At 33.0% G+C, this 72,089-nt stretch overlaps 5 protein-coding genes across 7 annotated transcripts; 2 read left to right on the top strand and 3 right to left on the bottom strand.

Moving 5' to 3' along the window:
• Positions 1-7,533: 7,533 nt before the first annotated feature.
• On the bottom strand, positions 7,534-9,541 carry MS3_00009899 (uncharacterized protein; the record flags this gene model as incomplete). The annotated part of the gene is made up of 2 exons (XM_012943340.3): positions 7,534-9,113; positions 9,539-9,541. 2 exons carry the CDS (start codon positions 9,539-9,541, stop codon positions 8,019-8,021), a joined length of 1,098 nt encoding a protein of 365 aa, XP_012798794.2. The 3' UTR covers positions 7,534-8,018.
• A 27,836-nt stretch (positions 9,542-37,377) lies between these two features.
• Positions 37,378-51,235, bottom strand: MS3_00009897 (uncharacterized protein). Of its 3 annotated transcripts, none has more exons than XM_051218307.1 (7): positions 50,633-51,235; positions 49,056-49,320; positions 44,022-44,294; positions 41,310-41,528; positions 40,098-40,377; positions 39,332-39,478; positions 37,378-37,981 (listed from the first exon to the last, which is right to left on the bottom strand). In XM_051218307.1, the coding sequence occupies exons 1-7, from the start codon at positions 50,671-50,673 to the stop codon at positions 37,761-37,763; spliced, it is 1,446 nt and encodes a 481-aa protein (XP_051074156.1). In that variant the 5' UTR covers positions 50,674-51,235; the 3' UTR covers positions 37,378-37,760. The 3 variants fall into 3 exon arrangements, with proteins under 3 accessions (XP_051074156.1, XP_051074158.1, XP_051074157.1); XM_051218309.1 differs by adding an exon at positions 42,060-42,295 and having other exon boundaries at positions 37,378-40,377; positions 48,992-49,320; positions 50,633-50,963; positions 51,005-51,235; XM_051218308.1 differs by having other exon boundaries at positions 37,378-39,478; positions 39,595-40,377; positions 41,172-41,528; positions 48,992-51,235.
• A 2,086-nt stretch (positions 51,236-53,321) lies between these two features.
• COPS8 (COP9 signalosome complex subunit 8) lies at positions 53,322-53,957 on the top strand (the record flags this gene model as incomplete). Its single annotated transcript, XM_012943338.1, has 1 exon — positions 53,322-53,957. One exon carries the CDS (start codon positions 53,322-53,324, stop codon positions 53,955-53,957), a length of 636 nt encoding a protein of 211 aa, XP_012798792.1.
• Positions 53,958-54,032: 75 nt separating this feature from the next.
• MS3_00009895 (uncharacterized protein) lies at positions 54,033-57,953 on the top strand (the record flags this gene model as incomplete). Its single annotated transcript, XM_012943337.3, has 4 exons — positions 54,033-54,307; positions 55,313-55,735; positions 57,007-57,264; positions 57,381-57,953. The coding sequence occupies exons 1-4, from the start codon at positions 54,044-54,046 to the stop codon at positions 57,951-57,953; spliced, it is 1,518 nt and encodes a 505-aa protein (XP_012798791.1). The 5' UTR covers positions 54,033-54,043.
• Positions 57,954-64,486: 6,533 nt separating this feature from the next.
• On the bottom strand, positions 64,487-71,329 carry HLH13 (Helix-loop-helix protein 13; the record flags this gene model as incomplete). The annotated part of the gene is made up of 3 exons (XM_051218493.1): positions 64,487-64,584; positions 66,440-66,662; positions 70,823-71,329. 3 exons carry the CDS (start codon positions 71,327-71,329, stop codon positions 64,487-64,489), a joined length of 828 nt encoding a protein of 275 aa, XP_051074155.1.
• Positions 71,330-72,089: the final 760 nt, after the last annotated feature.

Below are 72,089 nucleotides of genomic sequence, written 5' to 3'. Positions count from 1 at the left end.
TTTGTTTTCTGTTTTCGTACATAGAAATAACACTCGTTTATTTCTAAGTCGTTTAAAGTATGAAACTGATGAAAAAAATTGTTTTTAAAACGAGGAGATAGTCATAGTATATTTGAATTGTAGCGAGCAATGGAATTCAGGTGACAAGTTTAGTCCTGTTGGATACTTTACTGTTAGATGAATAGGCGTCCTGGTGTTGATATTCACACAGAGATAAATACTAAGTACCCATTGTTTCAAACCCCAATATGTTATTCACTAATAGATTTAGTCCACATAGTCATTGACGTTTCAACAGATAAGAAGTTATGTGTAAGAGTTTGAATATTCCCGTTTCTGGTCTTATTTATCTTAGCTTCTATGGTTTCACTGATTCTCAAAGCAATGTCGATAGAAAAAAAATGAGAGACTGAACAAATTAGCTAGTTTATTTTTTTAGGGGGGGGGAGATTTGTGATGATTGGTCTAATTTTATAAGCTCTATTTGTTACTGATTAATTGCTGTTCGGGTACGATTGAAAGCCATGGAGCACTGGATATCTGTTTGACCCTATTGTGTGACCCCAAATGAGATCATACTGTAATGTATACAACCTGCAAATCAGGTAATTATGCATATATTTAAAACTCTTCTTACCCTAACCTATGCACCTACAGAAAAGTTGAATGATACAAATGGCTTCATCTCTCTCCCTCTCTGTGTTTTTTCGCAATCAAACAATCACATTTTGTTATGGATCTAGTTTCCATGTTAAAAATTGCTTTCTTTAGTGAGTTATGCTTTTAGGCGCCACAATTTGTCAATCAATTCTCTTCGGTTGAAATTGCCTAGTTCCGTACGACAAGTTATTTGCCTACACAACATTCATTTACTCACATACGCTGGTTGCACTTCGTGGAGGAGCGTAGGCCACCCTCCAGCATTCTCCATCCAACTCTGTAATGGGCAATCCTTTCCAGTCTTTTTCCAGTTCCACATGTTTTTCTATTTTATGAATGTGGCTCATGCTTTGCCAATCCTTGCCTTAACGATTGTATCAGGTCCTTCTTGTTTATCGATGAAGCTGTTCAGGTCGTCACTTGTTCTTCCTCCAAAATCTTCCTGAATCAAATGTGAAACATGTTTACAGTTACTTGTATGCCGACTTCAGTGCTCCAGCTGATATATTGTCAGGTCATTCTGCTTTCCCGCTCTTCATTTGTCTAAGGCCATCATGATCTCTTCTTTCGTTGGTGGAGTGACATCAGTAGGAATGTCTGTATTTGTTGCTTTGATATCCAGCGGATTCAGTGGAGCTGGTCTATTTAAGATTTCTTCAAAGTAGTCTACCCATCTGTTCCTCTGTTGTTGAATTTCAGTGATAGTCTTACCTTCTTTGTCCTCGACCGGTCTCTCAGGCTTACTATATTTCCCTGTTAGTTTGTTCGTTGTGCCATATAGTTGTTTCACATTTTCTTCACTTGCAGCTTTTTCCACTGTTGTTTATAGGTCTTACAAGTGTTTCTGCTTGTCTGTTCTAATGATCCTCTTCACTTGCTTGTTTGCTTCACTGTATTTAGCTTGTGTCTTGACTTTCTCTGCTCTTGTTCGACTGTTGTTAACTGCTGTTTTCTCGTTATCCCTTTCTTGAATCCTGTCCAGGGCTTACATAGAGATCCATTCCTTATGATGGTGTCTGTTACGACTCAGAACCTTCAGACACGTTAAAGTTGTTGCTTCTTCAAATGCTTTCCAATTATCCTCCATAATATTTTCCTCCACTTTCTGTAGATCATGTCAGGCTTGGAACGTGTTGTTGAGAGTTATCTTGAATTGGTTGAGTTTGTCAGTATGTCAAAGGAAAGCTGTATTGAATCCTTGTACCGCTGTCTATACTGTTGTCCATTGCTTCTTTAGTTTCAGTTCCATCTTTGCAACCACCAGTTGGTGGTGATGTGAAGCCATGTCAGTTCCTCTCTTGTTTCTCACGTCTTCCATTAACCTTCTAAATTTTTTAATGACGTAGATATGATAGATCGGATTCTCTGTAGTGTGGTCCGTTGAGACACATGTAGCTTTGTGTATGCGTTTGTGTGTGAATACTGTGCCACTTATAACCACTTTGTTGTATGCACATAAATTTGCGAATCTCGTCTTTCATCAATAGGCTTCATAATTCTTCCTTTACCTCCCAGGGCATAGTTTAAGTGGTTTGAATTGTTTATTCTGGTTAGTAATTTATTTTAGCAAGGTTGTTTTGTACGGCATATGGTTGCCGACCCCACGTCCAAATCTCTTCCTAGAAGAACTACAGACGGAGAATGATCTTTTATCACACCTCTTTTTTAAACGTTACACTATTTATTTTATACATAATTTCATTATCACATGATCAAACAACACGTATGCCAATTTTTAAATATATTTTTTTGTTTAAACTTGTATCTAAATATTTTAATGTGACGTTCAGCACTACCAAAAATAAAACACAACACACATTCACACTAAAACATAGATATATGAACGAAGAATATTTCTTCAGATTCTACAATTATCTATTCAAATTAATAATTCAAATAAAGATATGATCAGCCAAATTTAAAGCAATGTACAACATTTCAAATTATAACATATGAATAAAGGATTGTTTGTGATATAAAATGAAATAAAATTGTAAATGTTGGGATGAATTGTGAACTTGTATAATGTTACACAACTCCACTAAGTATGAAAAGGATGAATAACAAGTGGAAAGAGCTGGAAAGGATTGCCCAGGACAGGGTTGGATGGAGGATGCTGGTGAGTGAGTGGCCTATACTCCTTCACGAGGGGTAACAGGCGTAAGTAAGTAATAATCTTACACATTAAGTAAAATTGTGAGATTAGTGATTAGAATAAATATGGTTAAGATGGAAGGAGAGAGACAATAATGTAATTACAAATCAGGAACCACATAATATATAGAACAATGTGAAATGGATTCGAATTAGCAAATAGGTGTGGATGCTGAGTAAATTTCTCGAAAACGTTGTCAGGTATTCAAATAATAATGATAACATACTCTTTCTAGTTATAAAAAAATCATTATTTCATTGGACAAAATGAAATATCATCAACTAAAACAATTGAAATAAATGGAATAATAAGAGTATAATCTACATTGTTATTGCAACACTACTGATCAGTTAATTAATTACAAACCAATGATTTCTTGAATATAAGAGATATAAAATGTTCTTTGAGATTTGTCAAAGTATACAACTATAAGTTTATATCTTTAGTGGAGTTGACATTTAAAGAAGAAGTTTCGATCATCAGTTTTTTTTGAATTATAGAATATGAATAATAGAGACGAGTGAACATTCATAAAATGAATGCATTATCCTATCAATTTTATGTAAAACCTAAATTTTAATGAGCAATAAGAATTAATAGTTTAGATGTATGTACATTATGTGTTTGGCAATATGAATTGTATAGAACTGAACACTTATAGAAAATCTTTTCAGTTTCTCTAATATTTCATCTGATATTAGTAACGTTTCAGTAAAGAGGCCATATAGTGATGTCCCCGCATGATACTACACAATATTAAGTCAAAGACTTTTATATCTGTGAAAAACACGATAATTTAAATATAAATTTTGTTTCTTATTGATTCAACAACGTAGTGGATGAAGCAGTTACTCATTTGTACCATTTAATAAGAAACCCTGTATACCACGAATCAACTGAACAGGTGGATAGTGGATCTACAAGTTATATCGCTTATGATACCTCAAAGTTTTAATATGATCAAAGAATACTGTTGTAGATCCGTAAATTAAAATGGAATACGTATAACGCTTTGTCCCATATCCGAAATGGTGTTCCAGATAATGTAGATCTGTGCGAATCATGTTCAATTGCAAATAATATTTAATTTGTATTAGATATAATAAAAATATCGATTCCATAAGTATTTACAATATGCAACATCAAGGATAATTATAATAACCAACATTAATTATCAGTATATCTCATATCTGATAAAAATATACTATTTATTCATTGCTATTGTAAGCATGAAAAACAATCCAATTGAGCTACAAATCTTCTTCACCATCTCATACATATAATCATTTTCAAATAAAAGATAGCTAAACAATACTATCAAGATAACTAGTTATTATTTTTTTAACTGAATAAATCTGAGTAAATAAATTTCAATAGTTGAGATAATGAGTCAATTGAAGTTAGACCACCATGGGATACGTGGAAGCACTGGACGGCCGTTTTGTCCTATTGTGGGACTCCTTAGCAATGAGCATGATTTCAACTATTGGTGTTCTAGCTTCAACTGATTCATGATCTTAACCATTGATATTAAATAATTTTTATCAAATTAATTAAATTAACCAATTGGATTATTGTTTCTATGACTTAATTCAGCATAGATTTAGGACATTAGTTAGAATCTAATCTACAAGTAGGAAGTTGTGATTATTATTTTTATTATTATGAAGATTCACTAATAAAATATTACTATATGTTAATAGGATTAGATTTTATTTTGATATTTCATAGTGTAATAATACAATTTGTTATCTATGGAATAATCCTAATGAATGACAATGAAATTCTATTGGCTATTCATTAGACTTTCTTTAAAGTTTTCTTTTTGTTTGTTTGTTTTGTTTTAATTTGTAATGAATAAGAAATAAATTTTAAATCCATCGATTTGGAGATAATATAATTGATGAAAACAAGAATCAGGATTTCAGTAAAGAATAATATGAATTCAGTTTAATTGATTGGGTTCTCCATCAACTGTTTACAATCTGTAATATGTTAAAATTAAAATGACAGAATGAGTTGAAATAACTTGAATAAATGAGTTTAGTTGGAAGGTGTTATGAACATGGAATAGTATAGTATAACAAGAATGTAAATCGGTTGAAGAGAACAATAGAATATTGTACGGAAGGACATTCCACAATATTGATAATAATTCCAGGCGTCGTGTTTGAATATCTGGGCTACTTGTCCCTGATATTTGGATATTTCAACAAGTTATCTGGTTTTTTGTTTGTTTTAACACATCATTATGCCCATTAGTCGCATAACCTATTCAAGAGCGTTTGTAACATGTTTACGATATTTCGCTGTACAAGTTACAAAAGTACCCATTCACAGACATCGTGGTTGCTGGCAATATGCATAGAAAAGAATGTATATAATTCAAGAGTCGATTCCCGAACTGCTAATATCTAACTAGCGACCATTCAATATTTATTTCATGGATCGATTTAGAAATAAAAAAGGGAACTTGTTGAAATAATTTATGCTGAGAATTCTACATTTTACCAGAAATATAACATTGAATAAAGCCAATAATAATAGTGACAAAATATTAAGGAATTACTAGCAAATGGTTAGGTAATGAACAAATGATAATAGTAAATAAGGATAGAATAAGTAAAGCTAAATTAGTTAAAATAAAATTGTTAATCTAAAAGAGTTTAAAAATGGATGTAGCATTACAATCAATTGAAAGAGTTGAACAAAATTTCAGGTGGATACCAGAACTCAGCAGCTAAGTAGATAACGTGATTGCGTTTGAAGCGAACGGTACTGGGTTCGAGTCCCGGAGTAAACATCAGATCTAGGATGCAAGTACGTCCAGCTGACGAGTGCCAACTAGGACGAAACGTGTGTCTTGGGTTCCACTGCTAGCTACCATCCATTTTTGCTTATATTGGTTGTGACTTAGGTAATATTAAGGCAATCCTCACAGGATGCACATTTGTCAATAAGAGACTGAACGATTGCAGTCCTAAACATCAATGGGAAGATTTAAACAAACAATGCTAAGTGGAAAAAATTTCATGATGTAACAAAGAGACGTTTTTGTCACCAATGTAGAGAAAGGTTAGCAACCATCTTTTGGACGCATAAACTACATTTCTGAAGCTCGATAACAAACACCTAAATAAACTAAAAGAGACCTGTTTATTTTTTTCTTACTTACTATTAACATGTGTTGATTACCTAACCACTTGCTTGTAATTCTTTAGTATTCTGTTATTATCAATATTGTGGAATATTCTTTCGTACACTATTTTGTTTTTACACATTATAGGTTGTAAGCAGTTGACGAGAACTCAATGAAATAAATTGAATTAATGTTATTCTGCCTAAATGTTTCTTCTTACTTCCTTCAATATGATAATGGGAACATTATGTATCATATTCCACAATTATTTGATTTTACCTAAGTCTTTGAATACTACATTAATTCTTAGTTCCGAAGTAGGGTCAGTTAGCTATTATTGTTTTCTTACTGAACTACCTGTTGTTTGTACACAAATCGATCAGCTGACATCATGTGACATTTTAAAATCAAATGTGACCATAATAGTTATGTGAGGCATTTTTATTTACTTCATGAAGTATATTCATTCATCTTAGTATAGTATACTAACCAAAGCACTACAATTTATACACAGATAGTTTTGGAAAATTCAGTATGCTAAAGTTTGAAATTAATATTCAATTCAGTTTTATTCCTAATGCCAATTAATCACGTGGTCAGTGTTAATTTTGAAAAAAACTATGGATCTCATCTGAACAGCTGATTAGTTTCTATAGAAATAATATTCTGAAAATGGTTATTCAGGCAAATAATTAAATTGATAAAATATTGACTATTGAAGTATTTAGCTTGTATTGATATCATGAATGGATCGACGTTAGACCACTATTTGAAGCCCGGACGCAGTGGACGGCAGTCCTGTCCAGGTATAGGACACCTCAGAAGTGTGGGCCCATGCCTCATACACGGGACTCGAGCGCGGGACCTTTGGTGTTGCACGCGAACGCCACTGAGATGGCATCTGACGGCGTCAATGTCTACTTTTAACCAACCTATGGTATTGCGTGACCGTTCAACATTGTCTTCGGTGACTAACTGCCTCTACAACAGACTCGGCTGAAATCCACTGGTAACGACTTCTCACTAAAACTCCATGAGATTCATCTTGATACTAGTCACTACTGAGCACATGATAATTATCAGTATAGGGTTGTGTAGATTGTTGAATTTAGATTGATATTATGAATAGATCCGTGTTAGACCAGTACCATCAAGTGCTTCCAGGTTTTCAATGGTGGTCTAACATTGAACCTCTCTTGACATCAATTTAAAGTCAACAATCTCCACAACCTTATACTGATATTTAGGTTTTGTTATATTTCCACATCTAGGGTCTACCATAATTATTAGGCGAATAGGTGCAATCAGAAACAGACTAGATTTATCTGAAGCTATAAAAGTACACATAAATTGCTCGGTTAAAATATGAAATTATTTGAAGTATTTAATTATTTAAAACAACTAGCATGTTGACTAGATATATCTTAGCAAACATTTGCAGATGTCATTATTCATACATAAACTGAATATGGTTGTCTACGAATCATACTGAACAGTCATTTTAACTCTTTCTATATGTTAACATTGGTTAAACTAATAAATCTTGCCTTCCATTAAATACAAATAATAAATGCATAGATTTAAGAGCAAAACAGATATTTATATATTACAGTATTTTGCTTTACATTCTAAAATTCAAATCATTTAAACAAATAGATTTTAGAGTGAATGGATCACAGATAAATCACCGTTGAATTATTCCTATTTATCGTTCTTCCTTGTAATTAAATTGAAAAATTTTATGAAGGAGAAAAATGGATTTTCATTTCGAAGAATATAACGACAGGAGAATTTCAATTTATAGTTTCTTTTTTTGTATGCATGGCCATGTGAATAATCATAAGGCGATTGAATGTGAATAGTTTAAGCCCTGAGATTGATTGATGTGCTCATAATTTATGTACAATCACATGTAAACAATATATATATATATATATATATATATATATATATTGATGTTAATGTGAATAAGACTTTATATCACAGTCGTTTATAATAATATACCATATACATTAATTAAAATATTTTATCGCCTAGAGGATAATTATTATTGTATGTATTGTTTCATATTATTCCAGTAATCAATGGTCGTGAATTTGGTGAATTGGAAAGACATATACACATATCTCGTTCATAATCATTACTAATTTCTTCATAATCCATTGAGTGATTCATTTGTTGAAGAGAAGTACTTGATAATAATACTTCATTTGATGCGATTAGACCATTTCCTAAACCACATACTTCAGAATTTTGGATTGATAATCGACATTTGCACAAGGGATAAGATTTTGAATACATAATGGCATCATTATCATTAGGATCGTCATATTCATCATCGTTATCGTTATGTTGGTTAAATTTTGGTTTAATTAGACTATTTTCCACATTCCCTGTATTGTATGGAGTAGTTAAACTATACATTACATTTAATGTATCTTGATGTGATGATTTATCACATTTCATAGGGTTTTCACTTCGAAAATTTGAAAATGCACGTTTTTCAGGTATCGAAGTAGATGGATTAGAATCAAGTGCTCTTTTATTGCGAGTGCATACTGAAGAGTTATTTGGAACAGAATCATAGACACATTGATACACTTGTTCATTTTGCTTGTTTGAATGTAAAACTCGTAATTCTGAATGCGTTTTTGTTTGAATTGAACTCAGATTAGGTGTTCTAGGTTGTTTCACAGGATCACATTGTTGTGTGTTATATGAATGATTGTTTGAGTCATTTTCGGAAGAGGAAATGTTTTGTACATCAACTGATTTATTATCCGTTTGTGGTGTATTAAGTGCTTCTCGGTTTAATAACACAGATCTTGCTTTTTTAGCAATTTTTAAAATTACCATTATCCTGTATAACCGATTACTTGGTGAAAAACTGTTAGATGTTTTTTTGAAAGAGATATGTTGAGATGAATCAACTGTAGTTGATCTATTGGAGTTATCCATTAATAAATTATTTTTATTCTCTATTGATCTAATAAGTGGTCCTGTCGATGGCTGTAAAGTACTTTGAAAATTCTTCAATTTATTGATTGAAATCTCCATGATAAGTTTCAATGCTGATGAGGTTATTTCATTATATGATGCTTCCACTTCTTGTAGATTCATATTTTGATAACTTATACAAATGATGTTTTCAAATATATTCTGATTTGTTTTTTTTGTTTGAATTTTTCAAATAAAAAAATATTTTTGTTCAAAATACTGTGATGGACATTATATTAATTTTTATTAAACATTTAACCAATGATAATCCTTTATTTTTGTTTAAATTAGTTAATTACATTATGGTTGGTTAAATTAATGTCATTAACGGTTTTGTATCACTCAACTACTTGCAGGGTGGCAGCATTCAAGTAATGATCAACTTTAAAGCGTCGTCGACTAAGACAACACATGTGGGCGTAAGTAAATTAACAAAATTTGATTGCTACATAATTTGAACAGAAAACAATTACTTAAACCAATAATAGTAGACTAAGGCTAATTGACATTAATTATTCGGTCATAATGAACCAATCTAAAGTAAGTAATACTATTTATCGATTAATTATCAATATTCGCCTACTCACCATTTGAATAAACGCCCTCGGACACTGTTTGACATGCCATAATGTTCACCATCTTCGTCAACTTACAAAATAAGTGTTATTTCTTAGTTCAGGTAGAACATTCAATAGCTTACATCAGACTACACCAATTTCAGGATTAATTACGATATATACTACAATGAAAATCTATGGGAGGTTTGAAATTTTAAGTGACAAACATCTCAAATACAAACATTATACAACCAATATTCTTTCATTTCGGATAATAATTTTAGATAGTTACTTGTGAATGTTATTCATTTCTAAATATGCCATAAAATTGGATCTCAACCAAGATCTCCAAGTTTCCTGTTTAATTTAGGAATAGAAAACATTCTAAATCAGCTTGGTTTTTATTGGTAAAGTGATTCACTTCCACCTTTATGTATTCTTTCAAAATACAATTCGATGATAGAAATGATATTGACATTATACATTGAATATTTTTTAAACTTTACAAGTAGAAAACTTTTCATTTCCACCATCTATTATATAAGCAGCCGTGAACCGTTTATTCTTAGGGTTGATATTGTTGACTAAATTGATTTTGTTGAGTTCTTAGTTAAATAAGTAATTTTTTCCGTATTATTAATCATTTACCCCTCGAAATTTCATTTAGCTCAACATTTAAACTGATCACAAAGGCTCTGTCCTTGAGAAACAAAGCTTGGGAAGTAATAAGACTACAATGACAAGTATAAGTCAAGTTGTGAGCAATGGTGTTTCTATCAATAAAAAAAGTCACGTGTTGTAGCCATTTGTTTCTTAAAGTTTCAGAAATCTAATGGAGTAGTACTGAACGGTGGTCAATTTGTATTCATTACTACTTAATTTCAATAATTGGTCATTTTAACAAATTTGGCTGAAATTTCCTACCAACCTAGAATACGAAGCTGTTACTAGAGGATTACATTTGATGGAAAGCAACAATACTACTTATAAATGTTGTTTTGAAGTTTATTATTTATTGCAAACTGATGTCAGTTAAATGGTCATTAACAAAACTGAGATGTGGACGACTGCTTAGTTCGGTATTTTTAGTACTGTACCTCTCAGAACACTCTACGTAGAGTCAAATGCACGACTCAAATATACAACATAGCCATGACATCGTTGACCCACCAAGACAAGATCTAGTAACCTATGGTTCCAGTTAAGTCTATATGTGATGTGGCAATAACGTCAATTCATATCATTGAAGAGTTTTTGTATTACTGCGGACTTGAATGATTCCACAAGTCAATCTCCTACAATGCATCTATCAAAAATCTGTTAATCACGTCTTATCACACCATTAATATAACACAACAAACAATTTAAACAAAAAATGTTACTAAGACCTTATGTCTCCAAAGGCAAAACATTCTTTCTGGTTCCATAGTACGCCACTCGCTAATAAGGTATTTCAAATAGATACAATGAAGTTACTCAAAATGGTCCACAAGCAGTCCAAACCTCTATCGTTAGAATTCAAAGAAGTTATGGAAACAAATGTGTTTTAATAGGAAATTTGTTTTTAAAATGAGTTAACGGTTAGTGTACAACTGCCTTGGAAACAAATGTAAACAGATATTTTTTTATTTAATCAGAATTTCAACTTAGCAAGTTTAAATTACGTGTTTGTATCTTCTTTCATAAATGCTAAAGAGATCTTGTTACGGTACGTAGCAAGACTTTCTTGAATATTCTAGTACTACCACTAAAAGAAATTATAAAAATTCTATGAAAACTTTAGTTGCTAATTTCATTTACATTACAAACAACTGTACTTTATTGATGAACAATTCGGTTTTGGAATTCTAACCAATGTTAATGATTAGAAATAACTTATCTCATTGGCATGTATTTTACTGAAGTGAAAATAATGTAGTGAAATGATTTCATAATATTCTGGGAATATTGTCAAGGGGACAAACTGCATGGAACATTTAATGCGAAATTCATACTATCTTCAAGTCAGAAATATCAGAGCGAACAACTGTTTCCAATGACTTCAAAATCAGGCCTAACGGCTATAAGTCTATACTTACTCTTCTTAGAGAATTGGACATCGACCAGCAAACTCTAACCTACTGTGTCCACCGCTTTCCTTTCCAGTTGTTTCCAAGTACGATTCACCCTTTTAATATTTCAACAGTTGAGATCATGAGTCAATTGGAGCTAGACCACCATGGAAAACCTGGGAGCACTGGACGGCCGTCTCGTCCTATCGTGGGACTCCTCAACAGTGCGCATCCACGACCCCGCCTGGCGAGGTTCGAACCCAGGACCTATCCGTTCCGCGCCAGGCGCTTAACCAACTAGACCACTGAGCGAAGTCGTGGATGCGCACTGCTGAGAAGTCCCACAATAGGACGAAACGGCCGTCCAGTGCTTCCAGGTTTTCCATGGTGGTCTAGCTTCAATTGACTCATGATCTCAACTGTTGAAATTACTACAATCTCCACAAAACCCCTTCTGACACTTTTAATATTTGTCGCCAATTCCCGATAGAATTTTTTTTTTTCATCTACCTTCTTTCCTTTCGTCTTCAGAATCCCGATTCAGGGCTTGTTTTGTGGCAGGGTTTGACGATTTCTGAAACATTTGTCCTATCCACCTATATTGAACTTTCCCAATTTCCTCTACATCTAGAATCTAATTTATTGTCCACCACAGTTGATTGTGACAAATGATGTCTGACCAATGGACCTGGAGTATGTTGCGTAGACATGTGTTGACAAATACATGCACCATTTTGATGATGATTGTAGTAGTTGTCGAATTTTCGTCTCCGTACAACAGAACTGTGTTGAAGTTTGTGTTGAGATTGTGACCTTGGTACCGTCTGTCAATTATTTTGTGTTCTATATTTCTTTAGTCGTAGGAATGCTGCCATTTTTGCCAGTCCATTCCTTTCCACCTTCATCAAGTAGTTCTTATCTATCAATGATAATACCTAAATATTAAAAAGTTTTCACTTCTATCAGAGCTACTCCATCAGGTGTGATTATATCGGTACTCTCTTTGTTGTACGTTAGGATCTTGCTTTTCTGTTTGTGAATGTTTAAACCTACTGTTGTTACACTAGCTGTTTTCACCAGTATTTGATGCATTGAGTAAAACAGAAGGGCTAGACCATCTACAGAGTTCAAATATTCTGCTTGCATCCAAACTGTCCTCTTTACTCAGTGTTTGCCCTAAGATGTGGAGGTCTTCATATATCAATCAAAAGCCAGGGGAAAAAGGATATGCAAGAGTAGGCAGCTTTGTATTACACCGGTATTCATTTAGAGTGAGTTCGTGAGCTCTTCTCAATGCGAAACTTTACAATTTAGTCCCATGTATGCGTTTCGCAGGATGGTAACGATCTTCTCAAACACCTCACAGTATCAAAGAAAACTGCACAATTTTCTCTCATCCACGCTTTAGAGGCTGATGCATAGCGACGAGTTCCACTCAACAGATTGCTCAACAATGATTTAAAGAGTCATTATTTAGTTGGTACACGATCGATCTGGCTTGTGATGTCTCTGTAGTTCTCATACTTTCCGATATCTCTTTTCTTTATTATCATGACAAGTAAACTTTATTTCCAGGCTACTAGTACTTGTTTTTCTCCCAAATGTTTCTGAAGAGAAAGTGGAACAATTCTAAAGTCACCTCGATATCGGAATTCTGTTTGATGCTGATTTATTTTCGTTAGCTCCTTTTTGCCAAATTTTTTTTACAAGATCGGGTTACTAACTCCATGCCTATCCATCCCCCCGCTATCTGAGCTTGGAAACGGCAGTAACCCCAGAAGGCACAATTACAATAGCCGAAATAAGAAAGATAAATCAGTAAATTAAACTAGATTGCGCGTTAAAGCAGCAAACTTTTGCTTCTATTACAACTTAAATGTCATTTGTAAATTAGAAAGCATTCAACAACTTGTAATGACAAATTTGCTTTAAATCAAACCTACTATCTTCATATCATGAAGGGAAACAACTATTCTGGTTCTCTATAGTTCTCAATAATTCTCTAACTGATGACAATTCTTGACAGAGTCATTATCTAGACTTAAAACAGTTCATCAAATCACGCAAGTAAATAATGTTTATGAATCCACTAATGAAAAAATAATCGGGAGTGACATTTTTCAAAACTATAGAAAGAAGAAATAATTTTTAAAAAACACTTGATTGATTGCAATTTTGATTCATATATATATATATATATATATATATATATATATATATTCGCTGAATATAACCTGATACTTACTTACTTACTTACGCCTGTTACCCCTCGTAGAGGAGCATAGGCCGCTCTTCAACACTCCCCTTCGAACTCTGTCCTGGGCAATACTTTCCAGCTGTTTCCAGTTGCTATTGATCCATTTGAATATGAACTGATAAAGATGTTAAAACTAGAATAAATCAATCGTTTAGTTTCCTTCATGTACTAATGACTCTAGCTGACCTCAGTTAATAATTTAAATGTTTTCATTACATTATTTCCTTACGATTATATGAAATTAATTCATCTTGTAACGATTAACACGTCAAAATACAGAATTTCGTTGTGTAGATTAGTGGACAAATACACAATATAAAATACCTCAAGGAAATTACTTTTAAATAATCATTCAGTCATAGACAACTAAATCTATTATGAGAAAGAAACCAGTGACAATTTTATTGTTAAAATAACCTTCATTTCTCATACATGAATGGATACTGACTAGCACAATCTTGAAATAACTAAATATCAACATCGTATATGCTCAAATAGCATAATATAAGGACTGAAAATAAATAAATAGGTTTTCAATTAGTTTTTCATATAACAATTTGAGATTTCAAGAGATGAATGCATAGTTTAAAGTTCAATGGTCACATCATCAATAACTGTATTTACTCATACTAAATAACATCAAATATGAATCTTGGGTCCATCTTTTGGCCTCAGTGGAGTTTAATAGAAATGTTTCACACTAATGTTCATGAAACTGAATATGAAGTTTCAGGAAATTTCTACAAATATGACTGAACTGATAATGTCATTGAAACGCTGACTAGTACTGAAAGAATTTTATCGATGAAGTCGTAATGTGACTAACATAATATTGATCACTGAGTAGTGATAAATCAACTATAAAGATATTCATCTTAAGGGAGTTCAGTCAAGGTCCAGATAGCGTAGCAGTAACATCTCAGGCTATGAAGATGAGTGACATGAGATTAAGGCTACCAGAAAGCGCCAGTCCCTCGAGATTTCAAGTACATTTTTCTGACGTGTACCAAATGGCATTAAATCTAGATTCAGGGTTTCCTACCGACCACCACTTTCTAACATGGCTGTGATAAACTGGTTATAGAAAAAAAGGTTTTATTGATTTCGATAACAACTGAACTAAGGAACTGCGTCAATAATTAACATTATTTAATAAGTCATGAAAATGAGAACCCTTTTCTTGTTCACATTACTGTCTCTGAGCTGTGATATGGTAGCAGTTTCTATTATCCACCCTAACAACAATTCTAGTGTCCACCAAATCTATTTGAAATTGAACAGAACCGAAGTCTAACATCACTTAACTCATTAACATCAATGTGCTAACTAGTGAAAAAAAATAAAGATGGATCTAATCTAAGTTATTATGGAAAACTGTCATTTTTTGACGCCGATGTAGTTCAAAGCGCTGATGTAATTCATTTATCACAATGACCGATAGTTGCATTATAAAATAATTTGAATGGAATTAGAAACATCGATTTCGCTTCATTGGTTTAGAAGTATTTTACTTGACACTAAATTTGAAAGTTCTGAATTTCGTAGTGCATTGAAGTGTATTCCGGTAAAGTATTAAATAAGGACAGAATAGCTATCTAATGCATCCGTAAGTTTGATTGGTTCTCCAAAGGATAACATTTCGTCATCGAAATTCCTTTCAAAAATGCAATAAGTCTTAACTGACTGTAACAGCAATAAACAAGTATATTTGTTTAGGATTGCTAAAGTTAAATAATGAAATGAAAGCCAAAATTAAAACAGAAATCACAAGTAATTACGATTGTAGTATAAAAACAATCAATAACAGATTATAAATGAACCTATTACTAATGAGTCATTCTTGATTAGTTTGTAATAAGAGAAAATGAAATGAATAACCATGTATGTTTTGGCACTTCTTTATGGAATTTGTGTCGGTGTTTGAAATAGTTTTCATCTCTGATCGATATTTTGAAAATTCACGCTTGGTTGTGTGTGACAAACATCTAGTTGTCAATATTTATTGATGGACAAGGTAGACCAAAACTTATCGTAAATATCAGTGACCTGTTTAGTATGGAAATTGGCACAGTTAATTTGAATGTTATGTGTACCCCCCAAAAAAAGAAATTTTGATAAAAAGATTCCATCATTTACGATTGGTAAATTCATTACTGTTAGTTTGTTATAGTAGGCCACTTTTTACGTGTGGAATTTCAACAGCAGCCTTTTAATCTAATTATTAAAATAAATTTGACAGCTTAGATCTTGATTATATGGCCCGCAAGAATTATCTCTCATATGTGTTTTCAAAATTAAAAGGATTGGATCAATTAGAATGAGAATCAGTCACTTATGTGTAGCAGAAAATTTATCGGTCCAGCAATTCAGCCCAAGGTATTTTGTTGAGATTGGTATGATTTGTAGGTTGTATTCATTACAGATTGGTTTCAATTCAGATAGTATTGGGAACCAAGAAGCACTGGACAGTTGTTTTGTATTATTATGGGACTGTTCGGCAGTGCACAAGCATGACAATGATAGGGATCAAATCTAAAGCTTTAAGGTTTCTCAGAGAACGCCCGACCGTTAGGACCATTACCTTGGAATCTTATGGTACTATCACAACTATCAATGTGCAATATTGCGCGACGACCATCTTATGTTACTGATACATACAGTTTCATACTCGATTGCATCACGAGGGAAGCCCTAACTTGGAATTCTGAAGGAAAACGAAAAAGAGGAAAGTCAAAGAATACACTGTGTCAAGAACTGAAAACAGACATGAAAAGGATGAAAAGCAACTGGAAAGGATTGCCCATGACAGAATTGAATGAAGAATACTGGTAGGCGATCTATGCTCTTCGACTATGGATAACAAATAAGCTTAAGTAAGTAAGTTATTATTGTATTTTTGTATCTTTAATTGCTTATAAATAATATTGTAATTTTCATTGAATCATTCATAGGCGTATACTTTAATTGAATTATTGTTATTATTTATTAGAAATATTTGACCGCTTTGATTCTCAATTTTTATTTCTCATTAATTATTACTCATCATTTGACCAAATAAGTAATAATATCTCTTTATTATTGATTATTTCCAAAGTGTTTTTGTACACCTACATGATTATACAATTATTTGTTTGTTTTCTTTTTATTATTTTGTTATGTAGAAGAATAAATTTCGCCTTATCGTTAATCATCAACAACAAAAAAGCTCTACCAGTTTTATTTAATGGTAAATGGAATATTCTATCAGAGTCTATGGATAAAATATACAAAATAGTGATTATCTATATAAAATAAATGAAAAATGATTCAGCGATGAATTCACAATTACAGTGAATTCATTTTCAAAGATATACAATTAAAAATATAAACCGTAGTGATAATTAATAGTATAATATCTATTAATAAGTATCAATAATAATAATCAACAAGTTATGCTTGTTAAACTAACTGAAAATAAGAAACTGATTCTTGATCAAGTAGATAGATAAGAACTGATAGTTTTGTAAAATATCACCTGAATTGATACAATAAGATATTGTAATGAACAGAACACAAATGGGGATAATCGAATGCATTAACACCGTTGAATGCTGTCTCAGTGGTCTAGTTTGTTAAGCGCCTGACGTGAAACTGACAGGTCCTGGGTTCGAACCTCGCCAGGCGGCGTCGTGGATGCGCACTGTTGAGGAGTCCCACAATAGGACGAAACGGCGTCCAGTGCTTCCAGGTTTTCCATGGTGGTCTAGCTTCAATTGACTCATGATCTCAACTGTTGAAATTACTACAATCTCCACAAAACCCCTTCTGATACTAATAATAAAAATGTATCTGACATGAAATTACAGAGCATCTCAAACAAATCTGAGAACCATATAGTAAATTGTTAATTTGCAAAATATCAATCCATCATATCAAACTTGACTATTCCTGTTGCAAACATCAATCCATTGTCTCAGATTTCATTGTTCATGCGTTTTCGAACCAATTGCGTTCCGTTCCAGTTCTTTCCTCATCGACCTCTTACTGAAATACATTCTATACCTGACCACCGTTATATACTACTTGTGTGAATATAAGTAACCCACACCACAATATGACTGGAAGGAAATACAATCGGAAAGGAAATAGAAACAGATATAAGTTGTTTGGAAGCTTAAATTTTGTAAAGTAATTAGAAGGATACTGGATTTGATGAACTCGTGGGTTAAGATCCTCAAGGATAAAGAGATCAAGAAATTTTCTGCTAAGAGTATAATTTATGGAATATGTAATACATTAAAATAACCTTAAAAATCCTCAACCATTTGCTAGGGTGAAGACAGTGTTATGAATTAATATCGGGAATCGGGATAAGAACTAAAAGTTAGGAGATAAGGTTAAGAATTTGAGTGAGAGTTGACATCACCTATAATGTCTAAATTATATAAGGTGGTATAGGTAAATAAATGTTGCGCAAAAATAAAACAACCCCGATGTTAAGTCTGATTGGTTTGTTATAAATCGTGGTCTCGTCAAGCTGCTTTCCACATACGATTCTGACTTTTAGAGATAAATAGCTATGGCTCCAGATCAGATCTCATCGTAAGTGACAGGTCTCAAGATGAATTGGAACCCTCACTCTAGTCTGACGGAATGACTCATGTTCTTATTTACCCACACTAGTCATTTTCGGACAATACTGCATAGTATTCTTGAAATCTAGATCAAACGCTCATGGGATGACATATATATCTAAATTCATAGCATCAGGCGGAATGAACAATGTATTTCGAAGTGATTAAATAAAAGAACTCTTTCTTCAGTCTTTTGTTAAAAATATCTAGGCTTGAGAATATATTTATTTAACTGAACTGAAAAACAAATATTTTCATGCTAAGTATCACAATTTAAATAAGTTAAAAATAATTTGACTAAAAACTGATTAATGGTTTCTGAACAATATTTATAAGTCTAGAATTATTGGTTTTCCGTTTCGTCTCAATTTAAAACCGTTCTTCAGTAAACAATATCTTACAGCAAGCTATTCAAAATTTTTAAGGTTACAGCTATTACTTTATAGACTTCACCTCAGATTACTTTTCATTGAACGGGTGTTTCTGATCAACAGTTTGTTTTACTCACTATCAAATGACAACACCAAATTAGTTATGGAGATTACGTTTGGAAAATATACTATGATTTAAATCTACCACCTGTCACGGAAACATTAAATAAGTGGCTATGACAAAATTTTATAACTGTAGTAAAACATTCTGGGGGAGTTCAATCATCATTTCCCTGATAGCATTAAGTAATGAATGCTCTATATAATCAATCTCTTACGACTAAAAATGAAGATCAATGAATTCACTAAGTCAGTGGTTTGAAATTAAATTTGTTTGTCACAAACTGGGTTATAGTCAATGCGTTTGTATTTATGGATGAGTATCATCGCGAAGTTTTAAACTAGAATAAACAGCTACCTCAGATTTCCAGTGATTCTATGCTGATATCACCCAACAAAAGGAGTAATCTGTTATTAATTACCAATATGTATTCAATGAATCAAATGTGTGTGTGCTTTATTTTTCTAAAGTAACTAAGAAATATAATATTTGGACAATTCAAAGGATTTTTTTCAAAATAACTTTGTTTAAATTAGATTTGATTTTCTAAGTGAAAAAATATCAAAAATCTTACTTGACCAATTTAGATCCAACACAATAAATTGCGTAGGATAATTCATTGTTCAAATGATAATCTTTAAAACTCAATTTTTTTTAGTAATAATACATAACAACTAAAAATAGTATTTGCGTAGGCGGTAGTCATTATGCCACACAAGTTTCTTTGCTTCATTTCTGTCACAATTAAGTTGGCCTAGCATATATGACATTTTATAGGACAAGTTTTATCAATTAAACTTTGAGAAAAATTTACTTCATTTGAGATTTGCTTTATCTGATTCCGATGGTGAATTTCTTATTATATTTCATTGTAATTGTTGTTGATTAGGTCTGGTGTTTGTAACATTTTGAGGAGATTGATATGCGGTCAAATATATCAGTTATAGAATACTTAGTTTTTAGTGATCTTGAGGTTGATATGTATATATGTGGAATATATAGGATATAAGTACTTCTCATAGTACGTAGTTTACTGATTTCCCATTGATACGTGAAATATACTTTGAGCCCGTTAACAGTTGTTATATTCATAAACAAAATTTATATGAAGAAACATTTCTATAAGTTTCTCACCCTTGATAATGATATAAGTTTTTGGAATGTGAATATAAAACAAAGTCTGGTCAGTGATAGAATATTACTGTTAATGATTTCTGTAAATAAAGGCAAGTAGTTTGTTATCCATTGAAATCATGAATAGATCTAAGTTAGATCACCATTGAAAACCTGTTGGTTTGACCTAGATATATTCATGATTTCAATGAAGGTCAACAATATCCATAGAACCATATTGATAGTTCAATATTGTTAGGTTGAATATTATCATGTAAACTCCTAAAGGGTTTTCGGTTATTTTAGTCTATCTGGGAATTCACTCGTTCTAAGTTTAGATTATATCTAGTCTATTGACGCTATACAATCTTCTCCGCGTGACCCAAAATTTTTCATCAGTATATACGTTTCTCACAAGATCATTCTCATCTTTAAAAAGAATTACAAACTTATATCATGCACCTAAATTACCTTTAAAAAATATGCGGCATATTGGTAACTCATTGAAATACACTAAGATTAAATTAAACAAGATTTAGAGTATAATCATCTCAATCTTAATTCGTTCAAACAAATACGTTAACAGTTGACCTACACAATCTTCACTTTGTCACAGATGATGTCTGTAGCTGACGTTTATTAGATTATTAAAAGTTACCAGCTAATGAAACATAAAAAAACTTGTATACTCTTATTTAATTTATATTTTGTTAAACAGAACCCTCTAATTTATCAGGTTTGGCACATCATATGAAAATGTAATAATAGTATTTTTGGCTTGTAGATTAATTGATATGAGAAAAGTTGAAAAATTAGGTAGAGTTACATTTTTCTCGTTTGGGGAAACTTTAAAAGGATACTCAGAGTATAGTAATAATGATAATAGCTTATTGTGTGATTATTATCTCAAGAAAAATAAACTTTCAGAGTAATTTCTGTCTTATAACTACAAAGAAAATATATTTCTATGACGATCATACATTTTGTATTTGAACCTTTTTAATTCTTAGAAATTTCAGATGTTTGTTATTTTTCATAGAAATAGAAAACTTGAGTCGAGTATAAGTATTCTGAATTTCGTTATTCATCATGACAGAAATATATGGTTTTCAGCATTGAATTTAATGAGTTAGTTCCTAGGGTTACATATAAGATTACTCAATCACTACAGATGAGATAAAAAATAATTTCGGAGATGTTTTATTATACGAGTTTAATACTTTAACAATGAATTATTCATTGTCTCTCCAGACAACATTATCAGCACATAATTTAAAAAAGAGGTGAGTTATTAGAACTTCCCATTAGCTGATTAACAGCTTACTCTGTTGACCTGACATTTGGATGGTTGTTGTCTATAATTATTTGGTCGTTGTTTATGTACCCTTCTTTATTGTTTTCTCCCCTGACCTGATGTTATCTTTTATATTTCTAAAATATACTATTTACTAGATAAAGTTTTTTGATTTTTATTCAGTTCTTATTCAGTGATAATAATTTCTGTCAATCATAAAGATTCCCCGTTACCTAATGCAATTCTCTTAACACGTAATTTTACATCCAGTTTTAGTTTATTGATTTTACACGAATATTCTTTACTATCCAATTTTATCATCCGTGGTAAGATTAGAACAGGATTCCCTTTGTAGTTTCAGAAAATTATGAACCTTCAATACACTTGGTTAAACTTCATTCACTTGCGTTAACTTTTTTGTAAAATATTGGTTGATACTAAAGGAATCAGTTGTTCTTCATAGACGTTATCAAGTTATTATTATTGAATTTTGTTTATACTTCTGAATCATTTGATGATATGAATTAAAACGTGAATTACCCGCTATGAGTATGTCTCATACTTGTCAAATAAATATGACCTTGGTCTGCGTTGAATGACTTGACCTTTTTGGTTGCTACTAAGTGACCTTATATGTGGACATCTATTGACTGCACAAAACTGGCATGCTCAAGCCCCGATCAATGGACGAGAATGTAACACCTAGTTTAACCTCGGTATATCAGAATCAGAAATCCATGTAAATCAAAATATGAATCACTGGATCACATTTTATCATACATAAGAATATTTTAAAGAAATTTTTAAATCACTATATGCCAAACTAGAACATTTAGAAAACAGAGTAATGAGTAATTTACAGTAAGTTGATAACAGAAAAACATATTGCAACACTTAATAAGTCAAATGGAATTTCGCAATTAGGGGAATCTAAAATTCACACTGGCCGTGTTAGTAAATCCAAGTTAAAAATTACGAATACTGATATTACAGAAATTAGCTTCCAAAATTTGTTGTTCTTTTCTATTCATCTTATCGCAACATAGATGGATTCCAAGAGAAATCCTAATTGTTACCTGAGTAATTTACTGTAAAACAATTTTGTTCGAGGATTGCCCAGAGTTTGATGGCGACTGCTGTTGGACGGTCTATTCTTCTCCACGAGGGGCAACAGGCGTAATTAAGTGTGTAATTTATTACAGTTGGGTTTCATTATTATTAGTGGTATAAAATTCAATTTAACAGTTTAAACTGACATTTTCTGCCTACGGTTGAATTTATTACCTTTAAATCATACAGTTAGCACAATACAATTCACTTATTAGATTGAACATAAAATATTTACTCTAACAACTTTTGGTAATTTGTATTATAGTACAGTCGTAATCAAAGCTAAACGATGAATGATTGCCAACAGATTACAACGTCTTACTAGAAATTTTATTTATTCACCTTTGATTATGTATAGAAACTCATCTATAATTTTGATCTATAAATAGATTCATTTATTGGTAACGTGTGAAAATATAACCAGCATAACTCACTAATATTTATCTACACAATAACACAGTTCTGTTTTAAGATATTTTTTAATTATTAATCTACAATTAATTCTAACCACGGGTCTAATATAATATTTCAAAAGACTGCTGTTTATAGATTATCAGGTTTAATCTTTATTAAGAGCATTTACATTCTTTTTGGTTCTTAACTCTATCAATGATCAATCACATATACAAACATGGCAGTTCAGATAGATTTTCATATTTAAATAGGTTCAGTGTAGTACATGTTGATTAACAGAAAATTATCCATTTTGTTGATATACTGAGATGGTTAAAAATCACACAATTACAACATAATATGCAAACTAAGAAGAAAGTGATAAGGTTAAAACGTAATAAAAGATAACTTATCTGAACAGATGCTACATTTGAGCAGTGTTGGGGAGATCTTAAAAACTCCTCAAAAAAGCCAAGAAAGGCTCTGAAAACACTGAGTAGCAACTTATCCAATTAGTGTTCACTAGAAGTTTTGCCAGAAACATCAAGAAAGTGAAAAGTCACATGTCGAGTTTTTGATTGGATGATTACTACACTGCTACTATGTTTAGTAGCATTACAGAATTTTCGGGAAACCCAAAGACATCTAAAATACTATACAAACCCCATATTTTCTGTACATAAATGAACTTTTGAAGTAAAGCGTTTCTTACACATTTTGCGCCTTTTCTCTCGTGTTCACGTCGCTGTATAGTTCTAGCCTGGGTGTTACTAAAAGAGCTTGGGAAATAAATCTAGCGTTCAATTAGCAAGACTTATCAAATAGTAAGAATATTCGAGTAGCTAATAATATTGCATTGAAATAACAAAATAAAAATTCACAAATCTGTTCTAAACGAACTCTTATAATCACGAATAGATCAGGTCTTGAAAACAAGCAAAGACTGAAGACATGTCAATGTAATTTTATAGTTAAATTCATAAGTCAATTGAAGCTAGACTACCATGGAAAACCTGGAAGCAATGGACGGCCGTTTCGTTCTAGTATGGGACTCCTCACGGTGGTCTAGCTTCAATTGACTCATGAATTCAACTATAAAATTACTAAAATCTCCACAAATCCCTTCTGATAATTACATATCAATGTGTTGTATTAAAACGAAAAAACAAGCAGGAAATTATATGGAAATCATTTATTATTTAATGGAAACACTGTAGATGTTCAGCATAAAAACAAATAAACTTTAATATTAGTGATATTTAAAATTATTCCATCTGTTAGACATTTTCAGTTACCAGAAGTGAGAAAATGCTTAAAATGTTGTCTCTTTGACCATAACAATGTAATAACGAATTGAGTGATGTCTTTCAGAGCATTTTCTTAAGAAGACTAAATAATTCATTATCATAATAACAAACATACTGAAATGAATATGACGGTATACCAGTTATCACACAGAAAGTTAATAAGAATGACTTCTAGTAGAAAATCTTGATATATCGATTGGCTTTCGAAAACTAACTCAATTAAAATTTATTTTGTATTGTCTATTTGAATCTTCCCATTGATGTTTAGGACTGCAATTTATCAGTCTCTTATTCTCATATGTAAGTTTACACTGGTTCTAATATTCAGAAGGATATCGACGAATATGAATATACTACCCCGTTTGTTATACTTAGGAAATCGGGTAGGATTAGAGATTGATCATTTGAATGCACCTATATCAATGTATTCATTCTGCCAATTGAACTCAAAGTCGGAAGTCAATGCTTCACAAGTAAAGACATTATCTATTAGGTTACTGATTCACATTACTCATATATCATTCGGCTGAGATTATGTAGTTATATTATTATCTGGAATTTAGCTGTTTATGTATAGTTTGTACTTGTAACTGAATCGAAGCAGCCCTTAACCGCAGCTTCACACAGGATTAAATCGAGATCTCTCAAGTTTCACAACGAGACAGTTATTGACCAATGAATTGGGATGATGGTTGTGCTATATCACGAGTGAAAAAATCACGAAACGTTTTGACTTAGATTTTCGTTTATTGATCAAATTGTATCATGTTCGTAGCGATGTTTTCACCTCTGGAGAGCACTTTTGTTAGATTTCAGACTACAACCAGAAATATGTCATATGTTATGTTTCTATGGTTCTCCATCAAATGTCAGTCCTAAATGTAGCTGTTTTTACATCACATTGTATTTATAACTTTACTTCTGATTTTATGAATACATATTAACCTAATTACTCATTGTAGTTAGGAGTATTCACTTAAATTATCGATATAATTATTTTAAATGCCCATAATCTAAACAACAATATGAAGTTATTAATCATTAATCACCGCGTTGCAATTGATGTAAACTATATTCATTATTTTGGCTTGTATTTAACAGTTAATAGCATTACAGTATTTAATTTTCATGTTATACTTCATTTTTATATGTTAATTACTCAGTCACGTTGAATCGTTTCTTCAAGATTTTGTCTGATGACGATAAATTCGATTATTACAGCTAACACTAACTGAAGAACTTTCAAGACTCAGAGAAAGAGAGAGACTATACACTTTTTTATCAAGACTTGAGAATTCAGTGGAGAGCTTGCAACCGTGATCCGAAACTGCATCCAATTTATTAATCATCAAGTCACGTGTCAAACAAAGTCTCATTCAGTCAATGAATTGAAATTTAATAGCCCACATTATCTCAAATTTTATTAAATACTATCAGTGAGTTATTGTCATATCCTGGAATTATGTAACCCTGTTTATATTTGTTTTTTTGTTGAAATTCCAGGACTTTATTGCAACGATATTTATTATCAAGTACAATATTATTGTATACATTGGTAAATTTGGGAAGCTTTTCAATGCTTTCTGATTCCCAATGGATTTTTAACAGATGTCAGACATAATATCGAACCTCTTTCTTCACACTCCTATTTTGTATTGTCATTGTCAAAAAATGCTGAGCTCTCTCCATAGCACGTAGACTAAACATTTTCACCTTCAATACAGGTATAAACAGTATATATTTGTTGGTGCTTGACTCTTTATACAAGTGATTAGCCAAATGAAATTGACCAGCCATTAGAGATAATCAACTGAGTTTTACCCAATTTTAAAATTTAATAACCTATAATTTTTTAAACGCATAACATATATACGATAATTTATATGTTATGTAATTGATCTATCTACTTAGCGTCTTTTCAGCACGATTCTATTTTACGAGATATGGTTGCTCATTTTATGGTAATGCTTCATCCGGGCTTGAGAACGTCAGTAACCCTAAAAGAGTAACAGGAATAAGTAAGTAAGTAAGTAAGTAAGTAAATCTTTTACCTAGCACAAATTTATGTATCTAAGTTCGAGTCCCGCTTTGAGTTTGAAGGTTAACAATATTGAACTGGAAAGTTTATAATTCGAAAGTAGGCGTATAGTATTGAGAATACTATATACATCTATCCATAATTTATCTGTATATGCTTATATACTAATATTTTGATGTTCTTACTCCGAGTTGGTACCCTGTTGTTGTCAGTTTAAATGATTAAATATGATCAATTGACTGTTTATTTAAGATCAATTTATATTTCGTATTTTACAAAGTATTAAACGATTACATAATTTCTACTGATAGATTTCATTTTCCATTCATTTAAGAACCTTATCATGTTCAGATATTGCATGTGAATTATCTCTAGTCTATTATTAATTACATTTAACCTGCAATGGTGTTAAATGTCAACTAAGATTTCGTTCATTAACATCTATATGAATCATTTAAAACAATTTTATCAAATAATAACTTAGTTAAGATGACATTTAATTAATGACAAACGATATTCATTTATAAAACACTTGGTTACAATGTAATTAATATCATATCTACGCATTACAAATCTTGATAAGATAAATATTCTAAATGAATAACAATAAGACTTAGTTTCAATAGTGTTCTCATATGTAAATAACAGTTTCGTTTATTGATTATTTTTCCTAAAGATATCTAACATAAGTTGATCATGAAAACAAAAACTGTGTCATATGTCTATGTTCATACATAAAGGGTTGAAATAAAAAATGATTAAATGTGTAAATGATAAACAGTTGAATTTATTTACTTTGATTATTGACATTGATGTATTCAATATGAAAAGAAAATAGAATAATGTGAAATAGATTAATTTTCTCTTACTACTGTTGAAATTTCATGAATTTAACTACGATTTAATTATTAGTATAGAGTTATGGAGAATGTTGAGTTTCATTGAGATCATGATTTGACCCATGTTGGATCTTCTTAGCAGTACGCACTCACGAATCAACATGTAGGAATTGAATTTAGAACCTTCAGTCTTTCGTGGGAACGCTTGGCTCATAGACCACTAAGTCAGCATCCAACGATGTTCATATATAACTTCAATCAATCTACAACATAATTAAGTGAAAATGACATTAAACCTTCGATAATCTCGAGCTGATTAATTTACTAAACGAAGTTGACTGAGATAAATTGTTTAATTGCCAATTAGAATTATCTTTATTTGATCCAGATAAATTTAGAATAAAATTCAAGAAAATGTTAGTAGTCAACCAGTATAATGAAGTCAAAACAGTTGTATGCCTCTTATGTATACAATTTCAATCATGATAGGTAGGTATTTCATGAACGAAACAAAATTGAAATCTGATGTACCTTTATTTCAGTTAGAGAAATACTTAGTGTTATTTGACAGTTTTCTGCAGAATTTATCTTTATCTACAGGGAGACTGACATTTCTAGGCAAGATCCGAACAGGGATCATCAAGTGTAAAAGTTTGGGATGCCACCACTGAGCCATTCTAGTTGCCTCTGACCGTTATGCCTTATTTTGATCGACCTTCTAGTAGAACTAAACTTCATGCTATATATTATTTAAACGTCATTAAGGTTTTGTCGGTCAAGTGAGTATATATGACGGTGGGTTAAATCACACACGCTGCATAATTATCTTCAAAATTCCAGATTTACATTACTGATGTATGCTTTGGTCAGTGTATGACATGGTGTCGTGGTATGAAAGAAAGCTGCAAAGGACTAGCTTCTGTTGGTCCTTCACGACTCCCTGACTGGAGTCCTAGAGATGGTGCGACACAGTCGCTAGAGACGTTATCAGATATGGCTCAGAATAGGAGCCAGTGGCGATCCTGCTGTAATCTTCTTTTACTTTCTTCATAAAAAGTGATTGCTTCATCCTTAACTGAAAGATTTCTGATTGCATGTTTCTGTTTCCCCTATTATTATTATTACCCTGCCTTACACTAATCTGTTTGTTGTTGTTCTTTTTTAACGCTCCTTACCTTTTTTTCTTCTTCTCTTCAAATTCTCATTGTTTTGTGTGGCGCATATGTATTTGGCGCCCTCTTGTACCAATATTTGTGTTCAAATAAATAAAATAAATAAGATGTATGCTATATTATAGTAAACTTGGGTTCGAAATTTCTTGTTAATGCCCTCCAACTACTCCACGATAATTTCAGCCACCTAGACTACAAGCCATATTGCAATTTGGTCGGTAAAATCCAGATCATCTGTATGGGCCGTGTAGGCATTACATTAGTTACTACTTAGTATTTTCTTATTTAAAATCACAGATTGATCTTAGTTAGATCACCACTGAAAACCTGGAAGCACTGTATTTCTGTTTCATCCTGGAACGAGACTATTTAGCAAAGCTCATATACAACTCCGCCTCGAGACTGAATCCAAGATTTCCAGTTACGAGCACGAATCTGTAGATCGCTGAACCGAGACCAAGTGATGTACATGTCTAAATTCAATCGATGTGATATTGTACAACCGCTTTCCGTTGTCATAGGTGGATGACTGCCTAACATCCAACATGGTTGAACTTCACTGGTCGCAAATTCTCTCTAGAACTCCAAACTTTGGAATTAAGCCTATGATTATCGTCAATATATGGGTGGTTTGTAGAGATTTTAGAAGTAGGAAGCTTTCTGTTTAGAATTATTGTGGTCTAGCTAAGATTGGTTCGAAATTTTATCTGTGAAAATTCTATAATCTCCACAAACCTTCTTATATTGATATCACTTATTGAATGAAGAGTTTACTAATTGTAAATACTCACCTTTATTTTCTATTATCTAATATGTGACTATTTCTACAAACGTTTGTACAGTATCCTTTCAATTTCAAATCATAACTATTATTTCTTTACATTAAGATCATTTATAATTACTTAGAAACAAAATCCTAAAAACGAAAAGTCCTTCTAAGAATCAATTTACTTTCATTTAGTTTGTTTACGTTTTTCATTAAAAAAAGAAGAAAAGATGCTTAAAATTTTCTTTTCAAAACATCATTTTACATAGAAAAGAAACAATTTAATATCAATAATTAGATTATTAATAATAATAAGAGTGAATAAAATTATAGAAAATCCCTTAAAGAAAACGTTAACCAACAAAGTATTCTTTAATAAGAATGATTCTTGGTTAGGGTGTTCTATTTTATTCAGTCAATCATACTTTGTTTGAATGAAAGCACACTTTTTATTAGATTTTATTTCCAATAGTTGAAACTGATTTCTAATTGATTTGTATACATAAAAATTGGTTATTTGAACTTTGTGGGTGTATCCATTATGTAAATATATATTCACATTAGAAAGTTTTTGATAATTACTACTATCTAAATTAAGTAACCTTGGTGGTTTTTGATCAGATAATGGCTCACTTCTGTAAATATATTATTTTTACATTTTTGAATCGACCAAAATACCAGAAAGTTTTGACTGATATGATTCATTGAGAGCATGAATTGACCAATGCTAAACCTCCATTGGAAACCTAGAATCATTGAATGGCCATCTCGTAGTAGTATGGGACCCCTCAGCAGTGGGTATCCACGATCCCATACATGGGACTCGAACCCAGGGCCTCCGGCCTCATGCGCTTATGCCTTACTTCCAGACCACTGAGCCGGTATCCGTCGATATTAATGTCTATTTTCAACCAACCCACGATATTTAGCGACCATCCTCCATTGTCTTCGGTAAGTAACTGCCCCACACCCAACACGGATTAGTTCCACTGATCATGGCTTCTCACTGGAATTCCGAGTATTACCTCTCGAAGCTAGTCGCTAGAGAGCACATGATAATGATTAGTATAGGTTGTGGAGAATGTTGAGTTTTGATTGAGATTATAAATGGCGGTTTAACATTGGTCGATTCATGTTCTCTCAAAACTCAACAACCTCCGCAACCCTATAGTGGTGATACTAAATGTACTTACCACTTTTATGGGATGTCACAATGGGAACCGTGCAGTTTGAGTTCTTCATAGGTGTAGGCCCAGAGGGCCTAACTGCTGTGTTCAGTGCCTGGCTATTCCATATAAACCTCCGACCTATCATGTGCAATAGCGATGGCTTCACAGTAGGCTATGAGCTCGGTGCTATTAAGATGGATCCTACTTTAGCTTCAAATGGGTGCAGATGGAAATTGGAGATCTGATCTGGGGAAGATAATACCTATGGGAGGTCCTACCACGCTTTCATAGTGAATTGAGACTCTAGGTTTCATGATTATCTGATGAGGTACAGACAAACATGCTTCCCGAATGCTTGACCCACCAGATAGGTTAGTCAGAAGACTAGAAATGAACAGGAAGCTGTAATTAGTAACCGAGTAGTAGTGAACAGAAATCCTGAAAAAGTGGATAATCAGCTAAGCCTAAAAGCTTACCTTGTTTGCCATCTCTCACCTACAGCTTTATCTTGAGACAACACATGTGCGTAGGCGAGTGGTATTTCTGATTTTCCTCAGTCTATCAGGAAGTGGGTTGTGGTTTGATTGATGTGATTGTGTTGGTTCAGGGAACACTTCAGTGTCCTTTATTTATGTGTCATGTATGGTGGCTTGCCTACTCTTCAAATATGGGCGAATTCAACAGTATGCTCCTAGTGCCTGACTAATGGTAGCCCAGGACATCCTATTAGCAGTCATTAAATACCTATCAAGTAGATTATTAACTACATTGGGACTCAACCTGTCGAATTCGGTCAAAATTAAGGACTAGATAGACATGACGCTGGAGCTGATATAAGTTATCAAATAATGTGTAGGTAACTTTATACAAAAAGAAGATAACTTAGTCCCGAAAACTATAACATTTATTAGAACTAAATCAGTGGATATGTGAAATAATGGATATCGCATTACAATTTTCGATGTTATTTTGATCAGTTGTAAATAAATAGTTGGAGCATAGAAAAATCCACTTGTAGTTCTGTACTCTTTTTGAAGTGAACGAAATCAGTCTTAAATCGTTTGAATAAATAAGAAACACCAGTTTACTCCACAATTGTAACAAACAGTCAAACCACTAATAGAATATCAACATTTTGGTAAGATATTACTGTAATATTTATTTATTTGTTTGTTTCCTATGACAATAGACTTAGTATATAAATTAATCAGATAGTAATCAATGTCATCATGTATACCTTCAGTACTGAAATAATTCCTTTCATTACTTTTATCTTATTAATCGAAAGATGATGTTATTGTACTTTTCAATCGATCTCTGGGGTAGTTTGAAATAAATCTAGAATCTGAATTCATATTATTCCTTAGCATTCATCAGCACTCTCAAGTAAAAAAAATTCCAATCCAAAATGAAAACGAATGTATTGCTGTTCCGAATATATTATTTTATATATCTGACCATTTAAGTTCGCTAAACGCAGATTTAGTAAAATAATATTAATCAAAGACCAATTAGAACCAAAAATTTACTTATAATAGTTCAGTTTAATGAAATTGGATGAAGGAGACTAATTGCAACTTGAAGACCTCACTAATAACCCATTTGATTGCTGAACTGAGTGACATAAGTTATAATTTCACAGGAAGTATCGATCCCTCAATGATAACAAACGTGCTTTGAGGATGAGTACCAGCTAGGTTGAATCTTTTACACACTTATAAACGAACCATAGTTCATTAGATGTTAAGACATCAAGATTTCTCAATGATCAACCATCAGTAAGGAATAAATAACAAGATATTGATTACTACTGAATGACCAGTCAATATAGATGATAATTATTTTATTAGAACCAATCTTATGAACTAATGCATAAAATATTTTGCAGTAAAACGAGACAAAACTTAGATATAGACTTCGACAAATATTGGAATATATCAATTAGTTTAATGAATACATTATCTCTGTCTTAACGATAGGTTTGTGCTATTGCGTAGGAATTGAAGACTGGACTAGTCAAAAGTTACAGATCAGTTATTTAAATTTTATAATAAAATGTCATTACGTCGCAGACTTTTGACTTTTATCAATCCGATGATGTATTGAAATGATTGTGAAATGTTTAACATATATACAAACATCTTTATACAAAGATAAAAATAATTAAGTGAACAAATAATAATCAAACTGTCCATTGAACAAGTGATCAACCATACATATGCACATATACACACAGATACGTAAGTTTTGTAAGGAATCAATCAAATATTCGACATTATTAATGAATTAGTTCATTCTTTTCTGCCTTAAAAAGAACATTAAAAATAATACAAGCTCGAATGCGTTACAAAATTGATCATATCGATCTGATACTTTTATAGTATTCCATTAACTAGTTCAAGGCTTCTTTGCTTGTGTGGCATGTTTATTTTAAGAAGGCAAAGATAACAATCTTTCATTAGTTGAATAAATGTTTTCGAAAGCTATGCTGATGCAAAAATACATATGCCCATGCACATATGGGTATATTATTTACGCAACATTTATTATTTAGGGTTTAAACGAAGAGAGAATTATCGCTTTATGATCGATAAATTTATCATTGTTGGAAATAAAATATATCTAAAGTTTATAAGACAGTATTGTGTGGGAGATTTTCCTCTGATAAAGTTTGAATCATACGATCAGATGGAATTTTTCATTAATTTCATTTTAAATACGGTCAGTTAATGACAAATATGGTTTGTTTTTAAAATAATGCTCCACAAATAACTACAGTATACAGAGATCTATTTTAAGTAATAGAATAGTGATCCGCTCTATCGTTTTTGATTGAGAACATTAAATGGTTAGCATCAGAGATGTCAGACGAGATCATACCCACTAGTATGTCTCATAGTGACAATTATACCGTCCTTCCACTGAGCCACAATCCAACGATCAATATCCTCAGTTTTAACCAAAATGTTACGTAGAGCAATTCACATCAAATGGTAACTATGAGTAACCATGTTGCTTACTACTTGGGTGATGAGAAAAAGAAAAGACTCACTAAAGAAAACAAACATATTAATTTACGAAGTCAGACGTAATAACTATTAACACTAGTTGGCCCAGAAAAAAATATATCCCCGATTACTTGCATTGGTCTCAATACATACAAGCAAACATAGACATAACAAGGTTTTTATAGTTGGACGAATCTGACGGTTTAAACATCATACAAAACGAAATACTTAAAACATAGTAATTAAATAAAATGAACAAGAAAACTCTTGTCCTTTTCTGTGGGGTGTTGTGGCGATGGTCAAATTTCTTAGTTTTTATCAAGGACTGATCTTAGCTAGAAAACCATTGAAGATCAAGAAGTAATGGAAAATGTTTTCGTTTAATATGGAACTCTTAAGTGTTATGCATCGACGACTCCATTAAGGATCGAAATCGAAACCTTCAGGTCTCGCGTCTAACCTTAAGACCTTTAAGTCAGGATCCAATGGTTTATGTCTAACTTTAATCAGTTTGCAATACTGTGGAACCATCATCTAGTGTCACTGGTGATATTTGTCAATATCTGCTAATTAATACAGAAGAAAGGAAAATGAGGAAAAGGAAAACAGGCGATTTTTAACTAATATTTGAGTGGATAAATTTATTGTTGAAATCTTAGTAGAATTAGCTACATAGTTAATTCTGTCCGTAGGTCATCAGCAACAACTCAAATATCCTTATAGAAGTAGGTTTATTTAAAATCGTGATAATCTAACCTATTACCGTATGTTCCTTATCAGTAAGGACCGTTTTAGCAAATTATTGAATAAATCTTTTCGGTGTTGATAGCTCATTGAGCTTAATCCAACTAAGTATTTGACAGCTCTTTCATCATAGCATCGGGCTCCTCGGCATTCACTATTCATACCGATCTAGGGTTCTAAATCAAGATCTTGACGCCTCTTAATGAGAGTTTGGTCTTCATATCACTGAGTCAGCATTCAATTGTTTGTACTTCTAACTCCAGTCAATTTGCACAAATTTGTGACCATCATCCAATTGCATCAGTGATATTTATTTCACTCTTGACATAGTTAAGCTCTATTGGTCATATATTCTAACTATAATCTCGAGAATTAACTTTTAAATTTGATCACAAGTAAGCTCATAATTGTGCTTAATTTTATTAAACCTCGAATGTCTATCTCATTCTAGTTTCAGCACTGCATATCAACCGATCTACGTGGTATGGAATCGACCACATTCAAACACTACCGTATGCAGGGCATAGAGAGTATACGTACTGAGGCAGAGAACAAATGTCTTGTAATTAGTGATTATAATAGCTCCCCAGCCTAAAATTGGAACCTTCATCCACTTCCGAATTTTAAATAAGGCTTTTGTTTGCTCCGCACAATGAATACAATGGCATATTTAAAGAAGTAAATTACGTTTCTTGATATTACTATTGTAAAGTTCTATATTAGTGATTCTGCATTCATAAACATTGTCAACAATCTTAAACTTACGTTTATATATTTTAGCATTGCAAATAGTTAATAGATTTATTTTGCTTAAGTGTTTAAGAGGATGTTTTAATTACAGATGTATATGATATACTGAGTCACGGTGTCGCTGAATCACAAAATAATATTCGAACATGAATCACTTTCGATGCAATATATCAAGATGTAACGTATGACTAATACAATATTGGTTCATTTTCAAATAATGACGTTTTCAGTTACTTATTTTTTTAAATCTAGCGGTAAATGTTAGTGCTTATCTAGAAAGAAAACCTTTGTCTGAAAGATTTATCAAATGTCAGTACATCACCTCTACTATTGCTCGTTAATTTTCTTCAACCTGTAACAATGAGAAACGTTTTGCACTATCAGGTATATACTACTTGTCAATAGTATGAAACCGAGCGCAGAAAATGATGACAATAGTGGATGTGAATTATAGTAACTACGGGGATTTTGCACTATTTCACTTCAAGTCATTCGGATAATAGAATATTAACAAACTACAGCCGTTATCAAATTAGAGTAACCAAATAGGAAGTGAAAACCTATAATATCGTAAACAATGTTAGTACAAACGAAACCCGGTCAAAACCGTTAGCGAATACGCGCTAAATGTTCTGCGGATATAGTTGAAGATGAGCTAATACTCCTAGGGAGAACGGCTACTCTAGAAAGTTTATGACTGAATATATGATCACGAATTTGAAAATAGGCGAAATACAAACGGTGATGAAGAGATCTCTATTCATGAGCCTAGACTTCAGAGTGGATGCGGCTAGTGAAATATTAACTGAGATTACACAGGACAATACAAAAATCTTTCAACACGGAGAACTACGATTAGTGTTTTCTACGCGCCCAGTGGTGACACCCAGGCTAAAAGATGAATTACCTAGGATGATCACTCCATTTTGTATTTGTCAGTTCGACTGCTCTTGTGGAGCATGTTATATTGGTCGAAGTTCTAAGAATTTATATTTTCGTGATCGTGAACACTTCCCAGTGTGGCTAAACAAAGGTTTGGTGAAGAAAGTGGACAGCTAGATATTGTCCCACTTAGTACAAACTGGTGATAGTGCCAGTATAAACTAATCCTTTTCAATGTTAGTTTTAACAAAGCCAAGTAAACAATTAACTGCACGGAACTAACAATCGTTATTTTGAATTTATGGTAGTTTTTACCTTTTGTATACAAACAGGTAAAAACAATGGTTTTTAAACATGGAAATGACATCAAATTCATATATACTCAATTATGTACAAAACTCGTATATGGATTCTTTTTGTTTTTCCAAGTTGTTGAGTTCATTAAAACATTTCCTAATGATTCAATTGTGATCAAATAAATGAACTATTATTCAGCTGGCCATAAACGCAATTGACGCAAAGTTTGCTTTGTGTGCAATTTAATATTCTTCATAATAGTTCTATGTATAAATAAATGCCCATATATATTATAATTTAACATATCTTTATAAAATTTAAGAATAATCCCCATCACGAGTTCAAATTCTCTGATAAACTATTTAATGAGAATCTTTGGTCGACTATTTCATCCCTATATGAAGCTCCTCAGAAGCGCCCACGTATATGAGATCAAGACCGTGACCCTGAAGCTTTATTGATAATATAACACCTTTGAATAACTGAATTAGATTCAGAAGGTATTTGTAAATAACAACCAACCAAAATTAATTATTCCATTGAAAAAATATGGCTGAATTCACAGAATCACAGTTCTTAAAATAAGCCAAATAAAAAGTCAGCTAAGTGTTTACTTTCTTCATTTCATCTCAATTCAGAGGGCTTCATTATTCCTTAAATGAAACACTGGAATTTTATTCATAAAAAGGTTTTTAACATACCTTATTTCCACTGACTTCTTTTCATTAGCTTATATTTCTATTTCCGCGTTATAATATATATCAGAATGCAAACATTTCCATACCAAACATTTATAAAAGTGACCATTACTGACTGGAAGATTTTATTGCTCTACCTGGTCTATTATCATTTTGTGAAACAAATTCACTCTGGTGGAGATGATCATACATCTATAACGATATTCTTCAGATTTTATAATTTAATTCTTCTTTCACTAACAATAAATATTCCAATCTTATAATGAAATCAAATATTAATCCTCATGAGACCTGTTGTATACAATTACCCAAATACTAATTTTCGTCTCTTCTACGGTGAATTTGTAGCCTATTCAAGTTTCCGGCGGCTAAAATCAATAGCCACACAGCCTGTGTTTTATTTAGAAAACAATTTAACTTGATTACTCAGCTTTCCGTAGAAATTGCCGTTTTAAATTATGCTACTTACCAATAGTAAGTAGTATAAATATATTAACTCTCGGTTAACTTGATTTACAACCATTTAGTAGCAAGCAATTCTTGGGATAATATCCATTTAATCACTCATAATTGGTTTGAGCTTTTCAGGCACAAGTAAGCTCCTGGGAGTATATGTTAGATATTACGGTTGAATGACACAAACTCAGTCGTAACAGCGTAAATTTATTCGACTACCTCATATGTTTGTACCGTGCTTTCTCATTATCTTAATCAGGAATTAATTTTATACATCGGTACTTATTCCTGATTAATTTTATGACACTTTTAAGATATTTACCTCGAAGACACTGTAGTTAATTACCTAAATATTGATGGTGGAAATAAGCGAACATTCTGTCCCAAGCAAAGATAGCAGCTAGTGTTTTTTTATTACTAATGATTGCGCATATTTCAAATTCAATAGGAAATCCATGATCAAATAAACCCTATATACAATCTTATAAAACAGAATAAAATTAAGAACTATGAACAACAGGAGAACAATAGATAAGAGTAGAATAATCAATCATTTTATTTAAATAAAAAAGATGAACGGTAAAAAATGAGTTCCATATTTAGAACAGAATGTCCAGTTAGAATTATGTCCTAAATACCTAGTCAACAGAAACATCCAATTGTCTAAAGTTTAAAAAAAAGCTATTTATGAAATTTTAATTATTCTGAAGTTGTGTAGGAATACATATAGACGTTTGGAATTTCATGCATTGAGGGGATTATAATGTATTGCAGATTAATATTTTATTTACTGCAAACAAGTATTAACATTTTCCATGTGAAGAACTTCGGTGGATAATTGTTTGAGCATTTAGTGGATTAGAAAGTTGATATTCACTTAGTAGAATAAGATAAGAATCATCAAACATAGAACCATGAGTATCCATACCGCCGTGAATAAATAAATACTCTTGACAGTATTGATCTTTATCATTGTTATCTTCATGCTCATCAGTATTAACGACATCATCGTAATATTGATTATCTGAAGAAAATAACAGTAATAAAATACAACAATTTAAGAAATCGAATTCCTGTTACCAGGAAAAATATTTCAAAACACAAAGGTTGTCAAATATGAAAATGATTTATACGGAGGGTTGAAAATCGCCCAGTATTAGACATAGTTTAATGGATAGGTGACAAACGAAATCAGTCTATTGTATCCCATTTTTACTTCAAATATGAACATTTGAAGTAGAATTAAGTTAACTAATTGTATCCATTAGAAGCATGATTGTTGCATCGAGATTAAAAAGTAGGGAATGTTGGTTGAAAGTTAATTTAGCTGTTAAACCAGTCAATAATCATCAGTAGGACTGTTCATGTGCATTTACATTCAAAAGCATAACAGTACAAATCACAACATATTTACGTTCATTTATCAAACTATGCACCAAGTAACTTGTATATAAGAGTTAATGGGGTTACATATTCCGTTCTATCTATATTCCAAAATATTTTCAGGGCTTTAGATATGACTTTACAAGAACACAAAATACTTGACGCTATTTAAGTGCATTTTTAGGGAATTTTGTCATTTTACAACAAATCCGATTGGCGTATTTGTTAATCTGTTCGCAATGCTTTAGAATAAAAAACTATATCCGACGCAGCTTTGAATTCCAAGAGGATTTTCAGTTCATTTAATATTTTAGACGTGCTTGCTTATGATTGCCAACTAGCAAAAGTCCTGCGTTTAGTGCTTTCTACTAAATTTTTGCCGAAACAGTGTACACAACGATGTTGAGTCACTTGACCAACAGAATTTGATCAACACAAAAGACTAAATACTAAGAAACTGAGTACTTTTAGATGATCTATTTAAGTAAAACACTCTAAAAATTCAGGAACCTATTCACAGTGATTCAATTTCTACAACTAGATAACAATCAAATTGAGAACCAATCATTACAGTATAACATAAACAACCATTAATTAATTTAATTACACAATACTAACAACCACAAAATCTAAATACTTTAGCCTGCTAAAGTCAAGTTAAACATAATGATTTATACATTCAACTTACAACCACTAAACATGAGCTTCGTACTCTTATTTGAGTCAGACGGACGGTATCATTTGCTCTACCCCACATTCAGTATGGCTAGCAGTCAAGCACACAAATATGCATTTGTCAAGTAGCCTAACGACAAAACTTAATCACCACAAGTCTTATTTTAGTGAAATTGTATAGGTAAATATTGGTAATTACTTAGAAATCATGTAATTGTATTAACTTGATCATACCTATAGACTGAAATTCATTCTACCACTGTCAGGAAATATACACAGATCTCAGTGATATATATATCATAGAAAGTATAAATACCTTTTGGTGATCTAAATATAATTTTCATCGGTGAATTTTCTTTTGTATCCTTTTTAACGATTAATGAGAATGTACAATAAGCAAAGTCTAAACGTGGACTCGGTAATACAGAAGTCTCATATCTAATTTCAGTCCATTGTCTAGTACCTAATTGAAAAAAAAGGGTTGGATGTTAAGAAAAAAGGAAATTATTTCAATGTAAATGAAGACAACTAGTTTGATAAAATGTGGAAATAACTGATTTAGTTGAGGCGATAACTTGCCTACGAAATTAAGCGCTCGAAACCAGAACATGGAACATTTAGAAATACATCACTCGGTGCAGTAAGACACTCATAGTCAAAGTAGAATCTGATACAAATATGTATGAGTTGATACATTCCACATTGGTACAATGAGATATTTGACTAAAGACAGTTGTGATCAAAAACTGTCATTTACACATGTCGTATATTTTCATTTTATAGGCTTACAAAAATACAAAAAGGGTTTGCTACAAAGTTTACTCTCTCCTGTGCCGTATGTGGAGCAACGTCGCCAGCTTTTAGAATCCGTTCTGAAAGTTTGCTTGCCAGTAACCCATAATAGATGACAAGACTCACGAAATGTGATTAATTCATTCCTTTTGGACGTGTTAATTAGAACAAAAGAGACCCATCCAAAAAATTCATTGAATTTGTATTTAAATTTTCAATAAGCTTATCCTATACACCGTTTATGCGATTGAGTTTTAAGTATTATTATGGTCATTAACATTTTCACTAACTTGTATCAAAACAGAACATATCATTCAACGCTCCATTTAATGACAATCCACCAAATATTAATATTTTACTGGTATCCTGTTCATAAATTTTATTTGTTAAAATTGTTCCGCCATGAGCAGCACGTGGACTTGGAGATGGAATCTGTGTAAGTTCAATACATTTTGGGTCCAAATATTCACACTCACTTTCCGCATTATCGTGATTAATAGTGAGTGGTGATAATTTATCAGTCGGATATAGTTTGTTCCATATACCTTTGAAGTGTAAATTATTATCAGACTGAAAATAACGAAAATAAACGCTTATTTATAATTGGGTATCAGTGAAATAATTTTAGGTAACAATATTAAAACAAGTGACCACATTTTTGAGAAACTGTCATGGGAGAGGATTTTGTGATTTGAAGAACGAATTATGAATTATTATAATGAATGCGTAAAATTACTAACGACAGATGCGCTTCAGTGATACAGTGTACGCAAATGCTGGATGTTCATTTTTGAGAGCTAAGTAATCCCCATACGTGTTTTCGTACAAAAATTAGGAGTCTAAGCCTTATCTGTTACATCACAGAGCTGATGAAGGATGAAGCCTAAGGAAATAAACAGCTGAACTGAACTACGCCTTAGATTAGTTTTCAGAAATTTCAACTTGGAATAGCAAAAAAGTGAGCTTGACAATATGTTACTACTAATATGCAATATTAACTCGCCAAAATCTTGAGTTTCTATGGTCATCGTTTAAGCTTATTTCCGAAATATTTATTGCCACTATTCCAAAAGAAAAAAAAAGTGGCGAAGAAAATTCTTTTGAAAGATTTTAGATTAGGAAGAACTTAGAATAATCTACATCAGCAACTGAAAATCAATAACTTGGAACTCTATTTCAATTGACATGTTATCAGTTTAAACATTCTTTCAACAAATTAAAGACAAAAAGTTCATAATTATTTACATCTATGAATCATCATATCATCTTGAATAAGCATTATTTTGATATATAAAAGCCAACATAATATAATCATAACGATTGAGCTATTATTATCTAATAAATGAAGACCACTAAAAACTTACAGATGAGAGTATTTTGACTAGCAGTTAAATATAATATTTCTGAAACTATTAAAATGTAATATTGTCTATGCTTTATTAAACAATTAACATATACAGAAAGTATTTTCTTGTATAATATTCTAATTAAATTTCTCTCACTTGATTAGTAAAATTTAATACATAAATATCATCAAGTAGTTTTTCATTGACCATTCCACCGTGTATATACATTTTACCTTTTGGGATACGTTCATAATTTGAATTTGCTAATTCATAAGGAAATTCATATAGTATTAAATGACCTAATCGTGAACAAGGTGGTAAACCTTCCACTGGTATAATGTTCCATGAATTTATTTCACTATCATACATATAAACCTGAAGAGAAATAATAAGTAATTTAAAATAAATATACACTTATTTGTAGAGAAAACTTTGATTTCAAAAATTTAATTAAATATAGTATGTACATTCATCTTGCTGTATGAAACACGTTAAATTGGCTACGTAATGCGAGTGATTTTCAAACGCATCTCTGAACATTATCTTTTCTGGTTCTCGAAGTCGATTTTAAAACTATCAATAGCTCAATACTGGAATATCATGTGAACTATGGTCGCACGACGCCACTGGATATATCTTTCAAAACCATTTATAAGATTAAATAATTTGGTTTGAGGGGAGTACTAATCAATAATTTGTGCAATGCAAAGGTGTTAGTAATCCACCTTTCCAAACTTGAATTCTGTATGTAAAAACAGACACATGCAAACCATCATTTTTCTATGACCCTAACACACACTTTTCACACATGGCAATTTGATTTTATTATATCCTTCTATTGTTTCTAAACTCTTTAATCTTAATAATTCATTATTACCACCTTCACATTTTTGATTTATACTTCACCTTACTATCCTTCGTCAAATTCTCTATCGTTAAGCGACACTATATGATACGTGATATGATGTAATCGTTCTCCAATTTTTCAGAAGACCATTTTAATTGTAAATTAGTCATAAACATGATTGCACAGCTTGAATAAATGATAATGGCAAAAAAAATTTCATTGTACTGGCTTTTCAGTGTAGTTATTTGGTAATCTTAACTGTGGACTGATTGAAGTTGTACTTTCTATATATATCCTAATATAGAATACATTAAATTATTTAGGTTCTTTGATATTCTGAAATAAACTTATGAACAGAAATGTCTTTAAAAAAAATTAAACTGGTAAATCCAATACTAATTATAAAAAAAAGATCCACAATCAAAAGTACACTAAATAAGAAATAAGTTTCAGAAATATGTTTACATAATCTTTTAAAAAAGTGATTCATAGTTATAATTATATGAAGATGCATTAGTGAAAAGTTAATTTCTCTTTAATCCATTATTTATAAGCTGCATTGTATAAGTTCACCTAGTTGGGCATTCATACAAACAATGTTTTATGAACAAGGGAGTCATTTGAAATTATTGCTAAGATTTTAAGATAAGTTAAGAAAACGAATATAAGTGTTATATCTCGATGGCAATAATGAATGGTAAATATTGGGATTTATTTATAAACTAATATTATATATATATATTCGTTTTATTATAAGCTTTATTATAACCTATGAACTATTATTATATGATTTACCATTCTTAATTTATGCTCAGTTCATTAATTACGGTCCCCCACAATCACAGCCAATTTTGGCATGATTTTGTACAAATTTTTTTTCTTTACGGTGTGATGTGTTCTGTTTGGTTTATATATAAACCAAGTATATTTGAAATAAATGATTCATATCGTGGAGGCTGATATTGGTGTTCTGGATTTAACAGGCAGGACTTGGTGGGAAAAGAACCAACCAGTACTCTAGGTTGCTCGTACTGGTGTATGAGTCATTATTTAGCGATAATCGTATAGTTAAGGGCATAACAATAAGAAGACAAGAATTTGGAGAGTTATAAAATATATATAGATATTTTTTGTTACTGTGTGGTTTACCCTATTTGTGTTTACTTTATATAATATATATATATATATAATAGTCAGATCCTAGTCCCTTGACAAGTGACCTACAAAACTGATGTCCGCTGACCGTGTATAGAATCTAATCATGTTTATTTCTGCGCTAATATTGTACACATAAACGAACTATTTTATTCTAAGAAACTATTCATCTGGATAGTGGTTATTGTCTTCTGATATCAGTTCACTAGAGACATACATCAATAACTCGGTCTAGTGAATAGCTAAGACTATATGGAAATACGATTCAATATATTACTAGCATAACTGGATATGCTATTCATCCAAACCCCATATGACTAAACATAGAATTAGCCTTCTTTTGCAATATTATTTCTTAGAGATATGTATTTTAATATTCAACTAAAACATATTGCAATTTTCTCTATACTATGTGTTAAATAAATTCAGTTTATTCCCTTAGGAAATTATTTTGTTTACTTACTGGTCAATATTTATATAATACGACTGTTTAGGCGTTTTTCACACCGTTTATAAACCAGTTACATAAAGATGTTTAATAAACTAGTAACAAACAGCAACGAATATATGGCTACACATATTTACTTATTTGGGGAGTTAGTTCCAAGACAGACATTATGAAGAATATCATAATGCGTATATTTTCAAGAAGTAAAATCTATGAAATAATGTTTAGCCATCAGTTTAAAATTTTTATTAGAGACTCTGGAACCATCAGCTTAAGAGCAATACACATATCCTACCTCTCAACAAAACGATAATAAAAACAAAGATTTTTCTTTCATGTATGTACTTTTCCCTATATAGTATGCATTAAATGTGGTCAAAGGAAATCAAATAAGTAGATTCAATCAATGGGTAGTTACTTTATCATCTGACACTGGCTGACTACCAACATTCCCACCAGAGAATACTATGAGTTGATTATATTCAGTTAGTGAAACAGAAGAGTGTTGTGTGCGGGGATGATAGATGAATTGTTGAATATCAGTATGAATGCGATCTTGAGTTAAGCTTGCAGTGATTCTGCCCTTTTCATAAATTGATGGATTTTCTGGCGTTGATAGAAAATGAATTTGTAGATGGAGTAGTTGACTCAAAGGACCTGTTTTCGTTGCACCACCAAATATTAATAATTCCTAGAAAACATTCATTCAGATACATGAACGATAAGTAACATTTTCTACCGAACCAAAACTATATATATATATATATATATATATATACATATATATATATATATATATATATATATATATATATATATATATATATGATTGAATATTTACATTTTATCACACTCATTGACATTCATCATAAACTTTTGTACCGGTTAATGCAACGTTACTGTGGACATAATTTCTGAACTGAGCATTCTATCTTTTGAATCGCTTAAATGGTATATAATTGGTTTGGGTCTTACGGTTAATGTGCGCCACGAGATCTAGGTCACCAAACGTAAAACTTTAAACTCATACTTCCTTTTTTATTTGTTTACAATTTTTGAGCCTAGACAAATTCACGACTTTTTATATACATCTCCACTTATCACATCGTTTCTTCTGAATGATTATCTAGACTGGTTACAGGAATACTAAGATTTAAATTCAAATGGGAAGACAAAATCGATAATTTAGAAAAATATATAACTCCAGTCAGTGGTTAGATGTGTTGGGTAATACATCTTAGAGTCAGTCACAATGGTGTCGACGAAATCGCTAATTATTTTTCTTTAGCTTATCACTCCACAATCCCTTCATACATACTTCGACTCTTTTTCTCAAACCAATTTTCGGATTATAGTTGCCACAACATTATTTCGATTTCCTTGCTATTCATCATAATTTCGTTTCGCCATGTTCTATGTTCATTGTAACCTACCGACAATTGTAGTTGTTAAACCTTCGTTCGAATTAAGTAGGCACGTTTCATATCAACTATTCGACTATTTTAGATAACTATCAAGTGTTTTTATAATTATTCTTTGTTCATGTGACTTTCGAGTTCAGTCACATACCTTCATGAAATAACTGTAATACCTCATTGTCTGATTTATTAAAAATCAAAGTGTGAAGTAAAAACCATGTGCATTATAGAACGGTAGCGCAGTGGTTAACATGTTGTTGTTGCTACCTTGCCTATCGTGATGAAGCAACCGAGCTATACTGGCTGGAACAACCGTTCCTCAAGGTCCTACCATGTCAAGCAGGTCGGTTGAAGAGCAGTAAGACTAAAAGCAACAAACTCGAGGTCCGAAGGCGAAGTCGTACTGCTGACTATACAGAGGTGTGACAACAGTAAGATGTTTCCTTCAGACAACCATCAAAACAGCCATGCTACCTTCCTACAAGGAGGGTTGGGTTAGAAAATGTCGACCCTAAAAATGCACGTCTAGCCTTATCACTGAGACCACCTCTAATCCGATTTCCTTCTCAGGTACCTTCAGAAGGACCCTTCCACTATGTGGGCAACTGGGAAGCGATAACTGCCCCCATACCTCTAACAGCACTGAAGACCACTGTATTCATAATCAACCTCCCTCTTCAATTCCTATTATTCCTCCTACATCGACTTTTACCTCTAAACTTCCGTTTTCGGCTCCCCCCTCAAGTGTCACCATAGCCAACGATCCCAGTGCGCAAAACTCTGTCTCAGTTCTACTGAAACCTCGCTGCAAACTACACATTGGAGCCTTCAACGTACTCACCCTATGTGAAATTGACCAACAGGTCTCCTTGGCTAAAACCCTAGAATCCCGTACCATTGATGTATGCTGTGTCTCTAAAATACGCAAACAGGATCCTAGTGTGGTCATTCACTTGACCTCATCTCAGCAAAACGGAGAGCCGACGAGATACACCCTCCGTGTATCTGGTGACCCGATGGCCAGTTCTCGTGGACTGGCAGGTGTAGGCATAGCACTAAACATGAGGGCGGAACAAGCACTGTTAGAGTGGATCCCCGTTAACAGTCGTTTATGTGCCGTTCGGCAAAACGGATCCGTAAGAACTCGGAAGGAGAGGGACACACGTCGTTGCCTTTTTTTCGTTTCCACCTACGCTCCCACTGACTGTAGCTCGGATGAAGTGAAAGATGAATTTTACAGAAAGCTGTCCGAACTTCTGCAGAAAGCTAAACGTTCAGACATAGTACTCGTAGCAGGTGACTTTAATGCCCAGATAGGTAGTTTAAACCAAACAGAAAGGCATTTAGGTGGATATTTTAGTATTCCGACACAGCGAACAGATAATGGTGACCGTCTGCTGCAACTGTGCTCAGACAATCGTTTATTTTTAGCAAACACAAATTTTAAGCATAAGAAGAGACATCGTCTAACATGGCAACCCCCTACCCCAAATCAACGGTGGACTCAAATAGACCATATTGCCATCAGTCATCGTTGGAGAGGGTCGGTACAAGATTGTCTCTCATTCTGGAGTACCTGCTTGACTCCGACCATGCCCTAGTACGGGCACGCATCTGCTTGCGCCTCACTGGACGCAAAAAAGCCACATTAAAAAGACCCATTAGAACTGAGTTGAGTAGCGAAAAAACCAAAAGTAGGTTCCAGGAACAACTGAGGTCACACTTAGGTAGTTCTGAAAACAAGGCTGACCCAGATGTTGCTTGGAAAAATATACAAACAGCTGTGGAAACAGCAATGAAATCTATTAGTGACTTAAACCACAGAGTTACAAAGAACCATTGGATTTCTTCAAAGTCTATCACACTGATGGATTCTCGCAAACTCGTCCCATCAGGTTCCGAACATGATGAAGAGCGACAACAAATCAGATCTAGGTTAACCAAAAGTCTAAGAAACGACCGTGAGCAGTGGTGGGCAACGAAAGCAAAAGAGATGGAAAAGGCGGCGACTATAGGGAACACAAGACAGCTTTATAGACTAATAAAAGAAACTGGAATTAATAAGTCAAGCGTAAGTGAGATTATTTCGGAAAAAGACGATACTCTCATCTACTCCCAGTCCAGACGTTTAGAACGATGGGCGGAACACTTTAGGGAACAGTTCAACTGGCCTTCAGCGACTCTACAACTACCATCCATCCCCAGACAATGTGAATAGAACATTGAAGTAGGTCCCCCAACTCTTGCTGAAGTTGAGAAGGCTATAGTTAATCTGAAACGAGGAAAGGCAGCTGGTCCAGATGGATTGGCTCCAGAGGTCTTTAAGGATGGTGATCTAAGTTTAGTGATTAGGTTGACTGATATTTCAGCTAAAATCTGAGAGTTGGACGTTATCCCATCTGACTGGTCACAATCACTTACCGTCCCAATATATAAGAGAGGGTCAAAATCATCCTGTGACAACCATAGAGGGATTAGTTTAACTAATATAGTATCTACAATACTAGCCTCGATAATTATCGGACGCGTAACTAAGACTCGTGAACCGCAAACACGAGAGAATCAAGCTGGTTTCAGACCTGGTCGTGGCTGCATCAACCACATATTCACCATTCGTTAGGTTCTAGGACACAGGTATACTTATCGGCGTCCCACAATGGTGATCTTTCTTGACCTAAAAGTAACTGTAGGAATGCTATCTTTACCTTAACCACTGCATCAGGTCCTTCTTGTTTATTGTTGAAGCTTTCCAGGTATGTGAAAGCTTTCACCTCTTCCAGAGTCTTTCCTTCAAGTGTGATTGGGTTGGTGTTCTCCGTGTTGCAATCAAGGACCTTGCTTTTCCTATGTTGTGTATGTTGAGACATACTGATGCAGAGGCTGATGCTACACTGGATGTCTTTATCTGCACTTGTTAGAGTATATAGAATAGAAGGAATAGGTCATCTGTGAAGTCAAAATCGTCTAGTTGCATCCGAGCTGTCCATTGTATTTCGTGCTTCCTATCAGGTGTAGAGGTCTTCATAAGCCAGCCAACCACCGGGAGAAAAAGGAAGGGGGAGATTAAGCATCATTATCTGTCCTCACTTGGAATGCGTCTGTCAGCTATCCTCCATGCACGATTCTGCACTGTAATCCGTCCCATGAAATCCGGATGATGTTGACTGTTTTCTCAGGTATACCACAGTGTCGAAGAAGGTTCCACGAGTTTCTCCTATCCACGCTGTCAAATGCTTTCTCATAATCAAGGAAGTCGAGTTATAGTGAAAAATTCCATACAATCGGTTGTTCAACGATGATCCGTAGTACCCGAACATATTCTCAGTTACTGACCTACATTGACTGGGTCATAACAACCAATTATCTCTCCTACTCCAAACACAAATGTTATGATCAGTTAGTGAGTCACAGCGTCTACGAAATTTCGAATAAGTCCATCCGTCAGGAGGATAAATGGTGACTTAAGTTGTTTACTTAAGCATAACATAAAATCGTAGTGAATGGTATGCGGTGTCTAAGTAAGGCTACTACCTACATCGACGTAGGATGCTGTCAAGTTAATGACTAGATGAGTCGGAGAAACCATTAGTTATAAAATAAAGGGAGGTGGGACAAAATTAGTGGATTTATTGTCAAATTTATACCTACACGTTTCTCAATATTATTTCTTTAACTTTTGGTTTAGTGATAATGACAAATATGACTACTAGAACTACTTAACTTATAGGTTTTAGTTTGCGTAGTATGATTTTGTCTATCATTTTAGGTCATGAGAAAATGAGATGTTCGGACAGACTGGCAGTATGGAATATTACCATTTTAATAGTTGATTAGTAATACACCCATTTTTTGCAACCGAATGCACTTGTTTGGATTTGTGTACAGCATTTTAATAGGCTATAAAATTAGGAAGCTCAAATTACCAATCTAACGTCAAATAAAACGATCGTTCTGAAAACATACCACTTACTTTATAACCAAAGTGATTTGTGAGTAAATATGAAATGTGCATGAACTGCAGTAATTCAACGCACCTGGTTGTTTAAAATTGCACTGCTATGTTCATACCTTCCCAAACCTGGAAAATCAATTGTCTGTTCCAAATCAACAGTGTACCACATAAATGATATTATATCCAGAATGTAAGCTTCATTAAATACTCCAGAAGCATCTGCACCCCCGATCATTATAACCAATGGTCGGTTGCCCGTGTTCCCACATTTCATGCGCACAGCATGAGTTGAATGACCAACACGTGCAAGCGGCGACTTTCCTTCCAAGGTGTAAGACACGTTGCACCTATGGTAGATACATTCACCAGAAAATTAATGTAGTGTAAAATTTTATTTGTGAACAAGTAACATGACTTGGGTACAGAAGGTTGAAAGGAAACCCAGATTAGTCTGACTGGAATACTATGTTAATAACAATCGAACCGTTAATATAAACGTTTTGGTTAAAGGGGGAGTGAATTTTGGAATGATGACGACAATGTGAGGTATCCCCAAGGCTTACTAAGGTTTCTCCGGCGACACTAATCTATAAACGAGCCTATCAGAGGCGTTTTAGAGATTTCAAGGTTACGGCGCCAACTTCAGTGATTAATACTAACGTACGATCGGTTCACAAGGAATTTTATATAAAACGTGATAATAGAGAGGCTATAACAAATAAAACGGCGGGACTATAATTTGTGGGCGAAATAATTAGGTACAAGATAAGAGATCTCGGATTTTAACACGAGTCTTTCATCCATTTGGCTAAATAAATTTCTGGAACTATAGCTGATGTCAGTTCGTGATGAAAACCCCATATATAATTCCCAACTAAGGCAAATTACGAAAATTATTGCGAACTGCATAATAAAAGCACCAATAACACTGGCTGCAGCCAGGCATTACAATATATACGGATGTTTGGAGAGTGTAAACTCCTACATAGGCTCGGTTATGTGCATCGTGTCGTTATCCACAAGTAGCATTTTGTGCACCCAACAACCGGAGTGCACATAAACAATATTGAAGCTATGTGGTCGAAGCTGAAAGAGTTTTTGAGACTTTATCATGGCTCCAGAGGCCGACCATTCTGTAGCCGTATGGATGATTTCCTCTGCTGCATGCATTACGATCTTAGAACCTCTTTCTAACATTGACAAGTTTTTGAATCACGTATAAGTGTATCCACTTTATTTCCTTGGTTTTGTATAACATATTTTTACTCTATACCGACTGTTTGTTGATTGGCTAATATTTCTCAAGTTCGCTTAAGATTCGTTCAAAGATCGTCCATAAATTAGAGTCGCCGCTGAAAAAATAAGGGAACTTCGGGTATTTACATAGATACTAGGGAAACTGTTATTCTTTCGAAATGTCGAAACTATATCGCCGAACAGTTGAGCGTATAATTTCTGAACAAAAAAATTTATTGCCGCATTGATCATGTTGATTACTGGCGGGTGACTGACCGGCGTCTTAGGCTTCGACAACTTAGTCTTCTTCACAAGGACAGCCACTGAAGAGCTCATGACTAAAACTTCAGACCAAAATACCGAATACTGGACACACAAAAAAACGAAATACCACGAAGAAATTTATTCTACAGCCAAACATACCAGGAGCCACATATATTCAGTTTTTCAAGTAATTTATGCATACTATAAAATTATACAAAGCTTCGACCGCTGGGAAGAGTTTTTTCGTAACGAAACGTTTTTCTTAACGACAACCCCGTTGTTGCCGCTGCTGGAGTAAACGGAAAGAGATGATGAATTTCCAAACGTCAGAAAACTATGATTAAAGGGCTTTTTGATGTTCAGACGGTAAATATCACGTGCTGGGTCTTCATAATATCTGTCAACAATATCATTGTCTCCTTTAGGACTTTTCACCATTCACATAAGAAACAAACATGAGACCAACATGTTGAAGTGCCTTTCATTTATCCTAAAATTATATTGAGTGTTGTGGGAGATTATAGTGTTTACTGTGTCAAGACAGCTGAAGAGAATAACAAGATCGGCGACCGTTCGATAATTGTGCGAAACAAAATTACTCTAATTGATGGAAAACGCTGAAGTAAACCAGCGATAACACAGTCCTGTTTAAGAAGACTCTGCAAGTGTCACTAGAAGTCTAAACATGACCTTTTGAACCTGTAACGGCAAGGTAAAAACGGTAATCCCTTTCAAATCTGTCCGCCGTTTCGTTTCAACGGCCTTGAACGCGCTGACCCAACCTCGAAAACGCCGCGCGGTTGTCTAGGTTACGCTGTTCGAACAATTATTAAAATAAAACTCGTTTGGTTTTTAAACTAAGCACATTAGTGGAGTGAACTTTTTAGCTAATTATGTAGCTTTATTCAGTGTGCCTGATCATGATTATTTCGAACGAACACCGCAGAACTATATGTAGATCCAAAATATTTAGCGTTATCAACACTTATCACTGAAGTCATTCTTCTTAGTTCTAGTGGATACTTCTAGGTTGGGAGCTATGATCAGATCTTGACACGACTCAAGTGGCACACTTTTTCTCCTCCGAACAGTCAGTGTAGAGATACTAAAATACCCAAAACAAATTGTTCTGTAAGTCTACAACATCGACACTAACCTCATTAGTTTTACTGAGTGAACACGCATCCGCACCAGATCATTATCTAATAATCAGTGCTATGCATCCCTAATAATAACTATTGTGCCTATATCATGCACTATTGATTTTGGGCATTTATTTACCGCTACAGGAGTCCTTCGGCAATGAAGGTAAAATCAAACTATTACTCAATTCAAATCTATTAACTTAGCTCATCCTTTTAGTTTTCAGTTGATTTCTACAACATGTTACCCAACTATTGAGCGTGTCGCACACATTGGGACATAGAAATACCTCACACCACAAGCACATAAAACTAATGCGACTAGAGGCTACTCAACTCCGCCTGTAGCTTTTCTATGGTTACTGTTGTTCACAAGAACGGGTCAAGGAGGGTTGGGCGTAGAGTCAGTCACCCTATAGAGTAGAAATCAACCTTCCTAAAAAACGCTAATCAGAATAAAGGAATTAACCCATTCCAACTCTGTTCTCAAAGTTCAAGGACATTCTGTGGAAGGAAACTTGACGCCTCATCGTGAAAGTCGAAATTCTTCCGAATTCACGAAGTTGACGTCCCTTATAACAACTAGAGCAACAATTCGTATAGGTACATGGAATTTTCGGGCAATGTGGAAGACTGGGAGGGTCAGTCAGTTAGCTATGGAAATGAGAAAACACAAATTCGCGGTTTTGAGCATATATGAAACCCAGTGGACTGAAAAAGGAAGGAAAGAATAGAACCAGTAGAGACTCTGTTGTACTCTAGTCACGAAGAAAATGCTCCACACACTTAGAGAGTGGCTATGATGCTGTTCAAAAAAGCACATAATGCACTGATAAGATGGAAATCTTACGAACCCAGGATATAACAACGTCTTGATAAATAGATTGTTATGCTCCCTCTTGTTATACCGTTATTTATAAACGTGATTCTAATTATTATACTCATATTTTTACATGTCCCTGTAATATCTGTGCATCCGCTACGCAGTCTCTCATCGACTCTGAAGTTCTTAGTCTTTCCGCCTTACATAAAAATTAACATTCTCTGTGTTCATTGATTTTGTCTAATTGCCGATGTGATCAATCAATATTCTTTTATAGTTACTGTGCTTGTTTAATTCATGTGTGCAATATATGCACCCTTAGTGCAACTAGTACCCCACTTCTAGCTCTACGTGGCACTAAAGTTATCGGTGAGCGGAAAGTGTAAAAGTCAGAAGATATTTTTCAGTGTCATGCATCGTCCTCATTTAATTGACGTATACAAAAAGTACCAAACTGGAACTATTTTGCTTACTGTTTAACAAGACTTTAGTCAACTTTTCTGTGTCGAAGGAGTATAGTCCTCTATGTCCTACTTGTAAAGTACTTAGTATAAAGTTCGGAGAGCCAATCATTAAAAACCTCTCAAATGATATACAGTCCACTTTTTTTCAAAGCTACTAAGCTTTTTAGTTCCTTTCTAACATCAACAGGAAAAAACAAATAAGTCCTAGCCATCATTTGAACATGGAATTGATGTGAGATGGGGATGTATCGCAGAGTAATAACAAGGCTTGATATCAATACCGACTAACAACAGTAGTATTTTACTCATACAATAGCTGTCGAAAACTCATAATATCCATTTATTTCGCATATCCAATATTTGTTATTGTATTTGTTCTCGCGGCTTTATTAGACTGTGTGCTACTGTAGGGGAGAATAATGTCAGACGACTCGGTATTGGAAGAACAGCTTGCCGAAATGGTAGCCTTTGAATTAGGCCTGGACACCCTAAATTTTGATTCCAAGTCTTGTCCCACATCGTTGGGAAATCCTTCACCAGTCGACTTTTATTTACAATATTTGGGGTTATATTTGATGAAATCTGATTTGATCAATGCAAGGTTTTTATATAAAAGAATGCCGCTCAAAATTAAGGAGAATGATTCGATCAAGTGCTTGTGGGATCTTGGTCGGTTCCTTGTGCGAAATGATGCGAAGTCTTTTTTCTCTCGAGCTTCACAAGTTCTGGCAGATCCTAAACAGCCTGATATTCTCGTTCAAATGGTCAAACAAATTCGTGATAGACAGCTCAGCTCAATTACAGACCTTTTTTCTCGCGCATACTCACACATATGTATTGATTTCTTATGTAGTTACTTAAGTATTTCTTCCCAAGATGTGTTCGAACTGTTCTTAGGAAAAGGCTGGGAAGTCTGTCCAGACAGCCGTTTTATATTCCACTCCGGTGAACTTGCATCAAACAATGATCAGGCATTATGTTCTGAGAATGAAACAACGAATAATGACCTTATGAGCAGGTTATCTGAATTGATGTGTTTTATGGAAAATCATTAATAATACAATCTTAAAATATAAACAGACTTCTTGATTAGTTTCTGTTTCCTAATTTCAGTAGATTTTTTAATTTAAGGTGATTGATTATGGACCTGACGAGCGTCGAATGTATTCAACATCCTAAATCTGCTCCAGTGTTCTCACTATGCTGTCCTGAATGTAAATTCGCTGCTACATCAACATTAGACCTCCGGAAGCATGTAATGAGTGTTCATTTGGATCCTTCAGGAGTTCATTTTTTCGAGCTGCAAATCTTCACCTGTTCTGTTTGTGGTGTATCATCAACTAATCACGTTCAAATAAAAGATCACATTACAGTTCACTTGAGAAAGCGTAAGGCGGATGAACAAGTTAGTTTCATTTTTAAAAATTGTTTTATTTTCCCGAAGAAGAGATTTTGTTGTTTCACAACATAATAAACTAAATTCATGGTCACAGATATGGGCCTCATATAGGACATGTTACATTTATAATTTATTGTAGTTGAAAGTTTAAATCTATGGGTATGTGGTAATTCGTTGAGTCCCATTTCAACTCGACTTTGTTCTAGTGGTTTATAAAAAGGTCGATTAAGTAATGAAACTAGTTCAGTATTAAGAAAAGATGAAAAATGTAAAACGAATGAATCTAGCTATGATACAATGGAGAACCATATTCCGCTTATTCAGTTATAAAGCGAAGTGGCGTGAAGCTTTGCGTATCTGTACTTTATAGTCATAAGTTTTGGGTGATACGCATTTATATCTGACCATTGGATTTTCATTGGTTCGTTGGTACCTTGCAGTTTTAGTTAAATCGCCTTGATTTTTAAAGTTTGACTCTTAGTAAATCGTACTTTTATTGACTTCTCTTGCCGGTCTGATTTTCATAATGAACAGACTCTTAAATTACTTGTGTAACATCTAGTGTTGGGTTTTAATAACTGAAGATATTTTCCCATCGGTAAAGATTCTTTCTGTCTCTGTCTTTCATAACTTCAGCAGAGCGGGATCATCTATAAAAAAGACGTCCACTTCACCTTCAGTACCAACTAATGATACTATTTTTAAAGCTAATTAATTTTAATGACAGGATTTTAAAACGAATTTTTACTCAGTAAGGTAAGCCAACTTAAAGTTTAAACAAAAAAATATACAAAACCTGATCAAGAGCTCTATGTAAAATGCACCTTATTGCAGTAGAGCAACAACACATTTCTGAATATTGACAACGAAGAATACATACCATTGATATGATAAATTAGGTTCATATTTCAATTTTGTAAGTTTGTTATAGAATGAGAAGTTTCACAGTTTTGTATTATCTTTGAAGTAATGGGTTTTTTACTCTTTTTACCTCTTTTTGATTATTTCAAGTCTGCAGTCATGGCCCAGCGTATTGTACTAGGTTCATGTGACGACGATGACTTCCACTGTTCCAGTGAGTCAGATTACGAAGGTGAAGAAATTCAGTCTAATACATCTCCAGAAAAAAAAGAAAGAAGTTCAAAAAGTGTACCCTCTATTGGTAGTAATGACAAATCATGCTCTAGTTTGACGTGTAATATGCCTTCTGGCACTCAAACCAACCTTGTTCCTTCAGATTCTAAAAAAACACCGACTCTTTCTATAAAACCTAATCGACACGTTTCGGGCAAACAACCTCGTGTAGTTTGGCAAGATTGGTCAAAGCTGATTACACGATCTGATAAGAAGTTCATATGTTTAGTGTGTAGGCGATTTATATATAGTGGTCGTACTGAAGTAGTTTTTCATGCAGTTACAAGGCATTTACTTTCTGTAAGTTAGCCGATTCTTATGCAAATTACTACATATTTAAATGCACTATAGTAAACAACTTTAATTTAGTGTGGATTTTCATGATCCAGTTCCCTTAAATCGACTTCCCGGACTTCTTAGGAAGAATAAAACGACTAAGATCTTTTTTTCATGACAAATATCTTCCCCTACGTTCTATCTAACTGAATACACTATATTCGTAAATTAATAATCACACGATAGTTTATTTTTAATTGCCTTTAAAATTTAAGTTTTTCTGTTAAACCAACATTTTTATACTTTGCTGATTTTCTCATCGTTCACGTTTTCTCAAAATGCAACAACTGTTATTGAAATTCTAAGCAACTAACTATTGATAAGGTCAATTACCGCAAAAACAAACAATAGAGAATGCGCTGGTTGCTGCTGTGAAATATCTACAGTGTGAAGACTTCGTACATTTTTGTTTGTGATAGCACTGCTCTTTATTTTCATGTTATATATTAAATAAATAGGAATACTTTATTTTATTACTTTCATTCTTATACTTGCCCCCAAATGCCCTGGTACGGCTGAGAGTGGGCAGAGTCCGCTCTCCCTCTCGAAATGCTGGCCACGCGTATATAGCCTCTGTCAGAGAATTCCTACTCACTGCCTTCTCGTGGCAGGGTGTTGTTTACGGAATTGAGAGGACGAAAATCGAATGTCCGACGCTTTAGACAGGTTGGTGGACACAGTGACTCCACCTAGGGAGTTGGAAAACCCTGGTTCCAAACCAATGGTGCACACGGGCTCCAGTATCCTGAGGGAACAAATGGCGTATGAACCAATTATTGGTCACCGGCTACCATGGGACTGCATCTCCTTACGTTGCTCCACTGCCTTGTGTATCAGACCTTTAGGTCGAAGGCTCCGGGTGTGGCCCCCTAAGAAAACCACCTGCTTCGGTCTGGGTACCCGGGCAGTATCACAGCCCTCACACAAATCAAATGAGATCTGTGTGGCGCATATGTATCTGGTGACCCCTTGTACCAACATTTATGTGTTCAAATAAATAAATAATTCTTATCCGTATGTTATCAGAATGTTAGACTAGATTCAGTCTTCTAGTTAGGTTTAAAACCTGATAAATCACAAGTGATTAGTATTCGACCCATGAAAGAAATAGGAAACCCATTAGTTATCCGACATTACCGAATTCTGATTTAACGTGACAAATTTCAGTTATTATTTAATAGTTCGTACCTCAGTATATTTTACATATCTAGTTTAATTTACTATTTATTTTATAGAGGGAAATCGAACATGATTTATCACAGTACGGACGACTGACAGAACATGTAAAAAGACAAATAGGCCGATACTTTTCTGATGGTATGCGTATACGTTCTGGTGTTCACTACAAAGATGCTAAACGTGTAGAAGCTGCTCTATTCCGTTCTATTGAACTACATCTTCGCTATCAGCCAATATCCGCTATTGAAAACGGTCCAGAAAAGCGGACGAAATTTACTTGTTCTGGTTGTGGTGTTAGTTTTACTGAATCACAGGTAAGTTTTTATTACACTGATATTAATTTCTGTTTATATATTTATCTTTAAAAATTGGTTTCACATAGTCTTTTCATCAACTACACTGTTGCTATTCGTATTTCTTTATACTACAGGTAGCTTATGCACATGTCAACGATGAACTGCGTGCTTTCCTTCCAGAGTTTATGCGTGCTCGTTCTTGCCCTTGGTCATTAAGTACACGAGAAGAATGGGTGTGGACTGTTCCCGATTTACCAATCAAATCCTTGCCTCTTAAATCATCTACTGCAATTATTAGTAGCACTGAATCTGAAAACCATCGTATTAACGCTTCTGAATCTCATACTCCGACAATTCTTAATGATCGTGTTCATAAAACAGAGCAACCAGATCATAATTCATCACAAACTCTTAGAGCTGGTGCTATGACTACTACTCCTGCTGCGACTGTTATTGTTAATAATTGTATCAGTAATTATAATAACAGCAGTCGAATAGATAGTAGTGAATGTATCACTATACCAACAATTTCACCTTGTTCATTGACTACTGTATCCGGATTTCTCCCAGTCCCAATCATGTCTATTCATCCTGGTTCTACTCTTAGTTTTACCCGTCCAACACTAGAATTTACTTCGCAAACCATACAACCTAGTCAATCTATTATACCTATTAGTTGTATACTTACTACTAAACCATTGTCCTGAATATAAATGATCTCTGCAAGCATTTATTTTATTATCTGCATGCATGTTAGCTATTTATCTAAATAACAACTTGGTAAAAACTTTATTACATAAAGCCAAAGTGAACAAACTCTATAAAATGGATTATTTGCTTTTTTGTTTTCTGCATTTTATTCGTTTAATTGGTGAAACATTAATATTTCTGTCGTTCTGTTTTATATTTTGGTTTCTTTTGTTTCAGTGAAACAGCCAAACCACATAATCACTTATGTATTGTACATTTTATTTTTATCACATATTTATTTTCCTGCCAGTCATGACAACGAAACCAAAAGTATCAGTGAAACATTGCTGTAACTTAAAGGAATTATTTTGCCTTTTTATCTCCTTAATTTAACGTAGCTTTATTTGGATAATTAGATTTTTACAACCGGTCTCTTGTTTTGTAAATTCCTTGTGTGTGATTTTACATTTTGTTCTCAGAAAATGATTTTGAGTTAGCTTCTTTTTGTACAATTTTTTATTAACTAGCTATCATACGGTAAACTAAAAAGCAATAAATAAAATGATAGGAAGTGGTTTTATCGAAATCTATTCAACAAAACTTTGATACCAACAGTTGTGATCTTTATATATATCATAAGTTTACTGAGCATATTGGAAATTATGTTGTTAGGCTAGATTTATTTATAATGAAGCGAACACAGCTTTTTTAATTGTTCTGTTGAAATGTGTAGATTTACTAAATGTTAAAAGGGTCGTTACATCACGAATTGGTCAGTGTTAGCGTCTCAGACTGCAAAGATGAGTGACTCTATTTTCAATTCCACCGAAATTGTCAGTTCCCTCAATATCACAAGAACCTCTTACTGACGAGTTATGTCTCTCATAAAACTTAGGTCTAGGGTTTGTTGTCAACTGTTTCCAACTAACCAACCTTAAAACCTAAGGCATGAAATGTTGAGTCACTTGAATTAATGGCTAAATTACAAGTTGATTGATAGAATTCTATCAGGACGTGATATTAGTTATTTCTCAATACTCGATCAATATAAAGACTTGACAGTTATTCAAAGTTTTTCCAAATAGGCGTCTTGTTGCCTTTCATCTTCGATTTTGTTGTACTGTTCAAGCGTTAAGTAAAGTACTTTAAAGTTATCATGGCTTACCTATCACGTCGGTTATCCTAACTACTTTTCTCAAGTTTAGTACAGTTAGCTCTTAATAATCAGATAACCGACTTTTGAACCAGTTTCTCAAATATCTTATTGTTCATCTTGTTGTTTGACTTATCAAAGAATATTTACCATGTTGGCTTCATCTCCATTTTAATAATTCCTTACAATCATACTACTGAAAATTTCTAGATGCTATTGACATTTACTTTTTTGTACATTAAAATTTTCGGATGAATAAACGAGCCTCATGATTTTTACTGTTTATTTGCTCCCTGTTATAAGAATGAAATAAAGATACACTGTTCCCTCGTAATTTAGAACATTTAAGTTATAGGTAGTGGCTAAGTCAATAAATAAATCCATGTTGACTTGTTGTAATGTGTTTGCAATATTATTTGAAACAAATGACGAAGGTTACTGTAGGACTGTTTCTATAATGTAGTAATATTATTCAAAATGTAGGTGAAAAGATTGTAACAAAGCTAAAAAAGAAAACTAGGGATATTGTCTTAATTCATTTATGGATTTTGAAGAAGATAGGTAAATAACGTAGTTCATAGTACTGATACATCTCTTAATGCTTGCTAGAACAAAGTACTTGGTGTTATTAAATAAATTTTACTTATTAAAAGAACAGACAGGAAGCGGCTTTATTGATGCTCAGCATCTTAGGTCATCGACTAATAACTTGGAAGCTTGCGTATTTCAGATTATAGTTTTTGTTATTCTACATAACCTAAATAATTTTGTTGCATAGTTTACCCCTTGGTTTGACCAATCAGCGTAAGTCATTCACTCCTTTTACAGTCGTAATCTTACTTAGGTTAAAATATATGAAAAAATTGACACTTTGCCGAATAACAGTAAAAGTGCTGTGTTCTGATATTCGCCCCACTCAGACATAATTTGCTAGATGAAACTATCCATCTAGTTTGTTCAATTAAAAGACAGTCGTATACATAATTTCATCTCCATCATAAATATGTTTATAACTAGGTATAACTTGACTGGTAGATTTAAGTAAGATTTATCTTTTGTATTTTATGGAGCAGACTGGAATAAATTTTATGCTCTCAAAGTGAGTTTACCAGTTGTTATTAAAATAAATCGATATTAAACATTAGAGTTTCACTGACCATTTTGACTTTTGCCTAAACTATCTAACCTTAAAATCTTTTTATTATTGAAAATGGAGAATATTAATGCTAACAATTTTTCTTAAACAAAAACTATGGTTGTTCATAGTAATGAGAATAAAGTTCGTTTGGATTACTGCTTAACGAAATGCATCATTTGATTACTACAGTTAAAGAAATCTTCAACCAATTTTCCGTAAGTATGTATTTCCGTACATGTCCTGTATCGATTATAGAGTGCAAAACTACTTTTCGCTAATAAATTTGTGTATTATTACGAGGATTATAATCAACAATCAGTGAATAGCTGTGTTGTAGTTCTATTCTAACCAGGCAATTTTTAGATTATGTTAACATAGAATGATTTTAAGTCAAAATAGAAAACATTTAATTCAAATTGTAGTTCGTCTATTCAGATAGATGGGTAGAGTTAGAAAATTTAAATATACACGCAATGATAATCAAAATACCATACGAAACCATTCTAACTATCTTCTATTACCCTGAGGGCTTATCTGCAAAATGACAAAAGTTTGGTGTTCTGAAGGGTATACTCGTATTTGGTCTTTCGACTGAGTTAACCAACAAACGTAAGCTAAGTATATTCACTCAGAACCCCTGGCGCATGAAACTCAAGACCTTCAAGTTTGGCGGTGAGCGCCTAACCATTATATCACTAGGTCGGTACTCGTGGGAAGTCCCACACTAGGTCGACACATTGATCCCTAGTTTCTACTGGTGCTCCAGCCGAGGTTAATCTGTGACAAATGCCACTTACAAACAGTGTTAATCGCCATAAACCCCTTCATTAGAATTCACATATTTTTTTCTAATAACGTATTTGTTAAAATTGTGGGAACTCAATAAATCACAGATACCACAAGATCTGTAGCTCAATGGTCCACCTAAATCTTTTACTTTAGAGCAACACGAGATATTTTATGTGAATGTACTTAAAACTTGCCCATGTGTATTATTTTCCAGTTATTTAAATTAGTGTCCACAAGTCAATTTAGTAGAATTCAACCAAGTGATTGATTAAACAACATGATGTTAGTTACTACCAAATTAGTAGCTATTGTAAAACATTTCATTTTCATAGGTCAACTGTGGACTATATTGTGTATTCGTAATATATATAATTGTGATTCTAAATGGCCTGGTTCAACTCCCTTGTGAAACAACAGTTCCCTTGGAATCAAACTTATGCCTTGCTGACTAGTGTCGAGTAACACAAACGTAGCCCAGAGCTTCGTTGTCCTTCTGAATCATTTAATATGCTTATGTAAAGTGTTATATTCATACCAATACCAATTATTTTGTTTTTAAAATTTACAGTAATATACATAATTTTTAAATCGCCACCAATTACTGCGTATAGTGTATCAAAATTCATAAGTGAATGTCGAGCTTGAAACAATGTTTGGTTAGCAAGATTCAAGGGGTGGTGTTCATTAGAAGGTCGTGATTTTATACTAAAACTTATTCAAAACTTTACAGAGTATTTAGATTATGCCTACGGTGGAATCCAGGATGAGCGCTTCACCTTTCTTAGGACCCTTCCGATCTATGTACCTGTATCCGTGTTGCTGTTCACACAGGGATTCAAAACCAGTACCTTTCATTCTCAGTGCGTTATCGATTTAATCCGACTTCACTCACTTGAGTAACGGATATGATACTTAGATCATTATTTTTAGACTGGTCGAAATTCGATACAGAACATTAACGACGAAACAATTCGAACTCTTTCTAACTAAGCAAAACTATTTCACAAAACACAAGTATTTGGTCAAATGGTATTGATTAATCTTTTAAGAACTATACACCATATTTGTCCTAGTTTCGATTCCTTGAGGCCTCAACTGGCGATCAATTAATAGTTATTCCTTACAGTAGTAAATTTACACCTCGATACAACAGTTACCTCTATAATATTAAAGAAAGTAAGAGCAAAGATTTGGACAGAATAATATGAATTCAGTTAATTTCATTGAATCCTCATTCACTGCTTACAATCTGTGGTTTGAATAATTTTTTCTGGTTAGCGTTTATTTAGCGAGTTAGTTTTCTACGGGACGACCAGTGTAGCAGCAGCAGGTCTCAACATACACAAATGGAAAAGCAAGATTCTCCGATAAAACACAGTATGCAACAATCCAATCACAATTGACGGAGAAGATTTGGAAGATGTAAATCCTTTACATATCTGGGCAGCATCATTGATGAACACGGTGGATCTGATGCAGATGTGAAGGCGCGGATCGGTAAAGCAAGAGCAGCATATTTACAACTGAAGAACATCTGAGACTCAAAGCGACTGTCAACCAACACCAAGGTCAGAATTTTCAATACAAATGTCAAGATAGTTCTACTGTATGCGGCGGAAACTTGGTGACCTACGAAAGCAATCATCCAGAGGAATCGGGTATTTATTAACAGTTGTCTGCGCAAGATACTTCGGATCCGTTGACCAGATACTATTAGCAACAACCTACTATCAGAGAGAACAAACCAGATCCCAGTGGAAGAAATCAGGAAGAAGCACTGGAAGTGGATAGGACACATATTGAGGAAAGCACCCAACTGCGTCACAAGACAAACCCTCAGATGGAATCCTCAAGGCCAAAGGAGAAGAGGAAGACCAAAGAACACATTACGCCGAGAAATGGAAATAGACATGAGAAAAATGAACAAGAATTGGATGGAACTGGAAAGGAAGGCCCAGGGCAGAGTGGGTTGGAGAATGCTGGTCGTTGGCCTATGCTCCATAAGGAGTAACAGGCATAAGTAAGTAAGCTTACAATCTGTAATATGTAAAAATCAAAACTACACAATGAGTTGAAATAACTTGAATAAATGAGTTTAGTTGGAAGGTGTTATGAACATGGAATAGTATGGTATAACAAAAATGTAAATCGGTTGAAGATAATAAATGGAATATTGTACGAAAGAACGTTCCACAATATTGATAATAACAGAATAATAAGAAATTACAAGCAAGTGGTTACGTAATGAACAAATGATAATAGTAAATAAGGATAGAATAAGTAAAGCTAAATTAGTTAAAATAAAATTGTTAATCTAAAAGAGTTTAAAAATGGATGTAGCATTACAATCAATTGAAAGAGTTGAACAAAATTTCAAGTGGATACCAGAACTCAGCAGCTAAGTAGATAACGTGGTTGCGTTTGAAGCGAACGGTACTGGGTTCGAGTCCCGGAGTAAACATCAGATCTAGGACGCAAGTACGTCCAGCTGACGAGTGCCAACTAGGACGAAACGTGTGTCTTGGGTTCCACTGCTAGCTACCATCCATTTTTGCTTATATTGGTTGCGACTTAGGTAATATTAAGGCAATCCTCACAGGATGCACATTTGTCAATAAGAGACTGAACGATTGCAGTCCTAAACATCAATGGGAAGATTTAAACAAACAATGCTAAGTGGAAAAAATTTCATGATGTAACAAAGAGACGTTTTTGTCACCAATTTAGAGAAAGGTTAGCAACCATCTTTTGGACGCATAAACTACATTTCTGAAGCTCGATAACAAACACCTAAATAAACTAATAGAGACCTATTTATTTTTTTCTTACTTACTATTAACATGTGTTCATTACCTAACCACTTGCTTGTAATTTCTTATTATTCTGTTATTATCAATATTGTGGAACGTTCTTTCGTACAATATTCCATTTATTATCTTCAACCGATTTACATTTTTGTTATACCATACTATTCCATGTTCATAACACCTTCCAACTAAACTCATTTATTCAAGTTATTTCAACTCATTGTGTAATTTTGATTTTTATATATTACATATTGTAAGCAGTGAATGAGACTTCAATGAAATATACTGAATTCACATTATTCTGTTCAAATCTTTATTTCCTTTAAATTAATTCTAAAATGACCTTGTAACTACCGCACTAGCTGTTAGTTTACCAGTAGATATTAATACAATGAAATTAAATTATTATGTATAATAACTATTCATTTTTGATGAAACAAACTGTAACAAGGAAGGTCAAGAAGAAGCATGTTAAAAAAATCGAACCAACTTGAAGAAAACAAATACACTTTGAATTTTTTTACAAAGGGAGATGGTATTATGCGTTAATTTTCAACAGTATTTCGTTGAATCCCTTTTTTTGTTCAATGAAGTATGTCTTAAATATTAAGTCAAATAAACAATAAAACAACAGAATGAAGTACAAATAATTTTTTTTAAAATTTACTGATGGTAGTCGGAGTGAATTGAAGATGACCAGTCGATTGTACCACTATAACCAAGTCGATCCCAACGTATCCAATTTAGACGTGCAATTAAATCTAATGAAAAAAAATATTTCTTTTATAAGTTAGTAAGTAAACAAATGATAACGTTGATCTATATATTATAGAAATTTAAAGTGTATCCCTTTTTTTCAGTCATAATGAAGCCTGAAGAAATAATATTGATGAATGAATATTCTATCATATTCAACTTAATGGAAGAAAATAAAATACATCTATGTATAAAGTTAATTGTAGTGTACATTGGTTACGTTGAAATAGAATGGATAATACTTTAAATATCAGTCAATTAATGATTTAGCTTTATTTTTATTTACTGTTATCAGTAAAGTTATTCAAATGAATGACTCTACAGATTAAGGCTTTCCATATATTTTTCATGGTTAATCAGTGGTTAAATAAAAAATTATTATTTATGTCGGTATTCTTTTGTAGGTATTTCGCGTAGTTTAACGTAGTGACTTGCTCAGGAAATTTATATAAAAGTGAGTGAGCAATTGAACAGCAACACTGATAACTGGTCTCTACTGCAAAGCGACTGAAGTAGAGAATATAAAAAGCTGAATTTCTACAGAGTGTTTGATTTTCTTCCATGTGAGTGTCACCAAATGTAACGTTTTTGAGTCCAACCCTATATAAATGATCATTATACTTTGTTGAGTATTTCCATAATTAGACAAAACAATTATTCAATATCCCCATAATTTTTCAATATTTAAAATGATATTGGTTTTTAAATGAAAGGTACCATTAGATTCTTTGAAATTTCCAGGAAATCATTCAAATAAATAAAAGGTATAATTTAAATCAAATTAAACCTTTAAGCAGGACTTTGTCAACTGAAACTACATAGTGATTACAAAGTAGCTTTTTTGATAAAAAGTAAAGAGTGTTTCATCAACAATATACTCTAAAAGTACACTTTTTCAAACAAATAGTACAGTTCCGTTATTCATCTGGAATACCTATTGATTTGTCGTAGATTCCATATTTCACACACCTGACGTAATATTGTAGAGTTTTTCTTCAATATTATAGTTTAAGGTATTTATTATGATGTTCAATTTCGAATAATTAATGCTAAAATCTTCTGAAATTTGGATTTAAAAATTTTTTACTCAAGAAGCACGACATCCTTTTTATTGACCAAGTAGTGAACAAGAACACAAGTGGGGACATTCGAATGTAATCGAACACCGAATTACAGAACGTCTGAGAACCATAGAGTAAATACTTCATTTACAAAATGTCAAATAATCGTCCCAGACTTCACTGTTTCTTCATTTCCACAGCAATCATTCTCTGTTCTCGTTTTCTTTTCTTGGATCTTAACTTTCTGCTACCAAGTATTTCACTTTCTATTGACGATACATACTATTTATATCTATCGACATCAGTAGCTCACACCACAGTGATAATAAAAATAAAAATTCGTCAAACATTGTGAACTGTAACAAATAATTATATTTTTGAGATTGTTTTGAAAATTGTCCCATTTGTTTTATTGCCTTGTTCTATTGATCCAGTCAGCAAAAATAAAACGTGAATGTCTAATCCTTATTTTATTGTTTCAATATTGATAAACGATATTCATATGTTCCAACTGCTTATGTTTCAAATGGTCACTAATCACGTTTAATATTTTGTATATAAGTATGTCATTTTACCAAAAGTAATAGTTTTTTTAGTCAGTTGTATGCTTTTCGATATCAGTTCCTTCATGTGCAAACTATGACATTATCATGTATGATTTATTGATCAGCATTCTGTTCATTATTGTATCAACCTTAAATATGCTTATTATTTCAATCTCTAAAACCCTACTCTGTGATATCTATTTATCGATATCTGTTAAAAACAAATTTCAAGGTATACAAATGTTTGTACTTACCACTAGTATACCAACTAAGTTGGTGTCTTTTAGATGAATTTAGACGTTTAATCATAAACTGTATCACTAGCTGACCTCTTTCTATGTTTTGTTCTGGATTAATTATTTCCATGTTGGCTAATAAGTCTTTCAACAATGCCAAATACGCAATAGCAAGTCGTAATGTATCAATCTTAGATATTCGTCTTTCATACGGGAATGTTGGCAAACATGATCTTAAAGCCTAATCAAAAGGAAAAAAAATTAAACACAGACAGCGAAACATAGTCCTCTTGAAATTTCTGAGTAATAATCAACTTGTTCCTTTGTAAGTTTCAGGAGAGGGAGTTCAACTGTATGTTGTAAATTATAAACTCCTACGTTTCCAAACGAATCAATAAGTCATTCGTAGTGATTAATCTTATCTAAATGTTACTTTTTATCTGAAATTCACGTCCCAGATTTCGGAGTAAAATTATGGTATGGAAGATTTATTAGAGAATAATTGTTTGTGAATTGAAATTACATTTAAAGATCTTGTTAGTTTATAGAAAGCAAAATAAGATCTGTATGATGAACTTGATGGGTAATTTTGGATATTTACCTAAAAATTCAGAAGCAAGTAAATAAATTCATTCAAGTAGAACAATCTACATATTTACATATTCTGTGGTTATTTAGTCTCATTTTGTATCACTATAAAAAATATAGAAATGCTAAAACAACAGTTTCCATTATGAATTAAGTAGTATTTCTAATTTCCTTAGTATTTCCAAGAATGATTAAGTCATTTTTTAAGGTCTCTGCCCTACTATGACTGGGGGATATTTCTCTCCCTCCCTCCCTCCCTCCTCTCTCTCTCTCTCACTATATATATATATATATATATATACACTTTATATAGAGTCAAATTACAAATTATTCAGTTGACTCCTTCTTTATCTATTTTGTTGTTGATGATGAATTTGCAAAGACAAGAATACTCAGCTAAGTAATAAATGCACCAAAATCAAGATACGTTCTCCAAAGATATATTTGTCAATATAGAAGAACTAATGTTTTGAAGTAGTTTAGAAACATGTTAAGTTTGTTAAACGATGGGACTGAAACAAATTTCCATGTTCAATCGTAATATTTAGACTTATTTACAGAGTATATTGTCTATTTTATATTTAAAATGATTATTAATTCGTTTGAGAAAAACATCTGAGTTATACAGATAGTTTGTATATTCCTTGGTTAATTTGAAGCCAGTTTTCATCAAAAGATTATGTCTGTTGGATCACTTAAGGGGACCAGGGATTACTAAACTATTATTTTCCTTGTATGTCACAATTCCTCGATTTCATACTGTACTCGACAAATGATGTTTATTTTCTCGATGAGAAGCAAGCTTTCTTTCAATTAAAGCGATGTAATATAATCACCATCTTTTGTCAGTTAAGTCTAACTGAAATAGTGCAATCACTACTTGATTTCATTGATGAACAGCTCCGGTAACTTTCATTTGTATGGTATACCTTAAGCTCTGATGAAAATATGTAATTTGTGCGGTCAACTAAGGGAGAATTTAGGACCTGTTCAGATTAATGATAGCAGACGATATGAAAGTTTTCAAAATACTTGAAATTCGCGAACATGACGATTTGATTCTGACCCCGTAAGTGAATAATAATAACATCCACTATAAGATTGTAATAGTTTTCGAAAAGACAATCCATGAAACAGATAATATGCACTTCCGGGTAATTCAAAAATGTTGAAATGTTTGACTGACTTCTTGCAATTTTTACTGGTTATTCGGGTGATCTTCATGGGTGATTAAATTATATCTTTAAACTAATTGATCGCTTATATATCAACTTATTAAAATAAAGTATCAGACAAACAGCTGCAATAAACTAATCTTGAAATACGTTTATGATATTCTGACATAGTAGAATTGATATACCAACTAGAGGTTCTCAGAATAGTTCATTTTAAGACAGACATAACTCAATGACCACAACTGAACTTATCACATTTGGAATTCTCAATAAGTATGGAATAATGGGGAAAGGAATCATTATTTCACACAATTATCACAAGATTAATCAATAATTTTCATGAAATGAATAGAATCAACAATGCATTATTTAATTTTCTAGGCAATTATCCAAACAACTCGTATTTCACTAATCTACTAATGGAATTATTATTTATTTTCTTAGGAAATTTTAGTAAAGGGGAACACTTTTGAAGCATCAGAACTCGTGAATCTATTATTCTTATAAGAATTAACTTATTTGAACAACACTTTTATCATTTCCTGGGAATTTCATAATCGTTAAGAAATGTATACAGTCTTGCATTTTGTCAACCAATGTAATTACAAGTTGGATATGCTTCTGTTAAATGTAGTATGATAAATATCACTTCGTAATTTGATGTTATATTGATAAATAATGAATACAGAGAATGAATAAAAGCTTATTTATTTGTTGATATATAAAAACACATGTAACTTACCATTATTTATTTTGGACTGTATGTATCTGGGAATTATTACTAATATGACTTTAATTATTTATACAATAAAAGGTTCGTTTTAAATTAGATATAATTACCCTTTTATTCTCTTCAGAACAACATTGTCATACAAATAAACTGTTTGTTATCATAACGACATGTTCAAATTTACTGTTAAGTTTTCTGAAGAGTATTTTATGTGATGATACGATTTTAAATAAATATGAAAACCGTGTGTTATGATTTAAAACTGTATTGCTAGGTTTAATCAGTCAGTTAGCAACAACGTATAACGTCGTACATACGTACATCACTTGAAGTTGCCATATCACATTAGCACAAAGATACACTTTTCAAATGTTTAGTTTAGAGTACTTTCTGAATTCAACTAAAGCGAGCGACTAATAAAACATAGTAGTTTTTGAGCAAATACGAATAGTGGCTAGCAGTGTAATCTAGGACGTGCGGTTCGACCTACTTGGGACTCGTCAGCTGGACGTACCTGCATCCCAGAGTTGATGTTCACTCAGGGACTCGAACCCAGTACAGTTCGCTTCAAACGCCATCGCGTTATCGAGCCCCGTATTGAACACCAACTCTGGGATGCAGGTACATCCAGCTGACGAGTCCCAAATAGGTCGAACAGCGTATCCTGGATTCCATTGTTAGCCAACATCCGTCTGTGCATAAAACGCTTGTGACTTAAGGCTATATCAAAGCGATCCGCACAAGACACACATCTACCTACAGGAGACTGATCAACTGCAGTCTTAAATAACAATGGGAAGATACAAGTAAAGCAACACCAAGTGAATGGTAGTTTTTTAATTGAGTACATTAAATAAAGAATATCAAATTCGTTGTACATTTTTTAAACTAAAAGTTTGATATAACTTTACTAGTTTACGTTAAGTAACATATAACAAATGCTGAAACTTATTAAATTTACAACAAATCATTGACAGTATCTGTATATTATCAGAAGGGGTTTTGTAGAGAGTAGAAATTTCAATGGTTGAAATCATGAGTCAATTGAAGTTAGACCACCATGGAAAACCTGGAAGCACTGGACGGCCGTTTCGTCCTAGTATGGGACTCCTCGGTTGTTCACATCTACGATCTCGACCCCCGCGAGATTCTAATCGAGGATCTATCAGTCTCGCGCGCGAGCGCTTAACCATTAGACCACTGAGCCAGTGGAGTTCAACCAGGTCTGTTACGAGATATTAACTCACTGAAGGCAATGGTGTACGGTGGCGCAATTTCGCGGAATGGTTGAACTTAGACATTAACACAGTTGGATGCCGACCGGCGCAGTGGTCTCATAGTTAAGCGCTCGCGCGCGAGACTGATAGATCCTCGATTAGAATCTCGCGGGGGTCGGGATCGTAGATTTGCACAACTGAGGAGTCCCATACTAGGACGAAACGGCCGTCCAGTGCTTCCAGGTTTTCCATGGTGGTCTAACTTCCATTGACTCATGATTTCAATCAGTGAACTATTTGTATATATCAATTTTTCGTTTCATTAAAAAAATTTGTTTAATGAAGATATACTTAAGGCAAAATTCGATGTTAGTCTAAAGTTTCCGAGATTGATTATTGAAGTTTGCTTAATTACCTAAACATTTTGTTAAAAGTAGCTCTGAATTAGAACGACAGTCATTTTAAACTAAGGCTAAAGTAACTAATAAATAACTAACTGATGAGTAAACATTAGATAAACAAAATCTCTTATATCAAAACAAATAAAAAGAACAGATTGTTAGTTTTTATTCTATAATAAATTATCTCTTCCAATTTTATTTACAAAGATATTTAAACATTTTACTAAGGAATGTTCAATTTAATGAATATATACGGAATATTTTGTTTAATATATACGTAAAGAACTTACTTCAAACGCTGAATTAATACTAAACATTCTTCGTCTTTCACGCACCTTAGCATAAGATTGAAAATCTTTATCAAAAACATTATGAATATATTCTGAATATGATTCATTAGTCGTATTGAATATGTCATCATGACTTGTTTTAAAATTATCATTAATATCAAATAATTCAGTGCTACGTATAGTAGTATCGTTATTTCGATGTGAACAATTCACATTTTCTAATGTATTCTGTAAGAGAAATGTGTTATTTTTTAATCCCAGATTAAAATAATCATGATTTTCACAAACTTTTGTTCTATTAAACATCAATAAATTAGTTTGCATAGTTTCACATTTTGTACGATAATGATGTAATGGATTATCTGAATGTTGATGTTGTTGCTGTTGTTGTTTATTTTGATGTGTGTAAAATTCACATTCAGAATTTATATGAGTCATATAATGATATTCTTGGTATAGTATAGATTCATGATCATCTATTAATAATTCATCATTACATGTATCCATAACTATTGTGTTCTTTTCCAGTTTTAGTAATTGTATATTTAAACTGATTTAGTTTAACAGTATTACTTATAACACTAAATAGTAGTAATATCTCGGTGTAAATATTAACTCCGATATCTATATAATTGAATAATTTTCAATAAAAAATTTTCAGTGAAAATTAGCTACTATTTATAAGTTATTGTCCATACTTAACAGTTGATCCCATTGAACAGTTAATATGAATGTGTTTAGTTGTTGTTGTTGTTTTTAAATGAAAAACGCCGAAACACTTATGTGGCTCAAGAATTTGTCATTTGCAGAAAAGAAAAACGCATCGGGTGACTTATTAAGTATTTAAAAAAAAGAAAACAGACTGAAGTATTAATGGGATGAACAGTAAGAAAATTAAAACTGCCCCACTTAAGTTTTTGATTGAGTGTACAATCTGTCGAGCGTAATTAACAAATGTGTGTTTTTAGGTGAAATTAAAGTAAGAGACTATTAATGTCCCCCGGAATATATTTTTATTAATCATATTCACACCTCGCTTTCTCTCCCCCTTCTGTCATTCTCTACCTATCTCACTTCCACACTTTTTTCTTTAGATAAATTACCCCCCCCCCACTGATTATTGTTGATCAACATTTATGAAATATGAAACACATGTATACAAAAAAACCCAGAAAATATGACTATCGAATGTAAATAGATTATCGAATTTATCCTGTTTACCTTTAGGCAAAGATAGATACTTTTTTTGTAAACTGATTGAATTTCA

Source organism: Schistosoma haematobium, chromosome 1, assembly GCF_000699445.3.
Source record: "Schistosoma haematobium chromosome 1, whole genome shotgun sequence".
NCBI lineage: Eukaryota > Metazoa > Platyhelminthes > Trematoda > Strigeidida > Schistosomatidae > Schistosoma > Schistosoma haematobium.
Note: the sequence above shows the minus strand (reverse complement) of the source record. Positions and strands in the feature narration are given on the sequence as shown.

Bases quoted from the DNA above. Each gene is read 5' to 3' on its own strand.
- MS3_00009897 (XM_051218307.1), bottom strand. From the start codon at position 50,673: ATGCATAAATTACTTGAAAAACTGAATATATGTGGCTCCTG. The intron at 44,295-49,055 runs GTGCGTTGAATT...AATGTTTTCTAG, and splicing joins GTGCAATTTTAAACAACCAG to GAATTATTAATATTTGGTGG. The intron at 37,982-39,331 runs GTATTTATACTT...TATTTTCTTCAG, and splicing joins TATATTTAGATCACCAAAAG to ATAATCAATATTACGATGAT.